The following is a 72,089-nucleotide window of genomic DNA, read 5'->3' as shown; positions in this document are numbered from 1 at the left end:
TCCCTGACCACTCCTCTTCCTCCGCCGCCTCCTCCTTCTCCTCCTCTACCCCCTGCGCCAAGCGAGGCCAGGCCAGGCCAGGCGCAACAATAACCCATCAATGAATGAATCAGAGCCCAGGAGGGAGAGAGGGAGGGAGGCAAGGAGGCAGCTAGGGAGATAGGGAGGCTGCCCATAATCCCTTACATAAGACGGGGTCCTGCACCATCAAGTCACCGTGACCCTTGACCCACTTCTCCCTGAGTAAACTTGTACGGTGGTGATTCCTGTTTGTCTCCAGTCATACACGCGTGGCTTCCTAGGGACTTTTTCACACTCCTCTGCTGGGGTTTCATTTCGGCCAGCCTCTTTGTCTTACCCTTGAGGGGTGGTTATGAGTGAGATGTTTGTACAGAGTCTAGTGCACAGTTCTCTGGTGAGGGAGGGTTGGGTGGTGGTGGTGCTGGTGCTGGTGGTGTTGGTGGATTTGTTGGCGCTACTGGTAGTGGCGGCTTAGGTGGTGGTGGTGGTGGGTGTGGTGGTGGCTTTTGTTGGTGCTGGCGTTGTTGACTTTGCTGGTGCTGCCGGTGGCTCTGTTGGTCCTGGCTTTGCTTTCGACCGGTCAATTGATTCTGTGGAATCTTATTTTGTTGGTGCTGGCGTTGTTGACTTTGCTGGTGCTGCCGGTGGCTCTGTTGGTCCTGGCTTTGCTTTCGACCGGTCAATTGATTCTGTGGAATCTTATTTTACTATAGTGATATCTTAAAACTCAAAAACCTATTTACCCCAAAATATCTAAATATATAACATGGCTTCCATATATATATATATATATATATATATATATATATATATATATATATATATATATATATATGACTCTGAGACTCCTATAGCTTTGACATATCGTCGGCATATGTTCCATGGTTATGTTGTTAACAGGTGTCACTGACTTCGACCTCAGTCGACGAAGAGTTTAGAGTTATCTCAAAACGTCGATTCCTCCCGAAGGAGGAGGACCATACTTCAACATCGAACTTTATTCTTCTTAGTCTCTTAGTCTTCTGGACATCCAAGTCCCAATCTCGCTTGCCATCTACCTCTAACATAATGGCATATTCCGCTCATAAGATCACCGTTGCTTACATCTCTCCTCTGTAATTTAGCTTCAGTATCTCCTGCTCCATCAACGTTCATACCAACACGTCCAGAACGCCGGTAGAATCCTAGACTCTTAAATGCTCTGAGCGGATGTTTACCAGTGCAAGACTGGACTTACTGAATCATGGGTTGCATACAACAGTGTGACGTAGCCTGAAACGTACTTTGGTAAACGGGAATAGATTGTATATGTCTGTTTTGAGGACTATTCTATTATTTCAAGGGCATTCTGAATACCATAAAGTTTATGAAGTAGATACGGAAAGGTTCTTTTAGTTGTTCTGCTGTACGAGATTCTTCTGAAAGACCTTCAGCAAAAGCTACACCTTCATGAGCGTTTGGTTCATCATTGAATGTGGGTCTGGTTAATGGCACACACACACACACACACACACACACACACACACACACACACACACACATGCACACACACAAACTCTCTCTTTATCACTCTATATATATCTCTATCAGTCCATCTGTCTAACTTATCTATCTATCCATCCGTCTATCTCTTCCTTCTCCGTCTCCTTCCTTTCTATCATCTCTGCCAGCTGGCCTCTCTGTCTCTGTGTCTGTCTGTTTGCCAACCCGTTCACCACCGTCTCTCTCTCTCTCTCTCTCTCTCTCTCTCTCTCTCTCTCTCTCTCTCTCTCTCTCTCTCTCTCTCCCCGCCAACCAACTCGCCTCCTCTTTACATTCCCATCTCATCTGGGGGGGGGGGGGGAGAACCTCGGCGAACTTTGCATACTGCACCAGTAAAAACTGGCGCAATTAACGGCGTCAGAGCGGAGTCGCTCCGTCAAGACGCTGGTAAGCCGGAGAGATGAGGTGGCACTACTGCAAAAGGGTGAGGGAGGTGGGTCGGGTAAGGTGGGCTTGGGCAACAATGCCTGTGGTCTTGGAAATGAATGAACTTGGATCAAACCTGGGGACAAATTCTGAACGCCATATTTGAATAGGCAATGTCCGAGCGGAGACTTTACGTTTTCAAGCAAAGTGCTGTACATGATGAAAGATCTCTCTCTCTCTCTCTCTCTCTCTCTCTCTCTCTCTCTCTCTCTCTCTCTCTCTCTCTCTCGGTTTTGGCATTCCATGAAGAAGACGCAACAGTAAAATAAATGAATAAGACACACTTATAACCAGCGAGGATCACACTGTTCAGTATCATCATCGCTATAGCCCAACCGTGGTGAGCTCTGGTGAAACATGGACAAACACACACACACACACACACACACACACACACACCTTATGGCGGGTGAGTTTACCTACAGCTTACAGGACGAGCAAAGCATCCGCCGCTGAGGTGCGACCCAGTGCTCCCGGCCAACCAAGATGCAACACGTCCCTCTATAAAGCTCGGGACGTCATGACAGGTAAGCAACTTCAAGCGCTTTCTGCGGGGGCTGCGCTCACAGAGGCCGGCTATTAAGGTCCTATGATGGCCGGGAGAGGAGGCGGGTGTACCCCAGCCCTGGCAAGAACGTCCACTCTTTCGCAGGCGATGTTGACGCTAATGGCCGGGGTCTTCGGGACGTTCCTCCACCACCATCCCCCACCCCGAGGGTGTAGACGAGACGGCCCACCATGGGACGTCCCCCTCCACCACCGCCTTTGAGGGGTGTGGACGGTCGCCATCCGTCGCAACCTCCCGCGCCATGCTACGTCGTAGCTGGGGATGCCATAATCAGATACACAACCCAAAACTGGGTTGCAGTCACCCAGAAAACCAGCAGTGTCGGTAAAGTCACGGATAAAGGTACCGATATCCGGGTGTAGTTCTTGGGGATAACCAGCAACACACCTGGCTTCCTCCGACACACCGAGGCCACCAGAACAGCTACCGACACCAGGGTCTGGAACACCTCTCCTCTCTCTGTGGTCCCGAGGAGAGTATGGTAATTCAACCCTCAGTCCTGGTGGAATATTCTCAACTATACCCGCGGAGGGGTACGTCGCTAGGTGCACTAAGCACATCCACTGTATATACTCGACCTACGTCGTGCAAGTTCTCGGTGTCGCGTGTTATCGCCGCACCTGACAACAGCGACCGACGAGGACGATGGAGCCAAGAGACTTCGCGCAGGGGTGTCCGCCGCCCCTACGCGTTGCGGGGGAAGGGAAGGAAGGAGGGAAACAACGCATGATTACACAGGAGTCTGTTGTTTCCTAAGGAGGTGAAAATCTCGATGAGGAAGATGTGTGGGGGCGTCCTTTTGATCTGCAGGTGGATGATGGTCCCGATGTTCGTGGTGCTGAGGGAAAAGAAGACGTAAAAAAAAAAAAAAAAGGTAGACACCAAATACGGGAGTGGGCAGGGATAGTGCCCCTTTCAGGGTTCGGCACACGACACGTCCCATTATCCCACCCGGCTATAAGACTATTCATGTCATTACCATACTAATGTTACGTAAAGTTAAAATCTCTGGCTCGGTTTGGCTCCATATGTCGTAGTTTAGCCAAGTCTACCAAGATGTCTGGAGTATAATGAAACCTTACTTAACATCTTCTTCTCTAAGAAATGACTTTGCCGTACGCTATACAAGCTGGGGCAATTTACTCAAAAATCAACCCATCTTTTATCACTACCTGCGTTCTTATCAACATGGTGGGGTGGGGTCAAGTATATATATATACACAAATACACACACACACACACACACACACACACACACACATATATATATATATATATATATATATATATATATATATATATATATATTTTTTTTTTTTTTTTTTTTTTTTTTTTTTTTTTTATACTTTGTCGCTGTCTCCCGCGTTTGCGAGGTAGCGCGAGGAAACAGACGAAAGAAATGGCCCAACCCCCATACACACGTACATACACACGTCCACACACGCAAATATACATACCTACACAGCTTTCCATGGTTTACCCCAGACGCTTCACATGCCTTGATTCAATCCACTGACAGCACGTCAACCCCTGTATACCACATCGCTCCAATTCACTCTATTCCTTGCCCTCCTTTCACCCTCCTGCATGTTCAGGCCCCGATCACACAAAATCTTTTTCACTCCATCTTTCCACCTCCAATTTGGTCTCCCTCTTCTCCTCGTTCCCTCCACCTCCGACACATATATCCTCTTGGTCAATCTTTCCTCACTCATTCTCTCCATGTGCCCAAACCATTTCAAAACACCCTCTTCTGCTCTCTCAACCACGCTCTTTTTATTTCCACACATCTCTCTTACCCTTACGTTACTTACTCGATCAAACCACCTCACACCACACATTGTCCTCAAACATCTCATTTCCAGCACATCCATCCTCCTGCGCACAACTCTATCCATAGCCCACGCCTCGCAACCATACAACATTGTTGGAACCACTATTCCTTCAAACATACCCATTTTTGCTTTCCGAGATAATGTTCTCGACTTCCACACATTTTTCAAGGCTCCCAAAATTTTCGCCCCCTCCCCCACCCTATGATCCACTTCCGCTTCCATGGTTCCATCCGCTGACAGATCCACTCCCAGATATCTAAAACACTTCACTTCCTCCAGTTTTTCTCCATTCAAACTCACCTCCCAATTGACTTGACCCTCAACCCTACTGTACCTAATAACCTTGCTCTTATTCACATTTACTCTTAACTTTCTTCTTCCACACACTTTACCAAACTCAGTCACCAGCTTCTGCAGTTTCTCACATGAATCAGCCACCAGCGCTGTATCATCAGCGAACAACAACTGACTCACTTCCCAAGCTCTCTCATCCCCAACAGACTTCATACTTGCCCCTCTTTCCAGACTCTTGCATTTACCTCCCTAACAACCCCATCCATAAACAAATTAAACAACCATGGAGACATCACACACCCCTGCCGCAAACCTACATTCACTGAGAACCAATCACTTTCCTCTCTTCCTACACGTACACATGCCTTACATCCTCGATAAAAACTTTTCACTGCTTCTAACAACTTGCCTCCCACACCATATATTCTTAATACCTTCCACAGAGCATCTCTATCAACTCTATCATATGCCTTCTCCAGATCCATAAATGCTACATACAAATCCATTTGCTTTTCTAAGTATTTCTCACATACATTCTTCAAAGCAAACACCTGATCCACACATCCTCTACCACTTCTGAAACCGCACTGCTCTTCCCCAATCTGATGCTCTGTACATGCCTTCACCCTCTCAATCAATACCCTCCCATATAGTTTACCAGGAATACTCAACAAACTTATACCTCTGTAATTTGAGCACTCACTCTTATCCCCTTTGCCTTTGTACAATGGCACTATGCACGCATTCCGCCAATCCTCAGGCACCTCACCATGAGTCATACATACATTAAATAACCTTACCAACCAGTCAACAATACAGTCACCCCCTTTTTTAATAAATTCCACTGCAATACCATCCAAACCTGCTGCCTTGCCGGCTTTCATCTTCCGCAAAGCTTTTACTACCTCTTCTCTGTTTACCAAATCATTTTCCCTAACCCTCTCACTTTGCACACCACCACGACCAAAACACCCTATATCTGCCACTCTGTCATCAGACACATTCAACAAACCTTCAAAATACTCATTCCATCTCCTTCTCACATCACCACTACTTGTTATCACCTCCCCATTTACGCCCTTCACTGAAGTTCCCATTTGCTCCCTTGTCTTACGCACCCTATTTACCTCCTTCCAGAACATCTTTTTATTCTCCCTAAAATTTACTGATAGTCTCTCACCCCAACTCTCATTTGCCCTTTTTTTCACCTCTTGCACCTTTCTCTTGACCTCCTGTCTCTTTCTTTTATACTTCTCCCACTCAATTGCATTTTTTCCCTGCAAAAATCGTCCAAATGCCTCTCTCTTCTCTTTCACTAATACTCTTACTTCTTCATCCCACCACTCACTACCCTTTCTAAACAGCCCACCTCCCACTCTTCTCATGCCACAAGCATCTTTTGCGCAATCCATCACTGATTCCCTAAATACATCCCATTCCTCCCCCACTCCCCTTACTTCCATTGTTCTCACCTTTTTCCATTCTGTACTCAGTCTCTCCTGGTACTTCCCCACACAGGTCTCCTTCCCAAGCTCACTTACTCTCACCACCTTCTTCACCCCAACATTCACTCCTCTTTTCTGAAAACCCTTACTAATCTTCACCTTAGCCTCCACAAGATAATGATCAGACATCCCTCCAGTTGCACCTCTCAGCACATTAACATCCAAAAGTCTCTCTTTCGCACGCCTGTCAATTAACACGTAATCCAATAACGCTCTCTGGCCATCTCTCCTGCTTACATAAGTATACTTATGTATATCTCGCTTTTTAAACCAGGTATTCCCAATCATCAGTCCTTTTTCAGCACATAAATCTACAAGCTCTTCACCATTTCCATTTACAACACTGAACACCCCATGCATACCAATTATTCCCTCAACTGCCACATTACTCACCTTTGCATTCAAATCACCCATCACTATAACCCGGTCTCGTGCATCAAAACCGCTAACACACTCATTCAGCTGCTCCCAAAACACTTGCCTCTCATGATCTTTCTTCTCATGCCCAGGTGCATATGCACCAATAATCACCCACCTCTCTCCATCAACTTTCAATTTTACCCATATTAATCGAGAATTTACTTTCTTACATTCTATCACATACTCCCACAACTCCTGTTTCAGGAGTATTGCTACTCCTTCCCTTGCTCTTGTCCTCTCACTAACCCCTGACTTCACTCCCCAGACATTTCCAAACCACTCTTCCCCTTTACCCTTGAGCTTCGTTTCACTCAGAGCCAAAACATCCAGGTTCCTTTCCTCAAACATACTACCTATCTCTCCTTTTTTCACATCTTGGTTACATCCACACACATTTAGGCACCCCACTCTGAGCCTTCGAGGAGGATGATCACTCCCCGCGTGACTCCTTCTTCTGTTTCCCATTTTAGAAAGTTAATACAAGGAGGGGAGGATTTCCGGCCCCCCGCTCCCGTCCCCTCTAGTCGCTTTCTACGACACGCGAGGAATACGTGGGAAGTATTCTTTCACCCCTATCCCCAGGGATAATATACATATATATATACATACACACACACACACACACATACACACACATACGCACATACACACACACACACACACACATACATATATATACATATGAAAAATGTAAGAAACAATTTAGAAAACAAACTTTTAGCTTAAAATGAATGAAAAAATGAATGTCACATAATGGTTCAACCTCTGGCTATGGAAAAGGAAATGTACAATTTATTCACACAAACGTCAATAGCAGTTCTCATCAATTTCACCACTGTATCAATAAGCTTCAATGTCTAAGCTACATTTTTCTCCAACTTCACTATTTTCTTGTCAAAAACACCATGCATGAAAACTATCACTCCAGTAACACAACTATAAATATATATATATATATATATATATATATATATATATATATTTTTTTTTTTTTTTTTTTTTTTTATACTTTGTCGCTGTCTCCCGCGTTTGCGAGGTAGCGCAAGGAAACAGACGAAAGAAATGGCCCAACCCCCCCCCCCCATACACATGTACATACACACGTCCAGACACGCAAATATACATACCTACACAGCTTTCCATGGTTTACCCCAGACGCTTCACATGCCTTGCTTCAATCCACTGACAGCACGTCAACCCCTGTATACCACATGACTCCAATTCACTCTATTTCTTGCCCTCCTTTCACCCTCCTGCATGTTCAGGCCCCGATCACACAATTCGGTGCATTATTACATGACAGCTAGAGACAGTGTGAACGAATGTGGTTTTTGTTTTCTTTTCCTGGTGCTACCTCATGCACATGCGGGGGGAGGGGGTTGTTATTTCATGTGTGGCGGGGTGGCGATGAGAATGAATAAAGGCAGGCAGTATGAATTATGTACATGTGTATATATGTATATGTCTGTGTGTGTATATATGTGTATACGTTGAGATGTATAGGTATGTATATTTGCGTGTGGACGTGTATGTGTATACATGTGTATGTGGGTGGGTTGGGCCATTCTTTTGTCTGTCTCCTTGCGCTACCTCGTTAATGCGGAAGACGGCGACAAAGTAAAATAAAAAAAATTATATATATATATATATATATATATATATATATATATATATATATATATCATCCCTGGGGATAGGGGATTAAGAATACTTCCCACATATTCCCTGCGTGTCGTAGAAGGCGACTAAATAAGAATACTTCCCACGTATTCCCTGCGTGTCGTAGAAGGCGACTAAAAGGGGAAGGAGCGGGGGGCTGGAAATCCTCCCCTCTCCTTTTTTTTTTAATTTTCCAAAAGAAGGAACAGAGGGGGCCAGGTGAGGATATTCCGAAAAAGGCCCAGTCCTCTGTTCTTAACGCTACCTCGCTAATGCGGGAAATGGCGAATAGTTTGAAAAAAAAAAAAAAATATATATATATATATATATATATATATATATATATATATGTATTTTTTTTTCAAACTATTCGCCATTTCCCGCGTTAGCAAGGTAGCGTTAAGAACAGAGGACTGGGCCTTTGAGGGAATATCCTCACCTAGCCCCCTTCTCTGTTCCTTCTTTTGGAAAAAAAAAACAAGAGGGGAGGATTTCCAGCTCCCCGCTCCCACCCCTTTTAGTCGCCTTCTACGACACGCAGGTAATACGTGGGAAGTATTCTTTCTCCCCTATCCCCAAGGATAGTATAATAAATATATATATATATATATATATATATATATATATATATATATATATATATATATATATATATATATATATATACAAGTCTGTACCTTTCGTAGTGGTTAATCTTGAAACACTGAGGTCCCCAGCCCTCAACCAGACGCCAAAGCAACGTGACAAATGAGGATATATTTGTAGCTACAGACGGGTCTACGTTGGTGTTCTTGTTCAACATGCGAGCCACCAGCGGAGGCTGGCGCCCCGGGCGCTGGCGAGCACCAGTGATGGAGGAGCACTATCGCTGGTGTCCGTATCGCCTCTGTTGCGCCAGACAGTAACCAATGCCTTCCACCCTGCTCCTCGCCAGCGAGGTAAGGTGGGTGGGAGGGAGTGGAACGCTGTCTGGTGGCGGTAGTCCCCTCTCGCTTAACGTAGACTCCAGTACCGCGACTCGGGAGGTCCCTCCATCTGCTAACTTTACCTGAGTATATCAAGTGTGCAAAACCTCACAGCTCATTCGTGTGTACCTCCAACTTGCCTCCGAGTGTGACGAGGAGAAGTGAGACATGATATGGCAAGTACGATGTTGTTCGTGAGGCAAAGCGTTCTTTTACTCAAAGGATGTACAATAAGTTCTCCTCTTAATCCGATGACTGGTCTTTCTGGTCTTCAGCTATGGGCATTGCTAACAACTTCTGTCGCTCCACCTTCCCTTCACTTTTGCCGTTCTGACGGTGCTATAGCTGTCTTTCCCGCAGACAGTGTCACTCTCTTTAGTTCTCGTTTCTCTTCTAACTCCACCTTGGATGACTCTAACATTCCTTCACCCCCTGATGCTCCTCTTGCTAATCCTATGCCTCCTCCCCGTAGCCTCTTCGAACTGTCTGAAAAGCGTTTCTCTCTCTGGACACGAGAAAGGCTTATGGTCCTCATGGAATCCAACTCCGTGTATTGAAAGACTGTGCCTCTGAACTTGTACCTGTATTTGATCATCTGTTCCGTTTCTGTTGATTTGATTTATGACGGTAACCCAGGCAAATTCATTGTCCACGATGCTCATCCTGTGAGCGGTAGCGTAAAAGGATTACAGGGGTCACAAAGGGTCTTAGTCAGACTCCAGTGGGTTGATAATACATAAGATGTTGCCATTCATTGTAGATATTTCATTACATAAGTTTAAAAACCATAGGAAAACCATAAGAAAGGTGAATGTTATGACCCCTCTAACTATTGTCCTGTTGCTTTGACATCTACCATGTCCAATGTCTTTGAATCCCTCCTTCAACTCCTATATCCCTAGACATCTTGAACCTCACAGTCTTCTCTTTCGTCACCACTATGGTTTCCTGTCTTACTAATGTCTGGCCATCATCCTTCACAGATTCTGGGGATATCCTCCGCAGGTGTTCTTGATACAGCCAAAGCTTTTGACGAGGTGTGGCATTGGGGTCACATCTCTAAGCATCCTTCTTTTGGCTTCCCTCCCTCACTTTGCTCCCTCACATCTAGCTTTCTCTCTGGGCCGTCCTGTCTCCGTGGTTGTTGATGGATCAGCTTCTCACCCCGTTCCTCGTAAATACTTTCCACTTGTCTATTTTTTTCCCTTTTTTATTAACCTCTTCATATTTCAATTAAGGCCCGGCTTCGACGTGGACTTTTGTCCGTGATTGGAGCCTTAAACGTTGGAAAAGAAATACACACGACCACCTCATCATCATTCACCGTGCATGGATGAAACTAACGCCCTCACTCGGCCTCGAAGCACACCCTCACACACAGACTACCTCCACCACCCACCACAGCACACACTCACACACACACACACGACCTCCACCACCCACCACAGCACACACTCACACACAGACGACCTCCAACACCCGCCACAGCACACCCTCACACACAGATGACCTCCACCACCCACCACAGCACACCCTCGCACACAGACGACCACTACCACCCACCACAGCACACCCTCACACACAGATGACCTCCACCACCCACCACAGCACACCCTCACACACAGACGACCTCCACCATCCGCCACAGCACATCCTCACACACAGACGAACTCCACTACCCACCATAAACAACCACCTCCCATATGAAACAAACCCGCACCTTCAACAGTTTACCAGTCGAATCTGTCCACCTCTCTCCTGATCGTTGCTCTACGAGATCACGTCGTGTTTGTGGAGTTTTTCATTCAAGCTCCTCTGTAACTGCGTATTCTCATTACCCACTGTACTCCTCATCCATTCGACCATCTCATACCTTCTCTCTGGTTCAATACGAGCAGGTCGTCTCCTGCAACTTACACCTTCCGGTCCAGCTAAAAATCTGGTGTCCAGACGTGTACACAGAACAAGAGACCTCCCTCAAGCACGGCCTATTAAACACTCTTAAACTTTTATCTTACATTCACCTCAGCACAACACCTCAATCTCTTCTCCCCTGGCACTTTTTACCGACAAAGGTTTAAAAAAAAAAGGGGAGCGAGTTCAACAGGTGAGAGAGAGAGAGAGAGAGAGAGAGAGAGAGAGAGAGAGAGAGGAGAGAGAGAGAGAGAGAGAGAGAGAGAGAGAGAGAGAGAGAGAGAGAGAGAGAGAGAGAGAGAGAGAGAGAGAGAGAGAGAGAGAGAGAGAGAGGAGAACGAAGTGAACGAGAGGAATCACCCAATGTCTGAACATGCCAATGGCGAGGGAGACTTCTGCTCCGCCAGCTGGCCTGATGAACAAACATTACCCCGCGTCTCTAGCGACCGCCGGGCGATCACAGAAGATACCTGAAAGTCTGAAAGTCTGATCAGCGAGTCGGTCCGTGCAAGTCTTTTTTTTTTTTTTTTTTTCCCTCCTCGTCATCTTCTTCTTCAAGCTTAAGCGGCGTCGCTTACGGTGCAATATCCATCCCCGGCGCGAGAGAACCTTCATATTACACGGTGTGGCTGACCCTTGAGCCTAACCCGGCATGACGGCTTCACCTCTCACCTGACCCTTTCACATACTACTCATACTATATATATATATATATATATATATATATATATATATATGAATAGAGACAGACAGAGAGACAGGGGCATAAAGATGGACAGACCGGCATACAGATACGCAGACACATTGACAGGTACCCAGACAGACAGTCAGATAGATAGGCCCATACAGAGAGAGAGAGAGAGAGAGAGAGAGAGAGAGAGAGAGAGAGAGAGAGAGAGAGAGACAGAGAGAGAGATCTTTACACGGTTCCTTCTTGCCGTGAGACAGCGTCCTGACCCAAGCTGTTCATCATGGCTCGCCTCGACGAACGTTTTGACGCCTCGTCTGGATCCCCAGGTCTGCGTCAGACAGGTCCTTGACGAATCAGGTCATAAGGATCCAGCTCCTGGATCAACAGATGTTATAAAGTGGTGAAGATGCGGCTCGGCGAACGCAAATAAGTCCTCCTCCTGATGGAGGAGACAGGTACCGAGGCCCCTAAAAGGTGACGAGGGCTGAGGCGTGGCGGGAGGGAGGCTGCCAACCTACCTTATCCGACTGCTTCAGAGGGGAAGACCACCACTACCCGTGGGCTCAGGAAATTCTCGTCCTATATGCAGGGCCGCCAGTATTTGGCTATCGCAGACACCCACCTTGTTAGACGCGCTTAACTACCGCACCTAACCACCACTTGTTGCTCCGCGAATGATCTGACTTGCATCTACTCAAAAAGTAAAATTGCGCCCAATTGGCATGCAACCCGGTCCCTGCGAATGATTCTGCTACTAACATCGGATGAAATATCACACGAAGCCAGACGTGTACAGGTAGGTACGCCCATCCACCATAATCCCACGGTGGTATGACCTACCGATGGGCAGATGGGGTTGTTAATGACTGCTGGAGCGGGGGGGGAACCTTACTTAGGTAGAGAGGACGGGACCCCGACAACCTGACGACCTGCATCCTCGAGAACGCCATAGAGCAAGTGAGGAACTCCTTAAGAACTTTCGGTTTCCTGTCTCACGACTGATGATGAGTTTGGTGTCCTGACGGGGAAGGAGGAAGAGGAGGAGTTGGTGTCCTGACGGGGAAGGAGGGTGAAGCGGCAGAGAAGGAGGAGGAGGAGGAGGAGGAGGAGGTATTTGCATCCTACCAGGAGTAATCAGCAGAGGAACATTGTGAAGTGCTGAAGCAACGACGATGTAAGAGGACCCTGCCTGATGACTAACCCTCCTTGTTCACTCGTCGGTCCCCACAGCAAGCAAAAGGTCGGTCACTCACCACCAGCATTTGCCTCTTACAAGCCACACGGTTACCAACCTTGGGTACGGTGACGCTACCTCTGACATAGTCCTCAAGGGTAAGGTGAAAGGCCAGGCCACTACACTCTAAGAACTGTATGGTCGTTCTCAAGAGTCTTACCACACCGTGTTCAAGCGTCGTACCGTCGTACTCAAGGGTCGTACCGCCGTGTTCAAGTGGTCTGAATTGATCCCGGACCTGATCAGCAACACATTGATGACCTGACCTTCCTTTCTACAATCGTACAAGACTAGGACTATGGCTTTATAAAAAATAGGACTATTCTATTTTCCTCCGACATGACACAGTATACCTGTAGCTATATAACCAACCAATCACTCCACGACCTCCTGCTGTAAATGCTACAGCCTAGCAGCTACCATCACTTCACCAGTCGAGTTCAACCGATTAGTCTTTATCATTACACGGAGACAACTGAAGTTTCTTTAATTTTTCTCTATACGTCTGGAAAAAAAACAAGGTTCAACTAACACCACAATGAACGATGAATAATCAAACTTACTGTAGAGTTTTAGTGATCATTTACCTAAATACAGATCACACCTCGTGCATTTTATTCTTTTGTTTTATTTCGCGTGGAAGTTGATCAGCCTGTCTCTACAAAGCATTGCGGCTGAAGCAAACGACACTGAACTGAGTTCCCCCTCGAACTGCTGGGGCGAAAATAGGAATCATAGGGAAACTTAAGTTCCTTTTCTTTTTTTAATGGGCAGACTCGCCTGTAGCTTTAGGGCGTTCATACCATGATCTGCTGAGGGGGGGTGAAAACACCGCTACCACAAGCCGATGGCAATCGGCCTTCTCTGTAATTGGAAGATGATAGTCTTCCGTCAATACCTTCGCTACGCTGAAAGATAATATATCTACGAATCGCATGACGCGTGTCCATTGAAGACTCCCGAGGGGGCGGCGGGCGGGGCTGGTTCTTCGTAGACAACAGCACGAGGTAGTCATACTCAGCCACCGGAGGGTTGGACTGGAAGGCCACTGAAGAGAGAGAAAAACAAATGCTACTAACACAGGTGCAAAACTGCGCAATATCAAATGCGCAAAAGCTTTGGCAAAAACCGGCATACATTACCGCAGCTTCTGGTCGACGCACCCCAACTATTCACATTTTTTTTTCCCTTGCTTTGGAAATCAGTTATGTGTATATCTACACTATTCGCTCCACTGCTCATCACTCGAACTCTCGTGTTCTCATTCTTCCCTTGATTACCAGCCTTCCTCAGTTTATTGCTGGTTCGACCCCCTCGCCGGACCTAGACTCGGCTTCCCTCAGTTCGAGGTTTGGACAACACCTCTCTCTCGCTGAGGTTCGGTTATTCACACGCTCACTGCAGCACTAACTTCTTCCTGACGTCGAAGTCGACGCAGACCTCGTCATCGTGAGTCGATAATCAACTACGTCGATGCTAAAGGCCTAAATATCGACGTCAACGCTAAACACACACACACACACACACACACACACACACTAACACACGTCGACACAGCAAAAATGAAGTTCATGTCAACGGTAACTTCGAGCCGAACTTATGACCAATGCTTATTCTGGGAACTGTCAAGAGGCATATGGTGAAATGAGACCACCATACATATATATATATATATATATATATATATATATATATATATATATATATATATATATATATATATATATATATATAAGGCTCAGAGAGAGAGAGAGAGAGAGAGAGAGAGAGAGAGAGAGAGAGAGAGAGAGAGAGAGAGAGAGAGAGAGAGAGAGAGAGAGAGAGGAACGCGTCCGGTGATCGCCCGAAGGTCTTGCATGAACACGAGACAATAATGTACACCTACATACACACTCTTGATCATGCACCCACATACAGGTACACATACGCACAAAACAAGTCACATACAACCAGGACTGCTTAAGCCTTCACATTAATGTCATCTATTGAAGGACCAATGGAACTGGAACGGACGAAAGAGCATATCAAACCCCACTTGAACCTTTCGATACTGTAGCATCGTTGGAACCTTCGATCACTTGACTTCTAAAAAAAAAAAGCGAGGTACTGCTGCAGTGTAGCCATGACCCTTGGTGCTCCAGTATGTGCAGGAGACCCATAATTACCCGCAGGTGCTGGAGGGTGGACGGGGATGATGGGGGTTGGCAACCTCTGCGGCAGGAAAGGGCTGTGTACACAGTGTGGTAACAGAGGGAGGAAGAGGAGGAGGCGCTGCCTGCGCCATACCGGTGGGTAATGTGTACTAGTAAAGAGGGAAGACTATATATGCTCTCACGTGACCCATGAGGTGTGGGGGAATCACGTGTGGTTAATGGGTGTGTATAACTTTATGGGGTTAGGTGCCTGTGTGATGCATGGGTGTGTGTGTGTGTGTGTGTGTGTGTGTACCTTTTTAAATTCACGGGGTTATGGGCTTAGTGTGAGTGATGGCTGTGTGGCTTTGATTCACGGGTTATATCTTAGCGTGATTCAGCGATACGTGTCTTTAATTCGCGAGGCATACATCCATGTGAGTCATGAATGCGCTATTGTATGATAATGTGTGTGTGTGTGTGTGTGTGTGTGTGTGTGTGATTCATAGGGTAACGCACCTCTGTGATTCAGATCATGAACAGTCGTGTTATTCATAGGTTTAAGTCTCTATCTTCCATGGGGAGAGTATCTTCTTCCCTTGAGCTGATGGGCGCCAGCGTGGAGGATTCATAAAGGCTCACATCGGGGAAAATTCACACCGCTGCGTACAGGGAATAGATTCCTCCCAAGAGTCCTATTCCTCTGTGAGTCAAAGAATGAGAAAGACGTGAGTATCTCTCTAATTCACGATGGATAAAGTGGTAACTCATGGGTCTGAGTGAGGTTTGAAATGAGTCAAAGACGGGGAGAGACGCCTGGGACAAAGTGAGGGTGAGATATAGCTATCTATGCAACATGTTGCTCTTTGTGATAACATTAATGTTAGTTAACCTTATCTGACACTACCTTGCGTACGACACTAGTACGAGAACTCCCTTGTGAGTGGTGGTGGGGGTGAGAGCAGTGAGGGGTGATAATGGGTGGAGGGTGGTGCTTGATTCTCTGGCTGAGTCAGTGGGAACTTCCACACATCATTACAACGAGGGTCTTGGGTGAATCCGCGATAGGCCATGATTTTGCTGCCCACTGCAAGACACCCAGGGTAGCAGAAGACCAAAGATAACGCAAGAATGATACTGCTACGGAGGTGTGAATGAGTCACTTTGAGTGTCTGCAGGGGATGCAGGGAAAGACGCGCGTATCAACACAGCTCTAAGAAAAGTGGAGGAGACAAAATGGCATAGAATAATACAGGGTGTAATGGAATAAGCGAAACAGAATGGTAGAGGAACGTACAAAAAAGGACTGCCAGACGAAATGAATCAGAGGAAAACATCTTCGTCACATCCAGCAACAGACGTAATCAGAACAGAACACAATGGAACGGAGAAATAGGCCGGAACGCGACCCCCGCACACACACACACACACACACACACACACACACACACACACACACACACATACACACACACACACACACACACACACACACACCAGTCAGATGGAGACGACCCATCGCGCCCCCAACCAGTATATAAACATCACGTAGCACTATCCCTTATAGACACAGAACCGACGGCTGAACCTCCCATTACTTCCATTCACACAATGACATCCCGCCGCTCACAATGATACGTCATTTACGTTACGAGTCCGTCGCCTGTTGTTGTCGAGGCTGCGGACATCAACCGACCATTAAGGTGGTCACTTGCGGACCACGGAAAAGGACCGTCTTCCACTACGCCCGTACGCCGGTGACGAGCGATTAGCTGCGTATCCGAGGCGGACGCTATCTCCGGGATGAGCCTTTGTGCGAGGGAAGAAGAGCCTTCCCATCATCGCAGATCAATCAGCAGATACAGCCGATCATCACTGGAACTAACAGCTGATCCGTCTTGTATGTGTATATGTGTGTGTCGGTTGGGTTGGGTCTGAATGGTGTGTGTGTGTGTGTGTGTGTGTGTGTGTGTGTGTGTGTGTGTGTGGAGAGGGAGGCATTAGGTGCTGGGGTTATGTGATTACGTGTGCGTGTATGGTTTTGCTCCAGGAAGGTTGCGTGTGTGTGTGTGGACCTATGCGTGCGTGTGTCAGGTTACATACATCGCACATGATCTTCCAAACAGGTGTGGAGGTTCACCCATGTCGACCCTCCACGTCCTAGATCCTCATGTGTTGTTCCCTGGTGAGAACCACTGATCAAGAATACCATCTATAATGTCCCTATGGCATAAACAGTGGAGCCGTGGGGTGTTCCTTTATCCTTCTCCACACCCCATAAAAATACACGTCCCCCTCTCCCTCGCTGAGCGCGATCTACATAGCATCCCTTCACATTCTCGGGAAAAGAATCCACACATGGATTTCTCCGAGTTTCAACCCAGAAACTGTGTTTCAATACAGACACGTCGTTTGTGTGGATCTATGCCTGTGTATGGCATATGTGTACCGACACAAGCCTGAGATGAGTCATTTCCATGGCATAATAATGTATACAGATATTTCTGACAATGATCTCTGTTACGTTTATTCAACAAAAACTCTCAGCGTTATGGGCCTTCGACAAGGTATGTCCCTAGAGCGCTGAACTAAGTACACCTATCTCTCTTGTGGCGTAGGGTGTAAACTTGAAGAAAGAACAGAGTCGAGAGGACCTGGTAAGGACGTTCCTGTAATCGCTCATTACTCAGTAGTTTTCCCAGGCGCCCGGCATCCATGATCTACTGGATTGCAGGCGATGCAGAATGACGGGAGGGGAGACACAAGGGAACGACGCATCGCACCCTCGCGACACTGAGACCCCTCTCAAAGTACGACCGATGTTGTTGTCGAAGAGGACTTCTACAACTAGTTCCTCCAGGATTTCTGCCACTAGACCCTCCGAAACTTCCCACTCCGTTCCTTAAAATAGACCCAAGAGGTAATCCGACACTTTATGATCTTTCGAAAATATTCGCATGTATATATATTCATGTAATTCCTCCCACGCCGAGGCCCCGAGTATCCACCTATCTGGTCCTCCCATTAAAGAAAAACTGGTTCAGGTGATCCCTCCACAGTGTGTGTGTGTGTGTGTGTGTGTGTGTGTGTGTGTGTGTGTGTGTGTGTGTGTGTGTGTGTGTGTGTGTCTAGCAGCAGTAGGACGGCGATGCTTCCCACGATCGCAACCTTCTGGTTACAGATACGAGAGTCGTCGGGGGATGAACACGACTGCAAGGGGTGAGCTTTGGTTCATGAGCATTTCAGGCTCTGGGATGGGGGTGGAGTGGTGGTGGTCTTTAGCATATGGCAGCCTTTAGGCTCTATGGGGGTAAGCCTTCTTGTCTTGGGCACACGGCTACCCCTCAGGCTCAAGGGGACGAACCTCGACTTGGACACATGGCCAGATATTCAAGCTCTTGAGGGGGATAAGTCATCTTCCGTATATGGCCAGCATTCAATTTTCTGACTTTATTTCGAACATGTAGGAAAATGACCTCGAGCAATGGTGCACAAAATACCCTAAGACATCTTCGGCATCCACGATGTGCTGCAATGCTCAGGCCACATGGTGTTCGTGTTTCTTCAACGGGGAGTGGTGTAGCAGAGATAATAACTGGAGAAGCAACAGCGAAAGATCGAAGCAAAAGCAGCACGCTGGAGTACCAGCGGGACCAGCGGCAAAATACCTCAAATACGACGCAAGTAATAGAAGCTGCGGCAGCAGCAATAACACCCACAGCAACGCATGCAAACGAGGCACTAAAAATTATACAACGCAACAGAAATAGTGGCTTATCTCAGCGACAGAACATGCCAGCGGCCATGACCACAGTGGCGTGTATAACCCGAGTAAACGAAACGGCAGAAGCAGCGGCAGCAGTAACGGTGACACTGACAACAGCAACAGCATCACTGACAACAGCATTATCAGCAACAGAGGCAACGACAACGGCAGCAACTGCAACAACACCAAAATACTTGAAGCAGCACCACTGTCGCCAGCGGCAACAGAGTCAGCAGTAACAGCTTCCAAAACAGGTGCAGCGTCGCCAATCTGAACCAGAACACACCAGCAACTGGTAACACACAATGCCGGCCTGAACGCTGACCAGGTCACCAGCAGGAGGACCGGGGACCCCACGAACCGTCCGACGGAAGATTCAGATCCCCCACCCACCACGTGACGAAAGGTCAGTTCTCCATCCACCACCTGACGAAGAGTCTGGTCCTCAGCCACCACCTGACGAAGGGTCACGTCCCTACCCACCACCCGACGAAGGGTCAGGTCCTCAGCCACCACCTGACGTAGGTTCTGGTCCTCACTCACTGCCTGACGAAGGCTCTAGTCTTCATCCGCCACCTGGCGAAGGATTACGTCCCCACCCACCACCTGACGGAGGGTTAGGTCCCCACTTACACCTGTCGATGGGTCTGGTTCTAAACCACCATCTGACGAAGAATGATGCTAGCCACTGCGCTGCGGAGGCTCATCATAAAGTTTAATCGCCTATTGGCAAATACCTATTACTACACTAAGGGGGACCCCCAACTCCTGAACTTTCTCTACTACCATATAACATTTTAAAGCTTCTGTGTGTTGTTCACAGACACATCTTCCTCGCTCAGTTTGTTCCATTCATCAGTATTCACATGCTACAGAAACACTTTTCAATCCTAACACGTTTCATGGTTAACTTCAGTTTACGGACTTTGGTGGCTCTGTTTCCATCCTTCGAAGACCTTTTTTTAACAGTTAACATAATCAAACTGGTTTAGAAACTTAGAAAGTTATGATCAAGCCACCCCTTATTCTTCTCTCTTCCAAGGTAGGTATGTTAACGGCCTCTAACCTTTGACTGTGGATGTGTGTGTGTGTGTGTGTGTGTGTGTGTGTGTGTGTGTGTGTGTGTGTGTGTGTGTGTGTGTGTGTGTGTGGTCTGGTTTTTGGAGGTTCTGAAAGATATGTGGAAAGAGCAAGCGAGTGAGCAAGGTACAAAAATGAAGAAAACAAAAGATGAACAACATGAAGATGATTAAGAAAGAGGAGGAAAAACTGAAAACATGAAGAGAAAAATCATTAAAAAAAATGAGAAAAGACAAGAGGCAAAGGATAAAACAAGTGTCAGACAATAATAAAAATATAAACGAGCAAAAAAAAAAACCCCAACGGTGAGAAAGGAAGAACTTATAATGACGCAACATCATAAACAGTCGAAGACGCGCAGACAAGAGAGGTTAAGCGGGGACCAAAGTAACCCCTTGCGGGACACCACCACCATAATAGAGAGAGCCGACCCCGTCCCGTCGGTCGCGGCGCTGAGCCGTCCCTGCTGCTGCCGCCGCCACCACCACCACCCTGGAATAAACAGCTGTTATCACCTGAAGCGATTGCGTACTCTCCGTAAATTAATCGGTTCCACCCAGGTGAGCACTGTTTAAGTGGCCATCTGGCAGGCAACATCGAACGGAGCAGGAGGCCACCACACCACGGCCGGAGCCCGGCCACACCACCGCCATCTGATACGGCAACGGACGGCATTGTTGCCATTCGTCAAAATCTGTCATTCTGTCTTACCCGAGGACCTCGCCAGCCAATTTCATAGCCTCCCCTGGCAGTAACCTTTCCCTCGGAACACTTTCTTTCCCTCTTCTACTCGCCTCGACTCCCTCCCTCTCTCTCTCCTTCCCTCCCACTAAGCCCTTGAGCCGTCCACCTTCCTGGGTAGGGTATCAGCTGCTGTCCCCGTAGGGTGAGGCGAGTGGTGAGTCAGAAGGGCATGTTGTGTAGACCTCTCCTGCCGGCCGGCCACCTAGCCACCTGGGAGATGAAAGTTGGGATAGTATTGGGATGTTCCTCCGGTGACACAAGAGAGGGGAAGGAAGGGGGGGTCAAGGCAGGTTTCTGGTGGGTTCTGGTTGGGAGAGGGGCGAGGGGAATCGTTGGTGAAGGGGTTCAGGGGGGGAGGGGAGGGGAGACCTAAGTGAAGGGGTTCTAGAGGGGGAAGTCCTAAGTGAAGGGGTCCTGTGGAGGGAACCCTTGATGAAGGTCCCCCTCGAAAGGGGAGTTCTAAGTGAAGTGGTCCTGTGGAAGGAGGGACTTCCATGTGAAGGATACTCTCCTGACCACCACACCTTGTGCCCTACCACACCCTTCGTCACCACACACCTCCCCCTCTATCCTTCCCTAATACACCTCTCCTCTTTACACCTACCCCTCCACACCTGTTCCTCCACACTACACCTGCTCCTCCATTTCCCACTCCCCCCCACAGCAATTACTCCCCCCATCCCCACCTCCCCCTAGCGCTAATTACCACCAAACCGGTCAGCAGTACGAGGCGTAAACACACATGGGCCCGACACAACGTCTTATTAAGATATTAAGCGAGCACAATCAGCGCTTAATAAATACAGGCCAGACGTAATAAGCGGTGCCAGGAACACGCTGACGCGGTGGACACAGATCTCGGGGCTGAAGCCATGCGAAGGAGGTGGTGTGGTACCTCGAGGCTTTAGCTGTGGCTCAGCCAGCGGCGGAGAGTGTGTGCATGGCTCCTCTTGAAAACAGGACCCGGAATAAGGACGGAGAGAAATGGCATATATTTATTTTATATTTATATACATATATATATATATATATATATATATATATATATATATATATATATATATATATGTGTGTGTGTGTGTGTGTGTGTGTGTGTGTGTGTGTGTGTGTGTGTGTGTGTGTAACGCACTGGTGGCGTACATATTCTGACAGATACAAAGAGATACATAAACACATCGATGAATAGATACCTGAGAAGCAGACAGGTACAGCGGGAGATAACCATGAAAGGTTGGGTACACACACACACACACACACACACACACACACACACACACACACACACACACACACACACACGCTTTCTTATCCTTAAAATCCAAAATTGTTGGCCCATCCTGCCACCACATTTTTCACCTCTATCTTCCCTTCTAACGCGCTGTAAAAGATACAGGAGGAAAACTGTAAACAATTTACAGTGGCACAATAACAGGTCAGTCTGCATCGCTCCGCATCAGGCAACAGACAGACAGACACCAAGCCTACCACAGCTCTGAGTCTGACGTAATGTATGAGAAGTAACTAATCATTCACCCTCGGTAGTTGCGCGAGAGATGGATGGGTGTACACACAGTGCGACACAGCCCTGGACATATGACCGCTGGTTCACAAGCCCGCGTCTGTAATCAGTCGTACAGCGCCTCTCTCCGCTGGCATCCAGTCCACCAACATTGACAATCTCTCCATCTCGCACATAACAATGGACAAGTACGACCTCATGTGACTCATTCCTCGTAATTCTACATTCTCTTGCTGTGAGCGCTACGCCCTAGCCCTAGCCCGAGGCCGAGCCACTTGTCAAACTCTCGTCGTAAGTCATCGTAAGTGTAAGCCTTCGTTCTGTCCAGCAGGTGCACAAGAACATCGCTGGACAGTCGTCCTCCCTCACTCCATCGGGGTCCCAAGACAGAGACCCTCCGCTCCCCCAGCCCGTAATGTAAGCGCGAGGGGCCCCTGCTCAGGCCCACCGCGCTCTCCCTAGGCCCAGATGCCACGGACGAATATACCTTATGCAGATCGATTCAGCTGCCTCCTTAATTCCAGGTAATACATCACCGACCACAGGGTAGCTCCATGTGTCCTTTATCCTTAGCCAGATCTATAATACAAGGGGAGGGGGGGCTAACGACTGGCGATCACACTAGTGATGTACGGAGCAATGAAAAAACCACACTGAGGCGTAGGTTCAGCGGTGTGTCTTCAACATCGGCGTCGTTCCACACCGCCCATTGGCGCCGGGACGTTGTGTGAGGAGGAGGAGGAGGAGGAGGAGGAGGAGCGGGAGGCCTGGTGCATTTTACCGAGGGGACGCCACACTACGAGTCTCTCCAGGTGTCGAGAGCATTATACAGCGGATTATCAGGATTTCATTAAGAGTGAGTGAGTCAGAGGAGCGGCAGCTGTTGCCGATCTCGACAAAACAGGTTTTCGGGACATGAATGTGATTCAAATATCTATCCAACGCAGATGGCGAGTTCGCGACTATACAGACGCTATGGAGAGCCATTTTTTCTATATATTTATGAGTAAAATACTCTCTTAAACTATAAACTATTTTATCAAAAGCCTTACGTAAAGAACTGTGGGCAAAATTGTCGTTAATCGTAAGAAATTATTTTGAAATTACTTTTCGAACTTTTTGCAACATGTTGCCCAAGACGACCTGCATCCTCCACCACCTAACCCACCTACATACCTACCAACCTACCCACCTGCATGCCTGCCTGCCTGCCTGCCTGCCTACACCTATCCACCTACCGGCCAACGGTACCTGCCTATCTGGAGTCTTTATCTCCCAGCGCGCGCTTCCCTTCTCCCTAAACACAACCTGCCTCCCCATACCGCGCACCCAACCATGACTCACACTACTCTCCCCACCCCCTAAACTCCTCCCCCCTCATGACGTCACAAACCTCTTACGGGTCCCGTTAGAACTACAAACTTATCCACCCTCCACCTCACCCACCATTCAACTATTACTCACTTATTAAGACACGATCAGCCATTAAGAACCAGAAGGAAACGAGGGATCCTGTAGGCAAGATCCCCGAACGTGTGGATCATAACATATTAAGAAATCCCAAGCAACGGCTTAAGCCATTTGGCTCTCAACCCAAATGGTCAGTCCGTGGGGCAAAGTCCCACAGTGAGGAAGACCAGGAGCCCACGGTAGGGGATGGAGGGCAGGAAGCATATGGGAGCACAAGGGCGGGGAGGAGATGATAGGGAGGAGGGGGTTACTGGGGTACGACGGGGCCAGGCCGGGCAGGTGTGAGTCACCGCAAAGATTTCTGGAGCAAGGCTGACGACGCGTCCACAGTGTCGTGCTGACGTAGCGTCGTCGGTCCGCTGTTGGGTGTGCCAGGGAGAGGAACCACGATCGAAAAGAAAAAAAAAATGAGGGGAAGGCGCTGGTGCCACGGCTGAGCAGGGTGATGCCAGAGACTATGTAGGAGGTGATGCCAAGGACTTGAGCAGTTGGGTGCTGACGCCAAGGGTCGAGTGTAGGGTAGTGGTGCATGCCACAGATCGAGGAGTGAGGCGTCTGCGCTACAGGCGAAGGAGGGGAAGATCATTCCCCCCCTTGAATGAAACACAGACGAGATAAATCCAGATAGGATCAGAGGGAGTAAGAAAAGAGACCACGAGAAGACCTGTACTACGGCGTATGGTCCGGTCACAACACCAGCATCCTCCCAGGCCTCCCACTGCTACCAATCCCTATTCAACCTCCCGTTATTATAACTCGAATATGAACCTCCCTCAGCCACTCTACGTCCTCAGGAACCACTTACTATCCCTTTGTCTACTAATCCATCTACTATCCTGTCTCCATCCACACAGGTTAAGATCAATATTAAGGGAAACAGTAAGTGTCCTCTGGATGAAGTCGTCATAGACCATCGGGTATTCTGTTATTTGGATCTTACGTGCATTACCCTTGACTCTCTCTCTCTCTCTCTCTCTCTCTCTCTCTCTCTCTCTCTCTCTCTCTCTCTCTCTCTCTCTCTCTCTCTCTCTCCAATACCCAGGTTTTCTTCTTCCCTATACCTACACACTCCCCCCACCCCAACTCTCCCTACTACCTTCTCCCACGGTTTAACCTCCCCCTCCTCTCACCCACTACCTTCTCCCGCGGTCTAACCTCCCCATCCCTCTCCAACCCCCCCTCCCCCCCCCAATTCCATTCAACTTCTTCCAGCCAGTCTACCCACCATCCCCCTTCCTCCCTCCCTCGCTAACCTCCCTCTCTCCTCCTTCCTCCCCCACCACCCTCCGCACCGAGGCAGGTCACGGCGCATGTGTCAGGGGAGGGAGGGAGGTGGTGACCTCGGTGGCGCCAGCAGGTGATGGTGACCAGCCTGTGGTGGGGTTACGTCACCAGGACCAGTAACCCTCCCTCCCACCCAGGCCAGCCCAGGCCAGGCCAGACCAGGCGCTGAATTATGGCTCTCATGTCCAGAGGTAACACTCACTCTGCTTCTCGCTTTCTCCCTATAAAGTGTAGGCTTATATGAATAATGGATAAAATAAGTTACGATGAATAAATGAATAAGAATAATATATATATATATATATATATATATATATATATATATATATATATATATATATATATATATATATATATATATATATATCAAATGGCGTCCTAGCTACGTCTCCCCTGATGATGTGATTATTACACGAAAGCGCACTTGGGAACTTATCGTGTTTCGTTTTCCCTGTGGACTCATAGGAAAAAAAAATATATTCCCTTATCTGAAATTCATCAGCTGTCGTATTCCTTTCTAAACCTGTATTAATAGTGCTGTCAGCATTCACAGTTGCATCAGCTAGTATATCACACTTAATCCACTACCCTCATGACACAAAAGTAATTTCTCTCCATATTCACTTGTTCCTTGGCCCCAATTGTATCACAAGTGACTGATCTACGACTGAGTCTCGTATCATAGGTATTCAAATTAGCTCAATACAAGACTAAGAAGGAGGACTCGGTTTAAAATAAGCAAGCCTTAAATAATTCAAATGGATCTCAGCAAACTAGCAGACGACTGCAAAGTTATCCAGTTTGGAGACACGAATACGAAACATGACTACTAAACAGGGAGGATCCACGACCACCAAACGTATGGGATCCGCTGTCGGAAGTGAATGAGGAGAAGAACCTGAGAGTTCTTATAGACAAAGAAAATGGACTATATTAAACAGCGTTTAGCAGCAATCCAGAAGGTAGAGAATGGTATGTGACACACTTTGGAGCATCGACTATAAAACAGTAGAAACATTTCTGACCTTCAATACTGCAGTCTATTTCAGGTCCACCCTAAACTACGAGAGGATATGAGGATAAACTGGAACAAGTGCAGAGACGGGTGACAAAACTAATTCCAGCTCAGAGAAAAATATGCCTTACAAAATTCTTCGCTGTGGGAATGAAAGAACTGTTCAAATTCTGAATAAATTCGACGACATAAATCACAAGGATTGTTCTAGAAATACAAGAAAATACAGTAACTAGGGCAAACCAAATAAAACTTACAGGTTAAAAACGTAGCGCTGACGTGGGGAAAAAAAATAGTTTCTGTGCAAATCTAATGTGTACAACGTCAGAATCAACTTTAACGTCAAACTTAAATATTCCATCAAATCAAGTAGCCAACTAAGTGAATATCAGGACGCTAATCATCATAAATGTACATCAATTCCTTTTGCTCAGTCCAGACGCTAGGAATATACTTGTAGCGTAGTCTACCCACAGCCAAACACAGCTGTTCTAACCTCCCAGGATTTGAACCCATGTGGGCCTGAAGACCCCGGGCGGGCCCGTGCTACGCTAACCACTGCAACACGGAGGCCCGTGTGTGTGTGTGTGTGTGTGTGTGTGTGTGTGTGTGTGTGTGTGTGTGTGTGTGTGTGTGTCCAATATACTATTACTACTATCATTATCATAATCATGATTACGTTAATAATAATCATTATTATCAGTGTTCCAATTATTTTTAGCATCATTATCATCATCATCAATATATCTTTATTTCTTACTATTGATACTATAATAAATATATACAACCCCAAGAACCCTTTCATGGAAACCGATAGCTTCGAAGTAGTGATCCACACGGCAGCAGGGTACGGTAGGCTCCTTTGGGGTGGGAGGGGACCTGGACGGCACTTAACTGTTTTTCGCCTCTGACGATGATGCAGCCTCGTAGAAGGTGATGTCGCTTACAGGGCTCCCATTTGTCTACCAAGTCTCCAGAACGCCACTGTATAATACACACACACACACACACACACACACATATATATATATTTTTTTTTTTTCGCTGTCTCCCGCGTTTATATATATTTATATATATATATATATATATATATATATATATATATATATATATATATATATATATATATATATATATATATATATATATATATAATTTATTCACATTTACTCTTAACTTTCTTCTTCCACACACTTTACCAAACTCCGTCACCAGCTTCTGCAGTTTCTCACATGAATCCGCCACCAGCGCTGTATCATCAGCGAACAACAACTGACTCACTTCCCAAGCTCTCTCATCCCCAACAGATTTCATACTTGCCCCTCTTTCCAAGACTCTTGCATTTACCTCCCTAACAACCCCATCCATAAACAAATTAAACAACCATGGAGACATCACACACCCCTGCCGCAAACCTACACTCACTGAGAACCAATCACTTTCCTCTCTTCCTACACGTACACATGCCTTACATCCTCGATAAAAACTTTTCACTGCTTCTAACAATTTGCCTCCCACACCATATATTCTTAATACCTTCCACAGAGCATCTCTATCAACTCTATCATATGCCTTCTCCAGATCCATAAATGCTACATACAAATCCATTTGCTTTTCTAAGTATTTCTCACATACATTCTTCAAAGCAAACACCTGATCCACACATCCTCTACCACTTCTGAAACCACACTGCTCTTCCCCAATCTGATGCTCTGTACATGCCTTCACCCTCTCAATCAATACCCTCCCATATAATTTACCAGGAATACTCAACAAACTTATACCTCTGTAATTTGAGCACTCACTCTTATCCCCTTTGCTCAGTCCAGACGCTATGAATATACTTGTGGCGTAGTCTACCCACAGCCACAGTTTGGTAAAGTGTGTGGAAGAAGAAAGTTAAGAGTAAATGTGAATAAGAGCAAGGTTATTAGGTACAGTAGGGTGGAGGGTCAAGTCAATTGGGAGGTGAGTTTGAATGGAGAAAAACTGGAGGAAGTGAAGTGTTTTAGATATCTGGGAGTGGATCTGTCAGCGGATGGAACCATGGAAGCGGAAGTGGATCATAGGGTGGGGGAGGGAGCGAAAATTTTGGGAGCCTTGAAAAATGTGTGGAAGTCGAGAACATTATCCCGGAAAGCAAAAATGGGTATGTTTGAAGGAATAGTAGTTCCAACAATGTTGTATGGTTGCGAGGCGTGGGCTATGGATAGAGTTGTGCGCAGGAGGATGGATGTGCTGGAAATGAGATGTTTGAGGACGATGTGTGGTGTGAGGTGGTTTGATCGAGTAAGTAACGTAAGGGTAAGAGAGATGTGTGGAAATAAAAAGAGCGTGGTTGAGAGAGCAGAAGAGGGTGTTTTGAAATGGTTTGGGCACATGGAGAGAATGAGTGAGGAAAGATTGACCAAGAGGATATATGTGTCGGAGGTGGAGGGAACGAGGAGAAGAGGGAGACCAAATTGGAGGTGGAAAGATGGAGTGAAAAGGATTTTGTGTGATCGGGGCCTGAACATGCAGGAGGGTGAAAGGAGGGCAAGGAATAGAGGGAATTGGAGCGATGTGGTATACAGGGGATGACGTGCTGTCAGTGGATTGAATCAAGGCATGTGAAGCGTCCGGGGTAAACCAAGGAAAGCTGTGTAGGTATGTATATTTGCGTGTGTGGACGTGTGTATGTACATGTGTATGGGGGGGGTTGGGCCATTTCTTTCGTCTGTTTCCTTGTGCTACCTCGCAAAAGCGGGAGACAGCGACAAAGTATAAAAAAAAAAAAAAAAAAAAAAAAAAAAAAATATAATTTATATATATATATAATTTATATATATAATTTATATATATATATATTATATATATATATATAAATCTATATATATATATATATATATATATATATATATATATATATATATATATATATATATAATTTATATATATATATATATAATTTATATATATAATTTATATATATATATTATATATATATATATAAATCTCTCTCTATATATATATATATATATATATATATATATATATATATATATATATATATATATATATATATATATATATTTAGAACGTCCCCTCCACACACTGCCACAAGAGGGCCAGGCAGAGCAAAGTGTTCCAACGTTGTTTTTATTCGTGTAGATGTACTTGAGGCGGCCCTTCCTTCACCCAGTGGTCACCTCTGCTCCCTCCCTATTAGGAGCACACAATCTCCCTGCTCTCGCGCAGCACGTGTGGCCCTCCACGGCGGCGGAGCTGGTGAGTCATCCTGGGCCACAGGTAAATCAGAACATATGTGTGTGTGTGTGTGTGTGTGTGGTAACCCACCTTCACTACCGCCCGGTACAACCACTTCCGCCCGCCCGACCCCCGACTACTACCAGTAATACTGCCACTACCACACCGCCACCACACCACTCGCCACCTCACCTTACCTCACCACTCGCCACCTCACCACACCGCCACCGATACCACTGTTGCTGCTCCTACCCTCTCCCCCATCTGACGCGGGCCTACCTGAACGTAACCCCCTCTGCCCACGTCTACTACCATACCACCACCAGTATCTTTACGCCCTTGCTCTCTTAACGCCCCACCGCCAGCCACCCCCAGTATCTCCGCCCCTACCACCAATATTGCCAGAGGAATACCACTCCCCCCCTCCCCCGTGGTTAGCACCACACCAACCATAACCAACGTAAGGTTAAGAGTGGTGGGCTCATACCACTCTACCCTGCAAGCCAGAGGCTAGCGGGCGACGAGCCGTTTGAGAAACGAAGAGAAACGTAGAATTCGGCTCTTTACTGGATATCTGAGTGACTAACCCATCTCGCTGTCCACTCACCCATGCGGGATGCTACACACACACACACACACACACACACACACACACACACAGAATACCTCTGGTAGACGGAGAGAAGTCATCTGTATATACAGAGGGCGCTTGAAATCTTGAAACAGCAGAGCCACAATGCCAGGTGGACCAGATCAGAACCTTCACTCGTGCTGCCCTGGTCAAGACTGCGGAGATAAGGCAAATAAAGAATATCGGATCCTCAACAGATAAGCTGCAGGTATGCGACCGCTCAGAGGACGAGCCAAGATCCAGTCTAGGGGGAAATCCGCCAAAGAAGTACATCACCCAAAGGCGTGAACAGCATGTTATAAGGTGAAAATTGAGATCTAATGGATCATAATGGGATATGACCCACGAGTACAATCTCACACGTGTAACCTCATCGTAAAGACTGGGGGGGGGGGTCAAAAGACAGTGACGTGCACCCGCGGGAAGTAAAAGTCATCATCCCACATCTTGTTTATCGAAGGACAAGATTTCAGCTTTTTTTTTTTTACCGGATAATTAAGCGCGTGTGACTCACCCACCTCGCTGTTCCTCGTGCGCGATGGTACACACACACACACACACACACACACACACACACACACACACACACAGAGTAGCTCTGGTGAATGGCTTATGCTAATCTTCAAACAGTACCTAGCAATGCCCCACTCTCCCTTCCATTCATTACATCGTAATCCAAGCTCTCTATCGAATATGACAATGAGAATGCTAAAACGAGTCTACATAATCAATGAAACCCCCCCAAACAGCTGGTGGAGTAAACAGTACTTCATTGATCGCGATCATTGTATACCTGCGAACACTGTCAATATCTATCCCTCCTCCCAGTCGATCATTGTATGCGTGTGAACACTGTCAATATCTATCTCTCCTCCCAGTCGATCGTGGTAAAGTAGATAATGTAGTACCACAGATCCTCCCCCTTAACTCTCATTCTTAATAAAATCACGCACACGGAATTCATGTTCCACGAATTCCTTCCATGTGTCCTGCCGGACGGACACATCTATGTGCATACCTCGCCTACCTCCCTCCTCTTCTACCCTGCTGTGCCTTCGTCACGTGCCACGTACACAGGTGGGACCCGTCCTGCTGCACACATGATCCACATCAACGATCGCCTCATTCTTCTCCTGCTACTACGTAACACACCACCTACCCCGACCTCCCCCTCATCCTACCGCCTTCCCTCTCTCCGACCTCAGCTTCTCTTCCTCTCTCTTTCCCCAGCCACACTTCTGCCTCCGTACCTGCGACCATCTCCCTCCTTTCCTCCTTCTTCATCTGTGTACTCCACTCCTGTCTCTCCATGCCCTTACATCCCATCCTACTCGCTTACCAGCTTTTGTCTTAATGTCTCCCTTCAACCATATGTAAAAAAAAACATTATAATAAATAACAGTAGAAGTCATTAGCATTCCCCCATCCACCTTGACGTGACTGAAGCCACGATGATGTTGCCGCAGTGGTGAGTGTTGGCGAGAGACGTCACAGGTCCCCGGGGGCCAGCACCCGAGGCCTACACATCATCCACTCGGAACCCGAGAAGGAAACTACACCTAATGAAAGGTCACTTTGTGGAACCCCCCAACACAACACCCCCCCATCATCAAGGACATATGGTGCCGCTCCAGTACCTAATAAGCAACGAACGGTACTAAATCCCAATTAAAAACAGGCTGGGCGCCCAGCATCTTAATGAGAGGCCTGTTGGGACCCTGTATCTCAATTTACAAGGTCTTAATACTGATGAAGGACCGGCGGGAACCTAAACATCAAATCGGGGATCGGCAGTGGTAACCAGCCCCCAGACCACACGGCAACCACAGCGAAAGACGACACCACCACACAGGTCGTCGTGAGTCACACCTGCCCTCGTATTCTTCACGACTGATCCACCGGCAACGACAACAAAATTAGCAGGAATCCAGTTTTTGATGAAAGACAATTTATCTTCATTATATTCATCATGACACAATGCTTCACTATATATATATATATATATATATATATATATATATATATATATATATATATATATATATATATATATATATTTTTTTTTTTTTTATACTTTGTCGCTGTCTCCCGCGTTTGCGAGGTAGCGCAAGGAAACAGACGAAAGAAATGGCCCAACCCCCCCCCCCCCCATACACATGTACATACACACGTCCACACACGCAAATATACATACCTACACAGCTTTCCATGGTTTACCCCAGACGCTTCACATGCCTTGATTCAATCCACTGACATCACGTCAACCCCTGTATACCACATCGCTCCAATTCACTCTATTCCTTGCCCTCCTTTCACCCTCCTGCATGTTCAGGCCCCGATCACACAAAATCTTTTTCACTCCATCTTTCCACCTCCAATTTGGTCTTCCTCTTCTCCTCGTTCCCTCCACCTCCGACACATATATCCTCTTGGTCAATCTTTCCTCACTCATTCTCTCCATGTGCCCAAACCATTTCAAAACACCCTCTTCTGCTCTCTCAACCACTCTCTTTTTATTTCCACACATCTCTCTTACCCTTACGTTACTTACTCGATCAAACCACCTCACACTACACATTGTCCTCAAACATCTCATTTCCAGAACATCCATCCTCCTGCGCACAACTCTATCCATAGCCCACGCCTCGCAGCCATACAACATTGTTGGAACCACTATTCCTTCAAACATACCCATTTTTGCTTTCCGAGATAATGTTCTCGACTTCCACACATTCTTCAAGGCTCCCAAGATTTTCGCCCCCTCCCCCACCCTATGATCCACTTCCGCTTCCATGGTTCCATCCGCTGCCAGATCCACTCCCAGATATCTAAAACACTTCACTTCCTCCAGTTTTTCTCCATTCAAACTCACCTCCCAATTGACTTGACCCTCAACCCTACTGTACCTAATAACCTTGCTCTTATTCACATTTACTCTTAACTTTCTTCTTCCACACACTTTACCAAACTCAGTCACCAGCTTCTGCAGTTTCTCACATGAATCAGCCACCAGCGCTGTATCATCAGCGAACAACAACTGACTCACTTCCCAAGCTCTCTCATCCCCAACAGACTACATATGTGTGTGTGTGTGTGTGTGTGTGTGTGTGTGTGTGTGTGTGTGTGTGTGTGTGTGTGTGTGTGTGTGTGTGTGACTCGAGGATCAGAGCCGTGATCATAAATCAGGTCGGACGCGGCAATAGTTCAGACTTTGAGGATTCACTGGCGGTCACAGCGGCTCACAACACTGTGCATAAATCACGTCCAAAAATGCATTAGGACTTCGGCATTCAAGGGTGGCCTCGCGAACCCAGCCTTGTGGTCGGTGGAGGAGGAGGAGGAGGAGGGAGGTGGTGCTGCGGATCTCAAACTCAACTTTCCCGCCAAAAATGGCTCGCCTGGCGCCAGAGTGAATACCGAATGAGGCCGCGAAGGAGGAGGCACACGGAGGGTGGGAGGGAGAGGTGCGACAGCCAGCCCACAGCGGCTCCGAATAACTCCATTTCGTATTATGTTGCGCAAATTGTACTTCTGATGCCGGGGCCCACCGGTAGGCGGGCAGCATATATATACCACGGGGGAGGAGGGAGGTAAATCATGAGGAGAATTAATGTGATGAGGAGGCGACAGCCTCTCCCTCTGAACTGACTGACCGGAGGCTGGCTGGCCTGGTCGGAGCTGGGGTTTGTTTTTTTTTTGGTTTTTTTGGCACGGACGATTGTGAATGGGTCTGAGGCTCCTCCACCTTGCAGAGAGAGAGAGAGAGAGAGAGAGAGAGAGAGAGAGAGAGAGAGAGAGAGAGAGAGAGAGAGAGAGAGAGAGGAGGGAAAGTAGTACCTAACTACGAGTGCTTTACGACGACATTTTGCCCGGAGAGGATAGCGAGCGAGCGAGCGAGCAGCGTCCGCGGAATTAAAGAGACAGAGAGATTATAGAGCGAGACACAGTAACCCCACCAGCAGCAGCAGCAATCCGACGTAGGAGGAACAACGGTGGTAATAATGGTCTCCCTTTATCGTGGGTCAAACCCCTTTATCGTGGGTCAAACTCCTTTATCGTGGGTCAAACCCCTTTATCGTGGGTCAAACCCCTTTATCGTGGGTCAAACCCCTTTATCGAGGGGTCAAACCCCTTTATCGAGGGGAAAAGGTAGTAAAGTATTAGGATCAGTGTGGCACGACCTTTGGGTATAATGATCGGGCCTCTGACCTAAACGTTGACCTTATGGGTTCAGGCCAAAAAAAAAAAAATCACGCAATCATACGCTCCCAAGGAGGTCGTAGCGTCGTGCTCAGGCGTCGTAACTTCTTGCTGGGGGGGGAGTGGGGGGGAGAGAGGGGGGTGTCGTAGGCCGGTACTGTGTGTGTGTGTGTGTGTGTGTGTGTGTGTGTGTGTGTGGCGTGGGTGAATGTGTGGCCTCGTGGACACTGAAGCATGACAAAAGAGTCTCATGACATCGTGAAACTCGGATGATACAATTCCATGACGCCGCCACATATGAGCTGTGGAAACCAAGAAAGTATGAACATGTTGGACAGGAGCCGGGGGAGGGCGGAGGAGGGAGACAGATGGGGGGATAAAGTTTAACGAGATGTGTAATTGTCACATCGACACGGGGACGAACACCCGATGACGACCATGATAAGGTAACTTAAGTGTACGAGGAGGGAGGGAGGAAGATGGAGGGGGGACGACAACCCTGCGTTGTGGTGGGTGGGTGGTCGCGTGGGAGGTGGGTGGTTGAAGTCGCTTGGTGGTGACCGGTCGAGCCAGCTAGACAGATGGCATCAGGAGCCAGCGGCGTGTCGTGCCTGGTATCTGAATGTATCAAGAGTGTCGGATCCTTCTGCCTCACCAGTCACTAACACCTCCTGTACACACACACACACACACACACACACACACTGCTCCTCACTATCGACGAGACGGGGCAGGGAGGATGGGGGAAGAGGGGGGGAAAGAGTTTGTATGGACAAACGGAACATGGTGACCGGTCCAGCCAGACGGTGTGGTAATTGAACAAGATCACGGGGCAGAGAGAGAGAGAGAGAGAGAGAGAGAGAGAGAGAGAGAGAGAGAGAGAGAGAGAGAGAGAGAGAGAGAGAGTGGCAACGCACCCATGACTCATCTAAACATTGGCCAATTCATTATTCTCAGACCCTCGGACACCTGACCCTCTTTTTTTTTCTTCCTCCATTACCCCAGACATGGTAAAGATGCAAAGCAAGTTGTTTAAGTTAACTGTGAAGACCAGTCGATCCTCCTGGGCTGGCTACGTTCTCTTGTTGCTTTTTTTTTAGAGTGAGATAAAAGATATTCACACATTTTTTTTTTTCTCGTAATATTCAGCTTCCCAATTTGTTAATGTTGCATACTCCCAGCATCACGAATATCTGCGTTTTCTACACTCATGATTGGCATCTTCTACACCTTCTACTGTCTGCAACTTCTACACCTATTTTTTACCTCCTCTACACCTACAGTCTACAATTTCAACACCCACTGTTTAAATCTATCACATCCACTGTCTACAACTTCTATCCACACTGTTTACCTCATCTACACCCACAGTCTACAACTTCTACGTCCACTGTTTACCTCATATACATCCACTGTCTATCTACGTAGTCTTCACCCACAATCGACATCTTCCACACCGCCACCACACCACCACAGAACTCCTCCACGCTAACAGCTTCGCCACGCACCAAAGCAGAACCCTTAGGGCCTCCTACGCCTATCCGACCACTTCGCTATCTTCATCCCTACACCACCGCAGCCTCCTACCAACACTACCTCCACGCCACCGCAGCCTCCTACCCAACACTACCTCCACGCACCGTACCACACCATTACCTTACATCAACATCATCACTAGCCATCAACTCCTCCCACTCCTACCGCAACTATCTCCACACCTCACATCACCGGTGGCCACCTTCCAAACGATCTACACCGCCAGACCACCAAAGACCCCTCACCAGAACTATATACATCTACATCCAACATACAACGTATTAGTGTACAACAGGCCTTCCCTTCATCGTCTGAAGACCCCACCACCCCTTCCTCACACCACTCCGCCACACACGTTGTTATCACCCAATCATCATCTCCCTATCATTAGCGTGCCCTCCTCGTCGGCCGAGATGTGCCATCGTTATCAATACTTTAATACCGCAGATGCTATCGCAGAATGAACCCCCTTTGAACTGCCACACAAACCTCACCACCATAAAGCGGTAGTAGCCGTCAACTGCTACATGGCGACGATGTTTCTATGTAATCACGTATCTGTAATTACTAATTCGCACCGTAAGGGGAGGAGGAGGAGGAGGAGGAGTGTTACACTCGTTGGAGTGTCCGTCTCTGTGTAGTGTTAGTTAGCCAGTTGGAAGCTTCACCCAGCTCACAGAGATGGGTAGGTTACGGGAGACACCCTCACTGTCGGATAGGACTACAGACCCTGTCATCTTCACCAGAGAATTCCAGACCCTTGTCATCTTCACCAGGACACTCCTTCAAACCCCGTCATCTTCACTATGACACTCCATCAGACCCTGTCATCTTCACTATGACACTCCATCAGACCCTGTTATCTTCATTATGACACTCCATCAGACCCTGTCATCTTCACTATAACACTCCATCAGACCCTGTCACCTTCACCAAGACACTCCATACCTCGCAATGTCCACCAAACCCCTTGTCAGTCAGATTCAACGTAATTATAACGTTCAGTGTGCGGCTTCAACTCGGAATGAACCACACACACACACACACACACAAGCACCACCACCAAACCACCGACTCAAAACCCTCGACCACCAACAATTAACTCTCAACCACACCGCTATCATCGTCAGCCACGACTATCATCACCGCTCTTCTATCCACATCCATCTCGGGCCCCCCAACCCATCGTCTGCGCCCTTACCAGCATCGCTCCCATCATCATCGCTCGGGGGGTGGTCAACGAGGACCCTGTTATTGCCTTAATTCCATCTCCGATCTTCCATCTCCTATCTCAGGGGCTTAGTAGGTCCTTCACACTCCCTGGGCGCTACTGTTCTTATTTCTCCCAGGGCAGACAACGTAACGCCAAGAACGCTGCATTTATATGCGGACGTGTTCTGGGAGCTGCTGTTCTCGCTGCATCCCAGAATAAATACTGTAATTACTCGCATCATCATTAAAGGTGGGATGGCCCTAATTCTAAAGCTTCTAGAGCATTATTTGTCATAATGGTTATCAATTAATTAATTAATGAATTATATAACATCAAGATGCCTTTTACGGGGGGTGGGGGGGGTGTCGTCCTCCTCCTGCAGCTTGCTTCAAGGCTGCGCTACATCCAGAAGTCGGGTAACGTTGAATTCCTTTGGAGTGAGAGAAGTTGTTCGACGAGATCGTATCTCTCCTTTAGCAGCCCACCGACTACGACGTAACCTCGCTCAAGGTAACCCTTCACCCGCGGCGTAACCTCCTGCGGGCGGAGTCCGGTAACATCCCCTGTGGTTCTCACTAGCACATTCATTAATCTCCATCAATGTCATACAGACCTGTGTCTTCTTTGCTTTTCTCCTCCTTTCGACGACACCCTCACCAACATCTTTACTACCACCACCACCACCACAACTGCCACCCACCACTATCACTTAACCCTACCACTATCCCCACAATTATCATAACCACAATTACTTGTACCTCAACCATCACCATCACCACAAACACCAAAGACGCTAACAAAGCATAACCACCACGACTCGTGCTGACTCCACTACTGTCATAACGACCGCTACTGGTGTTACCATCACCACCACAACAACCTTGCTGGAGCGAGGACCCACACACACACACACACACACACACACACACAGGGTCGAGGGTTACCAATAAGGAGATGACACGCACCACACACACACACACACACACACACACACACACTACAAATCAGCAGGTGGCGGAAAGTCCCTCAGTCATACGTAAACACCACGCGTGTATATGTCTTCTTACCTCACTTCCACACTCTCCCCCACACTGCATGATATCATTCTTCACCTCCACACTGCATGATATCATTCCTCACCTCCACACTGCATGATATCATTCCTCACCTCCACAGTACCCTTAATCACAGCATATGTGCCATTCTTCATCTCCTCACTCGCTTTATTCACTGTATAATATCATTCTTCACCTCCTCACCCCCTAGGTCCCTGTAATCACGAACCTAAAGGTGCAAAACAACATCATCACCAATATAAATCCCACCATACAAAAAAAAAAAAACCAAGACAGCTCGAAACTACCACAAATAAAACCACTTCTCATTTTTCCACACAACATCAGTATTCACAACAGAGGTCGAAGACGATAGCCGAACCTACCGGCACCCATACCCTCTGCCCTGATAAGGATCTGTCTTTTAAGAGCCAGTAGTCAGGCACTAGTCCAGAAACCACCTCGACACCCAAGCCGCCCCCTCCTCACAACAGCATCAGAAACACAGACAGCATCGAGGCACCGACATGTCTTACGGTCGGGGTCTGTCCTAATGCCAGGCGTGGAGGGCCGTGTACCAAAATCCTCACGTGATGGATCGCTCTCTCAGACAAGGTTGGAGACTTTGAGTAAGACATCTAAAACACAAAAGGATAAATACAATAAAAGATACACTTTAATCATCTCTTTACGTGCGTTCAATGTTTGTTTTTTTTTGAGCCGATTGCTGCGACAGCTCTTTGCCCTTATTCATCTTTCTTATGTTTCGTTTGATTCTACGATCCCAGAATCTCTAATTCTTTAAATAATGGATCGAGTAGCATCGGGGGGTGGGTCATCCTTTTATCTTAATGGTTTCTTCGATCATTTTTGCATCCTGTTGAAGTATTGCCGCTTATACCCTGCCGACGACGGGTCAAGGAGTTCAGACAGTAATGGATTCAGTTCCAAATACATTTACTTGTATGTATCGGTCGTCGATGACAATACACAGTGCATTTAGCTTTCGTTACAGTATATCACAGGCAGATAAAATATTGGGGGCAATACCAAAGCTGATGCAATGCTATTCTACGGTATAATACCGAGCGAAATGATTCACAGCAACACGTACGTCAATCATAAAAAGCTTTCAACTTCTATGAGTGACTTTAGAGAAGCCAGCAGAAAATGGGAAAGATCCAAAACTAAAAACAGGCTCAAGGGATCTTAATTCATATACGTCAATTTCCCGACCGTGGTCGCTGCCTATTCGGGCGACCGAATATCAGTGAACAGAGAGGCCCTCTGATAAATCATCCAGGCAGGACCAGTCCCGGGCCTCCGTCAGGTACATCTGGAGATATGCATAAGGTACAGACGCCTGCGTTCCTGGGGGCCCCCATGGCAAAGCATACTTCTGCAGAAGGCTGAACCACAGTGCTTATATATATATATATATATATATATATATATATATATATATGAATAAATAAGTATGAATTATGTATATGTGTATATATGTATATGTCTGTGTATGTATATATATGTATACGTTGAAATGTACAGGCATGTATATGTGCGTGTGTGGACGTGCATGTATATACACGTGTATGAGGGTGGGTTGGGCCATTCTTTCGTCTGTTTCCTTGCGCTACCTCGCTAACGCGGGAGACAATGACAAAGTAGAATAAATATATATTCACTTCTACTCTTGTTCACCTCTAACCTCAAAATCAGTTAAGCTGACCAACCCTGACACCCCAACGAAGTAAAGGCTAATCTCCAGGTCACACAAGAGGGAGGACCTGGTTGACGACGAGTGTCAGTACATCATGAGCCACGGTTTCTACCTCAGCTGAAGTTGTCTCTTTGAGTTTGTCTACAAAGGGACGGCGTCCCCACCACAACCACCACCCACCACTACCACTACCAAAGCCAAGCATCCTAATGATGATCTCAGAGAAGTCGAATCACTGTCGAATTTACGAAGTGCGTCAGTTTTCCGGCAGTGGACAACATCCTCGTTTTAACAGCACACACACACACACACACACACACACACACATACACACACACACACACACACACACAAACACACCTAAGGCCCCACGAGTGTACAATTCCTTCCTACACAAACATTCAAAAGGAGCCTGTTGCTGGCGAACGTAGATTCTATAGTGACATCTCTCTCTCTCTTACACACACACACACACACACACACACACACGAGACAACGATCGTCTCTCCAGACACTCCCTGCACAAGGACAATGGCCACACACAGGTGCGCTACACTCAGCCACGACTGCTATTTACGAAGGTTCGACAACCACCGTTTGCTGACGCTCCACACTCGTGTGGGTGGGGGAGGAGAGAACGTCCGCTCAAGAACATACTATATTTGTGGAATCAACTCAATAACCAACAGTATCAACGTGGAGAGAGAAAAAGATAGATAGACATATAGACAGATAGATACATAGATACAGGGAGAGAGAGAGAGAGAGAGAGAGAGAGAGAGAGAGAGAGAGAGAGAGAGAGAGAGAGAGAGAGAGAGAGAGAGAGCCTACCTTCCAACCTACCTGTACCTACGGTGAGATTCAGCCAGCAGACATTAGCCAAGACTGGCGTATAAAAAAAAAAAGTAATAATCACCCTTAAAGCCCCCTCCCCATCACTGATCATAATCGTTCCCTCCCCGGCCCTGGTGGAGCACGAGGTCGTGGCCTGGCCGCTCTTATTTCTCCTCTGGGACGAGGACAACCACCTCCCGCCCTGCCCAGCCCAGCCCTTGCCCTCACCCATCCACCCTCTCTCTCTCCCTCCCTGCTGGGGGCCACGCACCTCGTAAATTTCCCGCCGCCAAACCCGGCGATGGGAAATGACAAGGAAATTACGAAGGAGAGGGAGATTTCGAGGGTGTTCTGCCTCATAATCTATAAGTCTTAGCTCCCCTGCGTGACACAAATCTTTTCGAGTGTGCACTGCAGGTGGAGCATCACCCCGGAGTGGGACTTGCACAAGTCTCTCATCCTTAACCTGCCTTCTTCCTAGCCTTTGATGAAGTGGCGTCAGGACCAGATACACAAATGGCCTCATTTGGAAATCATATTAAGAAAAAAAAAAGGAAGTAACTCTCGATCAGGCATTCTTCATTCATGAACTGTAGATACCTTTACGTGGAGGACAAGATGCGGATCGGATGCTGTGAAGAAGCGAAAAGGGATGCATCCTCCCGTCTGAATCTACCGGGAGGCAACTGACCCACGATGAGACGTCTTTGAGCTAAGTAAAGTGTGAACTCAGTCCACACACACACACACACACACACACACACACACACATATACACATACCTTATATATATATATATATATATATATATATATATATATATATATATATACATATATATATATATATATATATATATATATATATATATATATATATATATATATATATGTATATATATATATATATATATATATATATATATATATATATATATATATATATATATATATATATTATATATATATTTTTTTTTTTATTTTTTTTTTTTTTTTTAATTTTCCAAAAGAAGGAACAGAGAAGAGGTCCAGGTGAGGATATTCCCTCAAAGGCCCAGTCCTCTGTTCTTAACGCTACCTCGCTATCGCGGGAAATGGCGAATAGTATGAAAAAAAAAAATTATATATATATATATATATATATATATATATATATATATATATATATACACATTTATATATATACGTGTATGCATATACATGTGTATGTGGGTTGGCTGGGCCATTCTTTCGTCTGTTTCCTTGCGCTACCTCGCTAACGCGGAAGACAGCGACAAAGTATAATAAATAAATAATAAATAAAATACTAGCATCCTCCTCCAGTATGTGATAACAATAATAATAATAATAATACACCCAGTATAATACCAACGATCTCAAATAGAACGCCAAAGTTACGGGCCAGAGATAAGACCATGTTAATGTTACGGCAACAAGAGATAAGCCTCGCGTTGATGTATTGTTACGGCCAGAGATAACATAGTGTGTTCACGTCATGCCCTCACACCCCCCCAAAAGAAAAATATGGAGTGCTTTTAATGAACTATTTCTTATGCATATGAGCCTTTACCCCAACACGAGTGTGTTTTTTCGCTGTTGATATCATTCGTACAGAAAATATGTTCACATGAATCACGAGCATGAACGCAGGCACTGCACTGTTCCCTGCTGACGTTTCTATGTTTCCTTCTTTGTCCAAAATTTGTCCTTCGTGTCGGCCACAGCGTCGAGAGAAACAGTACTGAATAATCTGCAGAATTATAACATAAGATTTTGAGGCGAATTTTGCCCATGGAATTTACGAGTTCCATTTTTTTTTTGTAAGGGGTAATATACTACTTAAATCTTTTTAGTCATTGGAATCATGTGGTTTAAGGCAACAAGGCATTTTGAGATGTTTGGTATCATAATTCTATTCATGATCTTCTGCATATGGTTAATGAACCTTCTTGTACGTTGGTCGTTTGATAAGCTAAATCATCATCATATTATTATTATCATACACCACCAAAAAAACAAAAACCCTTTTTTTGGAAAATTCATCTAATACTTGAGTCTGAATACTATTCTTTCGAGAGATAATGATTTTTTCCCCCCCTTACATATGAGTTACGATGTGTCGTTTTAGATAAGTTACCCTAATGTCATCTGTATATCAATATATTCATATATCTTTTGATAATTAAAACACTTCGGTCTGAACGCCTCGTTCAGGGTGGGGACATGAAGCATTTGATAAGTTATAATATAACACAGAAGAAATCCCCTCCCAGGCAGAGGAGAAGACATGGCTCAGAGCATCCTAGCGCTCTGGTCTGTAAGGCTGGCTGCAGACCACAATGTTACGCACCATCACCTCCTAGCGCTGTGGTCTGTAAGGCTGGCTGCAGACCACAATGTTACGCACCATCACCTCCTAGCGCTGTGGTCTTTAAGGCTGGCTGCAGACCACAATGTTACGCACCATCACCTCCTAGCGCTGTGGTCTGTAAGGCTGGCTGCAGACCACAATGTTACGCACCATCACCTCCTAGCGCTCTGGTCTGTAAGGCTGGCTGCAGACCACAATGTTACGCACCATCACCTCCTAGGGCTGTGGTCTGTAAGGCTGGCTGCAGACCACAATGTTACGCACCCTCACCTCCTAGCGCTCTGGTCTGTAAGGCTGGCTGCAGACCACAATGTTACGCACCATCACCTCCTAGCGCTGTGGTCTGTAAGGCTGGCTGCAGACCACAATATTACGCACCATCACCTCCTAGCGCTTTGGTCTGTAAGGCTGGCTGCAGACCACAATGTTACGCACCATCACCTCCTAGCGCTCTGGTCTGTAAGGCTGGCTGCAGACCACAATGTTACGCACCATCACCTCCTAGCGCTTTGGTCTGTAAGGCTGGCTGCAGACCACAATGTTACGCACCACCACCTCCTAGCGCTGTGGTCTGTAAGGCTGGCTGCAGACCCCAATGTTGCGCACCATCACCTCCTAGCGCTGTGGTCTGTAAGGCTGGCTGCAGACCACAATATTACGCACCACCACATCGGTTCTTGATTCCCGTCATTTCGAAAGGGAAAACTGAACAGGATGAAAACAGTGGATGGCCGGCCGGTGTTCGCGAGACGGAACTTCTTCATCGAAATTTAAGTATCATCTTCAAAGTAATTATATCAATTAACGATTACTTCCAATTACTAAACGATTACTTCCAATTACTAAACGATTACTTCGAATCACTAAGCTTTGCTAAGGCCACCACCATCTCAAATTTTCCTCGACTTCAAAAAAAAAGAAAGAGGAGGTGAGGGGAATTTAATGATACAATACAAACGAGAAAATCAACGAGTTATGGACAGGTATTTATTTATCCCAGTGTCTGGAGTGGCTCCGTCCAGCACAAGCAGCGCACCCCACCTACCCACAGTCACCAATCATTTGAAAAAAAAAAAGCCAATTTTTTTTTTGGAAGACGCTGACTGTTGACCATACGACAAGCCAGATACTGCAGCAAGGCCAGAGTCAGTACCTGTAAAAAGAGGTCATCTGAGTGTTCTACACCCCTGAAAAAAATATCCTTTACGTCATCAGTGAGCGTGGAAGTAAGATGGCGTGACCTTTGACCTGACACTATACTGGGGTCAGGTTCAAAGGTGACGCCAACATAACCAAAGGCCAGGACTTGGTGCTCCAGAGGTCTCGGTATACACTGCGTAGATAAACACTGAGCGATCCATAACTTTTCATGAGATTAAGTCAAGGAATCTTGAAAAAAAATAGAAATACATCAAAAATATTCCTCATTTGAATACCCTGTCCTTGTGAACTGAATATTATCATATTGGGTGGGAAAAAATTGACACACAAGATATATATATGTCTTGGAAGCGGATGCATCAAAACGCCTTTTCGAAGAGAGAAAAAATCTTTTACAGCGCTAAATTCCAAGCACAACTATTACCTGTGTGGACGATTGCATCATACCTGGCTTTATCTTAATGATTCCCCAGCCGTCTTATCTCCCACAACCTCCTCTTGAGATACCGAGATGGCAGCTGATAGGAGAGTTGGTGAAAGGATAGTACAGTGACGAATACAACAGTGACAAATACAGGAGGTAGCCACACCGAACGGGAGGGGGGGGGCCTCCACTTCAGTGGCTGTTTGATTTCACTCATTTGGCCCAGGGAGATGTCCTTTTTTCTCTCTCTCTGTCTCACATACACGTGGGTTGCTGGCATTTTTTATTCAGAGTCTCTCTCTCTCTCTCTCTCTCTCTCTCTCTCTCTCTCTCTCTCTCTCTCTCTCTCTCTCTCTCTCTCTCTCTCTCCAGCTTGCACAAACCAGAACTCTTCATTTTTAACTTTGACTCTTTCTCTTGCGAGCGCTGCGCGTTAGGTAGCAAAATCTTGCTGAAGGTAAAGTTCAAAATAATGACACACACACACACACACACACACACACACACACACTCACACACACACACACACACACACACACACATACACACACACACACACACACACACACTCACACACACACACACACACACACACACACACACACACCTAGAAAAAGCTGAATGATAATAAAGTTCAAGAGATGGGAGTCCCACGGGTGTAAAATCCTCCCCGTACAATATTAACAGGTAATTGCAAATTGCAAGTCACACACACACACACACACACACACACACACACACACACACACACACACATACACACACACACACACACACACACACACATACGCAGACACTCAGACAGACAGACAGACAAGCAGACAGACAGACAGACAGACAGACACACACACACACACACACAAACACACACACACACACACATACGCAGACACTCAGACAGACAGACAGACAAGCAGACAGACAGACAGACAGACAGACACACACACACACACACACACACACACACACACAAACACACACACACACACACATACGCAGACACTCAGACAGAGTTGTCACTTCCATCAACTCGTTTCATCCCCTGATAACCTGACAGTGGGGGGGTATTCGACCACCTAACACACCCCACATCATCAAAAAATAAAGCACAAAACCCCCACACAGACACCAAAGCCTCGTCCTATACCGGTAAATACGTCCACGAACAATGAGGACGCCAGCACGGCATCACTCGGCTGAAGGTGTGTATTAATAAGGCGCGACCGGTATGTGTAAATGATTAGAGAGATAAACTATATTTAGCCACGAGAGATAAGACGTATATAGCGCCTACGTGTGTGGCCAAGTGTAGCAGTGTGGAGCGTCTCCCTAACCCGTCCGTCCGTCCGTGGCCTGCTCCCTCCGTCCGCCGCCGCTCCCACACCTCATTGCACAGTATTTACGGTAGCCGCCGCCTCACACCTCACTGCACAGTATTTACGATTTGCGCGCGCAACCAACAGGCCCCTTACTTAGTCCCCGCTAAATGAGGGAGTGATTAATAAGATAATTGGACTATATTACCATATGGTATAATTAGCAGCTTATATATATATATATATATATATATATATATATATATATATATATATATATATATATATATATATATATATACATATATATATATATATATATATATATATATATATATATATATATATATATATATATATATATATATCCCTGGGGATAGGGGAGAAAGAATACTTCCCACATATTCCCTGCGTGTCGTAGAAGGCGACTAAAAGGGAAGGGAGCGGGGGGCTGGAAATCCTCCCCTCTCGTTTTTTTTTTTTTCCAAAAGAAGGAACAGAGGAGAGGTCCAGGTGAGGATATTCCCTCAAAGGCCCAGTCCTCTGTTCTTAACGCTACCTCGCTATCGCGGGAAATAGCGAATAGTATGAAAAAAAAAAATGAATATATATATATATATATATATATATATATATATATATATATATATATATATATATATATATATATATCCCTGGGGATAGGGGAGAAAGAATACTTCTCACGTATTCCCTGCGTGTTGTAGAACGCGACTAAAAGGGGAGGGAGCGGGGGGCTGGAAATCCTCCCCTCTCTTTTTTTTTAATTTTCCAAAAGAAGGAACCGAGAAGGGGGCCAGGTGAGAATATTCCCTTAAAGGCCCAGTCCTCTGTTCTTAACGCTACCTCGCTAATGCGGGAAATGGCGAATAGTATGAAAGAAAGAAAGAAAGAAGAAATGCTCCCAACGAGAGGACGGGATGGAGACAAAAAGAAGTTATTTTAATACTGCAGATGATGAAGTTATTGGTGGTCAAGGAGATCTGAAGATAATGGTACAGCAGGAGATAAAGATGTCAGTGCCACTAAGGATGGAGACGTCAGGACGTCAGTACTGCAGGAGAAGAAGAAGAAGAAGAAGAAGAAGAAGAAGAAGAAGAAGAAGAAGAAGAAGAAGAAGAAGAAGAAGAAGAAGAAGAAGAAGAAGAAGAAGAAGAAAAAGAATGAAGAATGAAGAAGAAGAAGAAGAAGAAGAAGAAGAAGAAGAAGAAGAAGAAGAAGAAGAAAAAGAAGAATGAAGAGGAAGAAGAATGAAGAAGAAGAAGAAGAAGAAGAAGAAGAAGAAGAAGAAGAAGGAAGAAGAAGAAGAATGAAGAAGAAGAAGAAGAAGAAGAAGAAGAAGAAGAAGAAGAAGAATGAAGAAGAAGAATGAAGAAGAAGAAGAATGAAGAATGAAGAAGAAGAAGAAGAAGAAGAAGAAGAATGAAGAAGAAGAAGAAGAATGAAGAAGAAGAAGAAGAAGAAGAAGAAGAAGAAGAAGAAGAAGAAGAAGAAGAATGACAAAGAAGAAGAAGAAGAAGAAGAAGAAGAAGAAGAAGAAGAAGAAGAAGAAGAAGATGAAGAAGAAGAAGAAGAAGATGAAGAAGAAGAAGAAGAAGAAGAAGAAGAAGAAGAAGAAGAATGACGATGAAGAAGAAGAAGAAGAAGAAGAAGAAGAAGAAGAAGAAGAAGGAATCTAACCACAGATAATGACTACAAAATCATTCTTTCATGCATGAAAACTTGCACTGAAGACGGGAGCTGCTCGATTCTAGGTGTGTGTGTGTGTGTGTGTGTGTGTGTGTGTGTGTGTGTGTGTGTGTGTGTGTGTGTGTGTGTGGAGAGAGAGAGAGAGAGAGAGAGAGAGAGAGAGAGAGAGAGAGAGAGAGAGAGAGGACGTGATGAGCACAAGTCGAGGCGACAGGCAGGACAGATGCGGCGGGGAGAGGAGAGGCGAGAGGAGACAGGTGACACTGTGCAGCAGGCGTTACGACACCTGAGGAGTGCGACAGACAGACAGAACAGACAGGTAGGCAGGCAGACAGACAGACACATGTCCCACACCCGTAGGGGTTGAACTTACCAGCCCGGAACGTCTAGACAGCACGCACAAAAACCCGGGCCGAGGCCGCCTTACCTCCGCTTGATATATACACAAATGATCATCGCTTGGGAAAGTTTGATGCCCCTACGGCGGACCGGCAGCGACACCAGCGGTAGCAGCAGCAGCAGCAGCTCGTCAGGGGGATACACTCGAGTTATATCGGCTGATCGCTCCTTCCCAGGCGTACAATACCGTCTGGTAGCGCCACAGTGAGGGAGGGAAGGAAGGATGGAGGGAAGGAAGGAAGGAGGGAAGGAACGAACGAACGAAGAAAGGAAAGAGGTTTAGGAGAAAAGGAAGGAAGGAAGGAAGGAAGGAAGGAAGGGAAGGAAGGGGAGGAAGGAAGGAAGGAAGGAAGGAAGGAAGGAAGGAATGAATGAATGAAGGAAGGAAGGAAGGAAGGAAGGAAGGAGGGGAGGAGGTGAGAGTTGATATCTATGGAGAAAGTTCTTAGGTCAGAAGTCAGTCCATCTTACCTAAGGGTTGTGTCGTCGTCCTCAAGGTGTCGTACCGTCGTCGAGATCAGGGATCGTATGGCAGAGCTCAACAAACTATCGTCGTTCTCAAGCGTCGCATCGTCGCGCTCATGGGTGGCAACGTCGCGTCGTGGTCAAGGATGATCGCACCGTCGTCCTCAACAGTCGTATAGTCGCGCTCGAGGATCGTACCGTCGAGCTCAAAGGACGGACTCACCTTTCTTAAGGATCGTACCGTCGTGTTCAAGGATCGCACCGTCGTATTCAAGGATCGCACCGTCGTGTTCAAGGATCGTACCGTCGTGTTCAAGGGTCTTACTGTCGTGTTCAAGGGTCGTACCGTCGTGTTCAAGGATCGTACCGTCGTGTTCAAGGATCGCACTGTCGTGTTCAAGGGTCGTACCATCTTACTCAAGGGTCGTACCGTCGTGTTCAAGGGTCTTACTGTCATGTTCAAGGGTCGTACCGTCGTGTTCAAGGATCGTACCGTCGTGTTCAAGGATCGCACTGTCGTGTTCAAGGGTCGTACCATCTTACTCAAGGGTAGTACCGTCGTGTTCAAGGGTTGTACTGTAGTGTTCAAGGGTCGTAAACGTCGTACCACCAGGACGTCGTGAAAGCGTTGGTAACGTACGTCCGTCCGTCCGTCCGTACCCCGTGCTGGTGAGCATCAGCGTCTCCTGAAATTAATAAGTTGTGTGTCTTCGAGGACGCTTGGAGACGGACACGTCAGGTGGAGTAAACCATGGGACGCAGGGTGGTTTACATCAACCGTAGTAAACCACGACATTGGATAGGTTACATCATCTGCTGTAAACTGCGACATTTTGTTGTTTACATCAGCTGCACTAAACCACAGCACTGGGTAGTTTACATAGGCTGTGGTACACCACGACGCTGGGTAGTTTACATCAGCTGTTGTAAGTCATGACATTGGATAGGTTACATCATCTGCTGTAAACCACGACATTTTATTGTTTACATCAGCTGTAGTACACCATGGCACCGGGTTGTTTACATCAGCTGTAGTACACCATGACACCGGGTTGTTTACATCGGCTGTAGTAGACCATGACACCGGATAGTTCACATCAGCTGTGGTAAACCACGGCACTGGGTTGTTTACATCGGCTGTGGTAAACCACGGCACTGGGTAGTTCACATCAGCTGCAGTCAACCACGACACTGATAGCACCAAACACACCCTTCCCCCAACCACGGAATCACCAGGCGGTCATTACGCCACGGTAATTAGCTACTTTTTCCCCATTTATCACCCATCCACTAAGCTCATTAGCCTCGTTACATACCTACTTTTATGAAGATCCTCCCGTGATTATGGAGGAATTACCTATTTTTACACCCTGGCATCACGTCTACACACACCCCTATAAACTACAAACTTATGAACACTAAATGGATGATCACCTCTCTGACCCTCCACTGTGCCCTGACGCCAACAAAGCCCCCGCCCCCATCAATATGACTTAAGAATAATAAGTCTTCCCTAAAGACGATTACTAACATATATATATTCCCCCCAAGAGAGAGAGAGAGAGAGAGAGAGAGAGAGAGAGAGAGAGAGAGAGAGAGAATATATATATATTCAATTTGAAATTAATATCATGAAAGTTCTATCACACTGAAGGGGGTCGAGTTGGCCTGCTGAGAATGGAGGGAGATAGATAGGGAGATAGATAGATAGATAGAGAGAGAGAGAGAGAGAGAGAGAGAGAGAGAGAGAGAGAGAGAGAGAGAGAGAGAAAATATATATATTCAATTTGAAATTAATATCATGAAAGTTCTATCACACTGAAGGGGGTCGAGTTGGCCTGCTGAGAAGGGAGGGAGATAGATAGATAGATAGATACATAGACAGAGAGAGAGAGAGAGAGAGAGAGAGAGAGAGAGAGAGAGAGAGAGAGAGAGAGAGAGAGAGAGAGAGATTTGAAATTAATATCATGAAAGTTCTATCACACTGAAAGGGGTCGAGTGGTCTGCTGAGAAGGGAGATAGATAGATATATATATATATATATATATATATATATATATATATATATATATATATATATATATATATATATATAGAGAGAGAGAGAGAGAGAGAGAGAGAGAGAGAGAAAATATTCAATTTGAAATTAATATCATAAAAGTTCTATCACACTGAAGGGGGTCAAGTTGGCCTGCTGAGAAGGGAGGTAGATAGATAGACAGAGAGAGAGAGAGAGAGAGAGAGAGAGAGAGAGAGAGAGAGAGAGAGAGAGAGAGAGAGAGAGAGAGAGAGAGAGAGAGAGAGAGGCCAAAAGACTACGCACTCTTTTTTTTCCCCCAATGATCTTATATCAATTTCTTTCGCCTCGTCGCTGAAGCACTGCTTATGGAAGTACTGACCGGTGCAAAACGTCATTAAGGAACTGAGCGAAAAACTTGCAGCTTCCTCGGTCGAATCGACCCTCTTGAGGGAGGGAGGGCTGGGTCGCACCTCAGCCACGGCTCCGGCGTTTGAGGGAGGTCACACACCGTAGCCGCCGATGCTCAGCACAAACTCTCCCTCAGCACTTCCGTCACGGGGCTCCTACGATGGGACACACACACCACAACCACTGAACGCGATGACTCAACCCCCCCCCCCCCATGTTAAGTTGTCGAACGCAAGGTATTAAGCTGTCGTACTCAGAGTACTAAGTTGACGTACACAAGGTGTTAAGTTGTACTCAAGAGCATTAAGTTTTCGCACTCAAGGTGTTACAGTTGTCGTACACAAGGTGTCAAAGTTGTCGTACACAGGGTGTTAAGTTGTACTAAACGTGTTAAGTTGTCGTACTCAAGGTGTTAAGTTGTACTCAGAGTATAAGTGGTAGTATTCAGAGTATTAAGCTGTAGTACACAAGGCTATAAGCTGTCTTACCCAAGGTGTAAAGTTATACTCAACTGTTAAGTGTTGGTGCTTAAGGTGTTAAGTTGTCGCACTTAAGGTGTTAAGTGGCTGTACTCAAGGTGTTAAATCGTTGTACTGAAAGTGTTAGACACATGTACTCAAAGTGTTAAGTTGTTGTACTCAAGGTGTTAAACGGTTGGTGTACTCAAGGTGTTAAACGGTTGTTCTCAAAGTGTTAAACGGTTGGTGTACTCAAGGTGTTAAACGGTTGGTGTACTCAAGGTGTTAAACGGTTGGTGTACTCAAGGTGTTAAACGGTTGGTGTACTCAAGGTGTTAAATGGATGTACTCAAGGTGTTAAACGGTTGAACTCAAGGTGTTTAAATCGATGTACGTATACGAGGCAGATAAGCAGTGGGTCTTGGGCTACCAAAGTAAACATCTCGCACACAACAGAACCATCTTCCCATTTTCTCCAGAGCCCACGAGAGGGGGGGGAAAGACAAACCTGGGATGATGGTCTGGGTTGGAAATGCAGTCGACATCAAACGCAGCCAGAGATTCTGGTGAGGGATGACGGCTCAGCACAGAAAGGGTTACTGTCATCGGTACTCCGCCTTCAAGCAAGCAATCAAGAAATTAGTCGCAGGATGAATTTCAAAAGACTTTCTTTTTTGTGCTTGAAAGACGGAAGGAGTTTTTACGACAGCGGGAGTTACGTTCTTGATAAACCTGTCGCCGTGCTAAATGTCGTAAATGGCGTAGAGCAAATGTTCGTTATATACAATTTATATACTCCAGGAAAATGTCGTTATACGATATATATATATATATATATATATATATATATATATATATATATATATATATATATATATATATATATATATTCCAAGGAAATGTCGTTTTACGAGTTATGTCCACCACGAAAATATCGACATTCGAAAATGCAACATTCAAAAGCATGAGAGACAAGTTGAGGGAGCTTACCATCAGATCCGAAGTCCAGGATACACCCATCGCAATAAACAGCGGAGTTTTCGATGCGTCTGAACAAACTGTTGCGAGATGCATTACGCACCCAGGAACATCAGTGGCTTAAAGAATGGTATCGAACCCTTCATCAGCCCACCTCCTTCATGCCGTTGTGCTCAAGGATCGTACCATCGCGCTCAACGATCATGCCACCGTACTCAGCGATCGTACCATCGTGCTCAACGATCGCGCCGTCGTGCTCAACGATCGCGCCGTCGTGCTCAAAGATCGTCCCGTCGTGCTCAAAGATCGTACCATCGTGCTCAACGATCGTCCCATCGTGCTCAACGATCGCGCCGTCGTGCTCAACGATCGCGCCGTCGTGTTCACCGATCGCACCGTCGTGCTCAACGATCGCGCCGTTGTGCTCAACGATCGCGCCGTCGTGCTCAACGATCGCGCCGTTGTGCTCAACGATCATCCCGTCGTGCTCAACGATCGTGCCGTCGTGCTCAACGATCGTCCCGTCGTGCTCAAAGATCGCGCCGTCGTGCTCAACGATCGCGCCGTCGTGCTCAACGATCGCGCCCTCGTGCTCTACGATCGCGCCGTCGTGCTCAACGATCGCGCCGTCGTGCTCAACGATCGTGCCGTCGTGCTCAAGGGGTCAACAACCCATTACCAAAGACCTGCTTAACAGTCCGTCCTCCGCCACCCAGCTCACGCGCGCGGGTAACATACAGGGCGAAACACTCGCTCTCACTCGTGAGAATCTCTTTCGTAAACTTCGCGTTAATCATTAACATCACGATAAACACTGCCTGCCTTTCCACACGTTCGTTATCCACGTAGCCTTTATCATTTTGCATGTCGATAGCCCTTGTCAAGGGCGGAAAGGTCTTTCGTGGAGGCCAGGACTTGAATGAACCATAAATACAGAGTTAGAGAGGTAAAGGAGTGGAACGTGGAACACTGGTCGGAGAATTTTTGGAGGGAGGATTGAGACTTCGTAAGAGATAACTCACTATCCCCATACCAAGTCACTCGCTAGGCGCCCCCATCACTCGCCACCGTTACAAGACCCTTGTCTCTTAAGAGTAACAAAATGATACAAAAAAAAAAAAAATACATCATGAATCCCAGGAACCTACTGTATCATTCACGCCCCCTTTTTCGGTACCAGGTCAAAGAAGAGAACCCCCCTCGGGGGTTACAAAAGAAAAGAAAAGAAAAAAAGACACAACCCTCCGTGATCTTTTATGTAAATTACGGGTATCGAGTCTAAAGGCCTGTGGGTGGTTTTCAGACAGCGTCCATTTCTTTATTGGCATTAATTAATGTGTGATGGGGGCGATGGTGGGAGAGAGAGTAAGGTAGGGAGGGAGGGAAGGAGGAGAGTCCGTCACGCAATAAACCTAGCCCGATGAGGCCTCACTAATTAAACCCTGACCAAATCATGACCCCTGGAACTGTGGCCATTACACACGATATCCCTAATGTGCTGTCTGATAAATAACATGTAGATCGTAAACTTATAATATCTACTGTGTTGGGAAGCGCACACACACACACACACGAGAGAGAGAGAGAGAGAGAGAGAGAGAGAGAGAGAGAGAGAGAGAGAGAGAGAGAGAGAGATAAGAGAGGGTCAGGTGGGAGGAGGGAAGGAGGTGAGGAAGAGCAGACGACCCAGCTTCGGGTGTTATTGTTCTGGGTCACGAGAGGAGGCGTGACCGATCTACATCGGGATCAAACGAACGATTCTGCACACGGCCAAGACGGTACGTGAGGGACAGTGCGTTCATCTGTATCATTTTACATCTGAACGGGTAATTCCGCACGAAACGTTTTTTGATACACGAGGAAACTGGAGGAATTGATTTCCTAACACGGTCATTAAACTACTTCTCAACAGAACAGACAATATAATTGGAATTGTCTGACACTCGTAGGAGGGGGGGAAAAAAGAAGAAGAAGAAGATGCAAGACATAACGTAAGAAGAGAAACTGGTCACCTGTGCCATCAAAAGAATAATTACAGGCAATAAAATAACAGATACAAGTCCTCTGGTATGAGAATTTGATATGGAGATTTCCACTGTCTCGGACCCAAAGCTTAGTCTTACAGTGAACCACGGATATGAATGTCTCGTGCCGGCCATATGCAGTGATTCGTACACAACACAAACCATTGGTGTCACATCGACGAACAGCAGCAACACTCAATATCTATTTCTCCAACAGAAAAAACCCGACATTTTCAATCTAAAATCATTCGACTTGATCCATGAAGACGCTTCAAGTTTCAGACAAAATAGTTCCATGTTTTTTGCACGGAAGTCAGAATGCCTCGACCGAAATCGCTCGAAGCTTCGAACAAAAACGGCTTAACGCTTCACACGACAAACGCGCGACAGTTCCAGCATTATCTGATCATGCGCAGGTCTTGAGGTAGCAACGCCTGGAGTGACCAAGCCACCTGAGACGACCCAGTACCCATCTCAGACCAGTCACTGGTGGTCGGGTGGTGGCAGGGGCCGACCAACACCGGCAAGTACTCGAGGCAGTAGCGAGACCTCTAACGAACCAGTGGCTGGTTCACAATGTGGCCACAACGTGGAGGTTCCAGTAGGGAGGAGCTTCGACTCTCGGGACCTCGGCTAACCTGCTGGTTCGTTCACATGTGTCGTTATGATCACGATGGTCGTTCGAATTTTTAAGTAAGGGATCCGTCGACTTGTGGCGAGTAAAAGGAACCATCGCCATACCTTCTGCTCCTGCGTTACTACACTATCATCACCCATGAGAGAGAGAGAGAGAGAGAGAGAGAGAGAGAGAGAGAGAGAGAGAGAGAGAGAGAGAGAGAGAGAGAGAGAGAGGGGTGAAGGAAGGGAGTGGTGTGGGAGAGGAAGCGCCAAACGTCCTCTCGCAGGGTGTGGACACTAGGCCTACGTCGGCTCTCAGGAAGCAAAGCCGTACATAATTTCCTGTTAATCTTGCTTGTGATCAACCTTACCCGGGGTTCCTGTAGGGTCAATCAGCCTCCTTCCTGCCCGTCCGTAGGATGTAGGAAACCCGTTAAGGAAATTAAACTCATCACCGTAGGCCTACCGAGGCTCCCAGTAGGCGAATTCAAGAAATATATTCTCCTTTTTGTCTCTCAAGCGGAGTGCTATGTTTCATCCAACCTCAACTCCCATTTCGAAGCTTACTGCCACCTCCGACCCCTAACTCCCATTTCCAAGCGTCTTCATCATCCTTCAACCTCACTTTCATCTCCTGCCAATCCTCTGCTTACGCCTATACCCCACCACCAACCAACCTCCACCTCCTCCTCCTCCCCAACACCACACTAAATCTCCACCTGCCCCTCTCCCACAACCCAGCCCAACCGGAGCCTTAATGACACCAATCTACGAGTGAACAGTGATTTTACACGCCATTTCTCATCGATGAGATCACACTCGGCTACAGTGGAGTGAGGCCGTTCCCGTCACAATACGCCGGCTCCCCCATGAGGTGATGGAAGTGATGGCGTGGACGGGAGGAAGGTGTCTTCCCCTCCAGGTGGTGGTGGTGGCACCTGTGTCAGAGGCTCGGCGGAGGAGGAGGAGGCACGAGGATTAATGATGGAAATCTAAGCCTTCTCTTTTCTCATGGCCTTAATATGATTTGTGACTGAAAGTCACTGGTCGGTGAACTTCAGTGCGTATAAGGCTGTCTGCCGCAGACGCCGCTGCTGTGGGTGCCCCTGGTGTATTAAGGTGACTAATTGTGGTAATAAGAGAGATGAAAGTCATCGTTATCATTATACAGCAGCACATGCCACACTCACACACACACACTCACACACACACACACACACACACACACACAACCGCATTTCCTCCTCCCTAATGTTGTTGCTGCTGCTGCTGCTGCTGCTTTCTCCTCTCCTTTCACTGAGGCCTCCTTGCTCTCTCTCTCTCTCTCTCTCTCTCTCTCTCTCTCTCTCTCTCTCTCTCTCTCTCTCTCCTTCCTCAGTGTTGCTGCCCTTTGTCTGTTCTCAGATGCTCCTTAGACAAACGCCATCATCAGCAGAACGACGACCAAAGTAACATTATGGGGTTAGCAGGGAGAGCAAACTGTTCCTCCTCCCTCGCATGATGGTGACCGACGCCCTACGAGAGCTTCATCGTAGACCATATGTCGGAACACACTCCTTCAGGAGCTTCTACCAGAAGTGACCTACGCGGACTTGAGGACCCCAATAATTCCTCCTGCAGGAGGAGCTTCCAAAAGTGATCCTCGTGGGCTTAAGGACCCACTGCCGTCTTCTCCAGGAGGAATTACCGCCAGTGAGCCACTAGGGCACGAGTACCCACTGGCTCATTCTTCAGGAGCTCCCATATAGGAACGGGTAAGCAAGTGGCTCCCTCCCCATGACCGAAACATAAGAGAGTCCTACCTTACACTGACACAGCATGTGCTTGGGCGAAAATTAACGCACGCCCCTCTGAAAGGAAGCTAATGAAGACGGACGGGAAAATAATCGCTACGTCTTGCCTGCTTCAAGGGCGCGAGAGGAAGGGGAGTAATAGTAGCACCAGCAGGAGGCGGAAAGAGATACAAGAACAGCGAGATCTGCTGCAGGAGTTGTCCATCTCTAGTGTATAGCACGACCTGTGTGACCTTTAAGACACGTACCGGTGCGGCCCTTGGGCACATCGGTACGGCCCTTGGGTGATGGTCAAAGTGGCCTTTGGTCTGTGTCTTAAGGGTTCAGGTCAAAGGCCACGCCATCATAACCAAAGAACGTGTCAACGTCTCCAAGGGTCGTACCCGCGTCCTCAAGGGTCGTACCGTCGTCCCCAAAAATGGTACCGTCGTCCCCAAGGGACGTATCGTCGTCCCAAAGATCGTACCGTCGTCCCCAAAGATGGTACCGTCGTCCCTAAGGGTCGTGACGTCGTCCCCAAAGATCGTACCGTCGTCCCCAAGGGTCGTACCGTCGTCCACAGGGGTCGTACCATCGTCCACAGGGGTCGTACCATCGTCCATAAGGGTCTTACCGTCGTCCCCAAGGATCGTACCGTCGTCCACAAGGGTCGTACTGTCGTCCACAAGGGTCGTATCGTCGTGTTTTCAGTACGAAAATAATTCTACCAAAACATTTTCAAGCTCCATGTTTATGCGACGGCATATCACAAATAAACAGGTAGATATACACCCTGGCTGGTCTAAACAAACACACAAATGAGCACCAACAAGAAACAATTAGCAAGATCGCGCACCCAAAAAAACAAAGCGATGGAATGAAGAAAATAAAAACATACAAGAAGAGGAGATGCAGACGACACGAGGTAGACGAGGATAAGCAAGCAACAAATGAACAAAATTACTCGACCAAGCTAAACAAGGAAAACAAACAAGAAAAAAAAAAGAGCAGAAAAGTCACACAACTTCCGGGTGACTGCAAACCATGCGAGCAAACAAGTGTATTAACGGTGACTGGGGAGGCGGGGAGCAGTGATGTCGCAGCTGTGACGGAACGACAGTGACAAGTTAACAGTGCCAAGGTTACTCTTACCGGGTTAACAGTGAACTCACTGCCAAGGCAACGGGGATGAAATGATAATGTAGGCGGTACAGTGATGCAACGGCATTGGTGGAAATACAGTGACAAAATAACAGTGATGGAAACAACAGTGGTGGGAAGCAGTGACGAAACACATGTGGTGGTGGGGTCTAGTGACGAAGTCTCGAGGCAGTGATGATATGGGGCGACAGTGACGAAGCAAACGGTAACAAGGCACAACGAAGGTGGCAACTGTGACGGGGCAACAGTGAAGGGAGCAACAGTGACGCGGCCAAAGAGCCTGGAGAAATAATAAGAAAAACAACGACCATGGAAAAAAGCGTCAGCGTAACAACGGTAAACAGGAAACCGTGTGTGGGCCAACAACGGTAGTAACGGAAGTCGGGAAACCATAACGGCACGACTAACGACCGTAAAGGGGTTAATTACCAGAAGGTTGGGGGGGGGTGAATTACGGCTGGCTTTAACCCCTCCCCCCCTTCCTCTGGCGAATTAACTGAGCACTGACCTAACCACCAGCATGTCCCTCCTTCACCCACTCATTCTCATCCTTCACCACTTGATCTCCTTCTTTCGCCCGCCTCATTCCACCGCATTCACAGCTTCATTCCCCCCATTCCTTCCTCACCTCCACCCCATCATTCACTCCTTAGGTCTCCTCTTTCAACGCCTCGATCTCCCCCTCTGCCTTCGTCATTCCACTCTCTCTCTCTCTCTCTCTCTCTCTCTCTCTCTCTCTCTCTCTCTCTCTCTCTCTCTCTCTCCGCAGCCTAGAGCAACGACGTACGACCTCCACAAAACTGTTCCTACCCACCGCACTCAATACCCTCCACCCAGGACGTGTGTGAACCGTTTAAACCGAGCAGTGGCCAAGTGTGGCCAGCTGTGTGACCTATACGTGAACCCCTTGTGACCACTGTAAGAAGCAGAGCAGGTGGCGACCTCCTCCTCCTCCTCCTCACCCACACCACTCCCACTCAGCCGCCTCTGTGAACCCCCAGCTCCCCACATCACAAAGGCGGAGTTTATTGTTACAATGGAGAACACCTGTCTAACACCTGTGATACACGTGTGTAAATTCATTCATATAACATCTCTGTTCCATCTTCATTGTATGGGTACGTGTCAAAATGTATAACCATGGTCTTTCTTCATGCAATTCCTCTCGTTCCTTCACCTTTTTTTTTTTTCCACGAATCATTCACTTGAACTGTGTCTTATTCATTTCCCAGTAGTAACAGATGGTCGTGGAGATGTATGCCGTTCGATCGCATCCTTCACCCGTCACTTCGATCATGTCTCCCACACGTGCGAGTGCTTACAAACGCAATCCTATCCCACATCCGCCACCCCACCACCAGCTCCTGAGCGTGATGGTGCGCAGCCTCTGTCTGCAGTCCAATGGTTCCCAGACTTTTGAATCTGTTGACGCCATCACAGATTATATATATATATATATATATATATATATATATATATATATATATATATATATATATATATATATATATATATATATATATATATATGTTTGGCGGCAAGGATCCAAACAAGGTGTATGAGATATACCATTATATGCCTTGAAACCCACAGATAACACGATAAACGATCATTACATATCGATGAATCAATATTCCGAAGAACATGTGAATTTTGCTTTTTGTATGCAAATGAATTACCATGCAGGCGGACGGGGGGTTAACTGGGAATGATTTTATACCGGCCTTGCCTCCGTGGGAGAAAACTAGTTATGAAATTAGCCCAAAGAAACTGGATACCTGCATCATGGAGAAGGCATACCACTCATGTTATATATATACATTCTTCAAGTCAATATTGTTGGAAAAGAGTAGCTCTTAAGATGCTCAGATTAACATTATATATATATATATATATATATATATATATATATATATATATATATATATATATATATATATATATATATATAAAATATACCTTCGTTATACACAATTCACTTACAGCAGTTTTTCACGTAACCTCGCTCAGGGAAAAGAGCCAACTTATCTCCTGGAAACGAAATAGTTATGAGACACTTAAATAATACTTACGTTAATAGTTAACGATCGAGGCTGAGATAACAGCTTCTAACGGCTCATTATTCGCAAAGGTTACCAGCTAATAATGGGTCATTACTTGATATCTGAAGGCAAACATGTGTGGGATGTGGGGGGAAAAAAACATATATATAACGAACATCCATTACACGATGAGTCTAGGAGGAAAGAATAGAAAATATTGATGAAATATACCAGAGTTATGATAGGTTTTGAGGTAAGGAAGGACGCCAGACCATCTCCCTTCACAATGACACACTAGAAGTATGGATGTCTGGGCGAATCGCCGTTTCCCGTGAGAGCAAAGTGGGGGAATATTTTTTTTTTCTGCGCATGTTTTACAAGGAAAATGCAGAGCAAATCATGTTTGTTCACATCATCAAGGCACCGTGACGTATAACCTCAGGTTCTAAGGGCTCTTGTAGCTCCAAGGTTGCGTTACACTCAGGAGCAGGGACAGGATGGACTCCCAGGTTCCAAGAGCTCTTGTAGCCCCAAGGTTGCGATACACTCAGGAGCAGGGACAGGATGGACTCCTTCGAAGCGACAGGTTCTTTGGACACGACTGTGCTCATTTAAGTCAGTGATGGTTGGAACAACCAGACTCAAAAAGACTTTTCACTCGAGTTACATATATATCTTTCTTTCTTTTCAAACTATTCGCCATTTCCCGCATTAGCGAGGTAGCGTTAAGAACAGAGGACTGGGCCTTTGAGGGAATACCCTCACCTGGCCCAATTCTCTGTTCCTTCTTTTGGAAAATTGAAAAAAAAAAAAAAAAAAAAAAAAAATATATATATATATATATATATATATATATATATATATATATATATATATATATATATATATATATATATATATATATACTGGAATAGGTCACAGCGGTGGGCGTGGTCATAGCTACGTCTCTTCCTTCTCTATCAACAGACTGTTCTACGTCTTCCATCTCATTCTTGTATCTCCCCTGACGATGTGATCATTACACGAAAGTGCACTTGGGAAAATTATCGAGTTTCAGCTTCCTCGTGGTTATCAGCAAATATATAGTCTAATTAAGCACACATCTTCGTATGTAATACATGTTAAACGTGGACTTCACTTGCCTTCTTGTTTTTCATTCGTATAGATGGTATCGTCCACAGTTCCCAGCCTGGATATTACTCGCAAAAATATAGTCTCCTCGTGTCGCCTGGGACATCACACTCCTGACGTCACACGGGGCCCGGGGCAACACTGACTAGCAAGTTTCGCCAACAGCGGCTCTTCCCCCCCCAACAACCCCGAGCCCCTTCGAAGACCCACTTCATTCTGCGAGGGTTTCCAGGTCTTGCTTTTCGCCTACCTTTCCTTTCAGCACGACGGCGCGACCCTTAAGCATGGCGGTACGACCCTCACGCACGCAGGTACGACCACTGAGCACGACGGTGCGACCCTTAAGCACGCTGGTACGACCCTTAAGCACGACGGTACGACCCTTAAGCACGCCGTAACGACCCTTAAGCACGCCGTAACGACCCTAAAGCACGCCGGTACGACCCTTAAGCACGCCGGTACGATGCTTAAACACGGCGATACGACCCTGAAACACGACGCCACGACCCTGTAGCACGACGGTACGACCCTCGGTGCTATATGAAGGCCCATCCTTTTGACCTGGTTCCTTACTAGTGTCAGGTCAAAACATTTACCATACAAATGCTACGTCATCACTACGACTTACAATCGAGCCTGAGATAATAGCCCTAATAGCCCATTGGCTATTAGTAACGAGTGACGTAACAATAATAGCCCTAATAGCTCACTGGCTATTAGTAATGAGTGACGTAACAATCTTGCATGAATGGGAAGCCACCAGTCACTATGTTCTGTTTAATTAACTGGCCATAACATGACCCATATGTGTCGGTGAGGCCTGTTTAAACGACTGACCTAAATTGATCATTGATCACTCACGACCTCAACTGAACCTTGACCACTCACTGTGCTCCGGCAGCTCGGTGAAACCTGAGCGAACCTTGATTAATCACTGGGCTCCACATACCAAGTGAAGCCTCAGCGAGCCTTGATCAATCACTGACCTCCACATACCAAGTGAAGCCTCACGAGCCTTGATTAATCACTGAGCTCCACAGGTGAAGCCTCAGCGAGCCTTGATCAATCACTGGGCTCCACAGGTGAAGCCTCACCGAGCCTTGATCAATCACTGGGCTCCACATACCAAGTGAAGCCTCACGAGCCTTGATTAATCACTGAGCTCCACAGGTGAAGCCTCACCAAGCCTTGATCAATCACTGGGCTCCACAGGTGAAGCCTCACCGAGCCTTGATCAATCACTGGGCTCCACAGGTGAAGCCTCACCGAGCCTTGATCAATCACTGGCTCCACATACCAAGTGAAGCCTCACGAGCCTTGATCAATCACTGGCTCCACATACCAAGTGAAGCCTCACGAGCCTTGATCAATCACTGGCTCCACAGGTGAAGCCTCAGCGAGCCTTGATCAATCACTGGCTCCACATACCAAGTGAAGCCTCACGAGCCTTGATTAATCACTGAGCTCCACAGGTGAAGCCTCACGAGCCTTGATTAATCACTGAGCTCCACAGGTGAAGCCTCAGCGAGCCTTGATCAATCACTGGCTCCACAGGTGAAGCCTCACCGAGCCTTGATCAATCACTGGCTCCACATACCAAGTGAAGCCTCACGAGCCTTGATCAATCACTGGCTCCACAGGTGAAGCCTCAGCGAGCCTTGATCAATCACTGGGCTCCACAGGTGAAGCTTCAGCGAGCCCTGATCAATCACTGGCTCCACATACCAAGTGAAGCCTCACGAGCCTTGATCAATCACTGGCTCCACAGGTGAAGCCTCACCGAGCCTTGATCAATCACTGGCTCCACAGGTGAAGCTTCAGCGAGCCCTGATCAATCACTGGCTCCACATACCAAGTGAAGCCTCACGAGCCTTGATTAATCACTGAGCTCCACAGGTGAAGCTTCAGCGAGCCCTGATCAATCACTGGGCTCCACAGGTGAAGCCTCAGCGAGCCTTGATCAATCACTGGCTCCACAGGTGAAGCCTCACCGAGCCTTGATCAATCACTGGCTCCACAGGTGAAGCTTCAGCGAGCCCTGATCAATCACTGGGCTCCACAGGTGAAGCCTCACCGAGCCTTGATCAATCACTGGGCTCCACAGGTGAAGCTTCAGCGAGCCCTGATCAATCACTGGGCTCCACAGGTGAAGCTTCAGCGAGCCTTGATCAATCACTGGGCTCCACAGGTGAAGCTTCAGCGAGCCCTGATCAATCACTGGGCTCCACAGGTGAAGCTTCAGCGAGCCCTGATCAATCACTGGGCTCCACAGGTGAAGCTTCAGCGAGCCCTGATCAATCACTGGGCTCCACAGGTGAAGCTTCAGCGAGCCCTGATCAATCACTGGGCTCCACAGGTGAAGCTTCAGCGAGCCCTGATCAATCACTGGGCTCCACAGGTGAAGCTTCAGCGAGCCCTGATCAATCACTGGGCTCCACAGGTGAAGCTTCAGCGAGCCCTGATCAATCACTGGGCTCCACAGGTGAAGCTTCAGCGAGCCCTGATCAATCACTGGGCTCCACAGGTGAAGCTTCAGCGAGCCCTGATCAATCACTGGGCTCCACAGGTGAAGCCTCACGAGCCTTGATTAATCACTGAGCTCCACAGGTGAAGCCTCAGCGAGCCTTGATCAATCACTGGCTCCACAGGTGAAGCTTCAGCGAGCCCTGATCAATCACTGGGCTCCACAGGTGAAGCCTCAGCGAGCCTTGATCAATCACTGGCTCCACATACCAAGTGAAGCCTCACGAGCCTTGATTAATCACTGAGCTCCACAGGTGAAGCCTCAGCGAGCCTTGATCAATCACTGGGCTCCACAGGTGAAGCTTCAGCGAGCCCTGATCAATCACTGGGCTCCACAGGTGAAGCTTCAGCGAGCCCTGATCAATCACTGGGCTCCACAGGTGAAGCTTCAGCGAGCCCTGATCAATCACTGGGCTCCACAGGTGAAGCCTCAGCGAGCCTTGATCAATCACTGGCTCCACAGGTGAAGCCTCAGCGAGCCTTGATCAATCACTGGGCTCCACAGGTGAAGCCTCACCGAGCCTTGATCAATCACTGGCTCCACAGGTGAAGCCTCAGCGAGCCTTGATCAATCACTGGCTCCACAGGTGAAGCTTCAGCGAGCCCTGATCAATCACTGGGCTCCACAGGTGAAGCCTCAGCGAGCCTTGATCAATCACTGGGCTCCACAGGTGAAGCTTCAGCGAGCCCTGATCAATCACTGGGCTCCACAGGTGAAGCCTCAGCGAGCCTTGATCAATCACTGGCTCCACAGGTGAAGCCTCAGCGAGCCTTGATCAATCACTGGCTCCACAGGTGAAGCTTCAGCGAGCCCTGATCAATCACTGGGCTCCACAGGTGAAGCTTCAGCGAGCCCTGATCAATCACTGGGCTCCACAGGTGAAGCCTCACGAGCCTTGATTAATCACTGAGCTCCACAGGTGAAGCCTCAGCGAGCCTTGATCAATCACTGGGCTCCACAGGTGAAGCCTCACGAGCCTTGATTAATCACTGAGCTCCACAGGTGAAGCTTCAGCGAGCCCTGATCAATCACTGGGCTCCACATACCAAGTGAAGCCTCACGAGCCTTGATCAATCACTGGCTCCACAGGTGAAGCCTCACCGAGCCTTGATCAATCACTGGCTCCACAGGTGAAGCCTCAGCGAGCCTTGATCAATCACTGGCTCCACAGGTGAAGCTTCAGCGAGCCCTGATCAATCACTGGCTCCACATACCAAGTGAAGCCTCACGAGCCTTGATTAATCACTGAGCTCCACAGGTGAAGCCTCACGAGCCTTGATTAATCACTGGCTCCACAGGTGAAGCCTCACGAGCCTTGATTAATCACTGAGCTCCACAGGTGAAGCTTCAGCGAGCCCTGATCAATCACTGGGCTCCACAGGTGAAGCCTCACCGAGCCTTGATCAATCACTGGCTCCACATACCAAGTGAAGCCTCACGAGCCTTGATTAATCACTGAGCTCCACAGGTGAAGCTTCAGCGAGCCCTGATCAATCACTGGCTCCACAGGTGAAGCCTCACCGAGCCTTGATCAATCACTGGGCTCCACAGGTGAAGCTTCAGCGAGCCCTGATCAATCACTGGGCTCCACAGGTGAAGCTTCAGCGAGCCCTGATCAATCACTGGCTCCACATACCAAGTGAAGCCTCACGAGCCTTGATTAATCACTGGCTCCACAGGTGAAGCCTCAGCGAGCCTTGATCAATCACTGGCTCCACAGGTGAAGCCTCAGCGAGCCTTGATCAATCACTGGCTCCACAGGTGAAGCCTCAGCGAGCCTTGATCAATCACTGGGCTCCACAGGTGAAGCCTCACCGAGCCTTGATCAATCACTGGGCTCCACAGGTGAAGCCTCAGCGAGCCTTGATCAATCACTGGGCTCCACAGGTGAAGCCTCACCGAGCCTTGATCAATCACTGGGCTCCACAGGTGAAGCTTCAGCGAGCCCTGATCAATCACTGGGCTCCACAGGTGAAGCTTCAGCGAGCCCTGATCAATCACTGGGCTCCACAGGTGAAGCCTCAGCGAGCCTTGATCAATCACTGGGCTCCACAGGTGAAGCCTCACCGAGCCTTGATCAATCACTGGGCTCCACAGGTGAAGCCTCAGCGAGCCTTGATCAATCACTGGCTCCACACACAATAAAGGGAACTTTCGCGCGTAATATCGAGGCGTAAGAGCGGACAAGGGCGGAGGAATGAGGGAAACTGAGGGACACAGAACCCCCCTCCACGTGAGGGAGGCCCTGAATGTGGTTCAGCAGGTAGGCACCTGAATGTGGTCTGCAGGAAGGGACTGAATGTGGTCTGCAGGTAGGCCCTGAATGTGGTCTGCAGGTAGGCCCTGAATGTGGGCTGCAGGGAGGCCCTGAATGTGGTCAGCAGGAAGGCACCTGAATGTGGTCAGCAGGTAGGCCCTGAATGTGGTCTGCAGGTAGGCCCTGAATGTGGTCTGCAGGTAGGCCCTGAATGTGGTCTGCAGGGAGGCCCTGAATGTGGTTCTGCAGGTAGGCCCTGAATGTGGTCTGCAGGTAGGCCCTGAATGTGGTCAGCATGTGGGTTTATTTTCCATTTATTAGAAATGACAGGCCGGATATAGTGAAGGTGTGGAGGTGATCCTGTAAACTTTACGGGGCTGTGTAGATGACCTGGTGAACATGTTAGTCTCATACTAGTGATGGTGTGGAATTGCTGAATCTGAATAAGTGATGGCATGGAACTGCTGAAGCTGATCAAGTGATGGCGTGGACTTGCTGAAGCTGAACAAGCGATGGTGTGGAATTTCTGAAGTTGTGGAAGTGATGGCGTGGACTTGCTGAAGTTGTGAAAGCGATGGTGTGGACTTGCTGAAGCTGTGGAAGTGATGGTGTGGACTTGCTGAAGCTGTGGAAGTGATGGCGTGGACATGCTGAAGCTGTGGAAGTGATGGCGTGGACTTGCTGAAGTTGAACAAGCGATGGTGTGGACTTGCTGAAGCTGTGGAAGTGATGGTGTGGACTTGTTGAAGTTGAACAAGCGATGGTGTGGAGTTGCATAAGCTGTGGAAGTGATGGCGTGGACTTGCTGAAGTTGAACAAGCGATGGTGTGGACTTGCTGAAGCTGTGGAAGTGATGGTGTGGACTTGTTGAAGTTGAACAAGCGATGGTGTGGAGTTGCATAAGCTGTGGAAGTGATGGCGTGGACTTGCTGAAGTTGAACAAGTGATGTTGTGGAGCCGCTGAAGCCATAAAAGTGATGCTGCAAACTTGCTGAACCTTTGCAAGTGACGGTGTGGACTTGCGTGGATTTGCTGAAGTTGTACAAACGATGCCCTGGATTTCCTGAACAATTTACAAGTAAATGATGGCTTCTTGAGAGAAATGAAGAAGTAGAACTTTCTTCTTCTCTTCTCTCTTTCACAGGTGCTCGCCCTCCCTGCCTTAAACGAGGCAGCATCAGGAAATGGGCCCTCCAGGGGAAATGTCCTCGCTTCGAGTCTTCTGTTCCTTCCTACTCTTAGAAAAGACATACACAGTCTCTGCAGCCCCTCCGCCCCCGGTCCCTCTTACTTGCTCTGTATGACACACATAGAGATACAGGGGGTGGTGTTCTTTTCACCCTAGTTCCTAGGGACCAGTGCAAATTACAACATCATTCTAGAAAAAAAAAGCAACATGTTATCTAGGCTGAGGCGAAGAAGGGATGTGACAAGAAGCGGTTCAGGTCAATGGCTGGGTGTTGGGATCATGTGAGTGGCAGGCAGGAGGAGGTGGCGACGGCGACCAGCAGCAGATGACACCAGAGATAAGAATATGGCACAGAACGGGGAGGCTGGTGGGTGGAGGAGGGTCCAGTACCCTGGGACGGGTAGAGGAGGTGGGTGGAGTGAAGCGAGGGGGCTGGACTGTACGCGGGAAGGGAGGGGATGGGAAAGAGTAGGGGAGTGGATGCGGGTGGGAAGGAGAGAGCGAAGGAGACGGATGTGGGAGAGAAACTGCAAGACAATTCGTGGAAATGGATAAGGGTGGGTGAGGCAAGGCTGTGACGGTAGATCCATCCAACTCTTGGACGAATAGACATGCCATCCTCAGACCCGACCCGAACCGAACCATCCAACCAAACAGGATGGAGAGCACAAAGTAATTGGCGGTCTAGAGAGAAAGTAAAACAAGACGATGAATACGAGAGAAAACAGGAGAGGACGTGATGAAGATATCAAGACACAGAGGCGAATCACTCTCACTCGCAGACGAAGAGGAGTAAGCAAGGGTGGAGGGAACAGAAAAAAAGAACCGCTACTTATGGAAGTACGTGGGATAACCAAGCACCAGACTACACCATGAGAGACATGGGAGACCATGTGGGAGGGAGGAAGACAGTTCGTGAGGGAGAAGTCCTGAAGATGGTAAGGGAAAGAAAAAAAAACAAGATATGTTGGAGGAAGTGAGGAAAAGGATGGGTGGAAGATGAAGATAAAGGGACTTAACGATGATGAGGGTAATATGATGTGAGGTGAGAAGGGGTGTATCTACAACCTACAACCCGAGGTGAGGGCAAGAAGACTGACTACAACACTGTACTGGGGTGTGTGATGACAACACTGTACTGGGGTGTGTAATGACAACACTGTACTGGGGTGTGTGATGACAACACTGTACTGGGGTGTGTAATGACAACACTGTACTGGGGTGTGTGATGACAACACTGTACTGGGGTGTGTGATGACAACACTGTACTGGGGTGTGTGATGACAACACTGTACTGGGGTGCGTGATGACAACACTGTACTGGGGTGTGTAATGACAACACTGTACTGGGGTGTGTGATGACAACACTGTACTGGGGTGTGTGATGACAACACTGTACTGGGGTGTGTGATGACAACACTGTACTGGGGTGTGTGATGACAACATTGACGCCATCCATGATGACCAACAGAACCATGACTCCAACAGCTACACTACACTACACACACACACACACACACACACACACACACACACACAGACCACACACATGGAAACAGTTGTGATAAATCCACTCTCTCTCTCTCTCTCTCTCTCTCTCTCTCTCTCTCTCTCTCTCTCTCTCTCTCTCTCTCTCTCTCTCTCTCTCAGAGGCCAAGTCCTCTATTTTCTTTTCATTTGCTCCGAAGTATCAATCACTCTCCCCAGATAACAACCCAAACAGAGAGACAGACACAAGAGTTAATCATTACCACCACTGAGCAGCAGCGGCGCTGACACAAACACCCCAGACACACACACACACACACACACACACACACACACACACACACACACACACACACACACACCCACACACACACACACACACACACACACACACACACACACACACAAACATATATATATATACATATATATATATATATATATATATATATATATATATATATATATATATATATATATATATATACTTTTTTTTTTTTTTTTTTTCTTTCTTTCAAACTATTCGCCATTTCCTGCGTTAGCGAGGTAGCGTTAAGAACAGAGGACTGGGCCTTTGAGGGAATATCCTCACCTGGCCCCCTTCTCTGTTCCTTCTTTTGGAATACTAAAAGTCTCTCAAACTATAAAACTCCGAACATCGCTCTTATTCCACTCATTAATTAGGAGGTACCGACCCGAAGCTGTGGGGCCATCGACAACAAAACTCGCCGCGAGATTCCCCCTGTAAAGGATTCGATTCATTTCCGTGGGCCAGAGGGGAGGTGGGATGCCATTACCAAGAGGGTCGCCTCTCCTGCTGTCACCGCCGCCGCTGCTGCTGCGTCATCTGGGGTAATGGTTATTGCAAGGACTCTCGCGAGCTAGCCTCTTTCGTGCCTGGTTTTGTAAATACAATACTTGCTGATTTGGAGACGGTGTTTTTACGTTCTCCGAGTCTGATATAAATCATGTTCGTGTCATATATTCTTACCAATAAAACGACTTTTAGTGTAAAGCCTTTTTCTAAAGAGTGTGTCTTGGAGATTCCCGTCGACATGAAAATACCGGCTGGGATATTTTGGCTATGCCCCAGAGAGATGTATACAAGGGTGTTGGATCAGACTTTTTACATCCTCCTTCTTTGCATTCATTCTTCACGCTCCGTGTACTGGGTGAGTAGCTGGTTCCCCCCGATCCTTTTTCTCGACACCTTTGGCGATAGAGAGTATTCAAAAGTACTGTACAGATGGTCCCCAGTACCCTGGCGTTGAGTGTGCTGAAGACCAATCAAGCCTCATACTGACCCTGATGGCAATGAGAGGAGGGACTGGACCACGGGCAATATCACCTTCCTAGTCTCTCGACCACCCGATGAGGCCAACCTCTTTGTCTATCGTGTCGTCCTCTCGAGTCCTCGATCCTAATCATTCCTCTGTGAAACGCTACTTAGCTTGCCACTTCCCTGTTTTTACTATTTTCTTCCCCAAGTGACCCATTTTGTCCACTGGTGTTTCTACCGTATCCTGTCTCTTAACTATGGCCTGTGTCGTTGTGACCGCTCCAAGGATGGTTGATGGCTAGGGGTATCTGCCAACAGCAGACATACACACCTGCACGCCTTTATAGACCTCGACTTTCCAAACGTTGATGTTACTATTATCATGACTTCTCTCTCAATTTCTACCATTTTCTTTTCCTTTACTTAGAGTACTGTTCTCCTGAGCCTCTCCCACCTCTATGATCCCCTGTCTGGCTTCCTTACGTCGGGATTCAGTAATGATACTCTTCCCCATCTGGTTTACGTATGGTCTTTTCTCGTAGACCTTCGGGAATGTTACGTCGCTCTCCCTGATATTTCGAAAGCCTTCAACAGGGTCTGCCATAAGTATATCATATCTAAAAGCCCCCCCATCGACCGACGCCTCCTCACCCATGCCACTGTGAACTCATTTATAACCTTCTCTCCTACTGGACTAATTACTGCATATGCTAACTCCGAGATACTTGACATAACCAAGTCATGGACAAATATAGTAATCATGCTCTCCTTCCTCCATTCACTTATATGCTGATGACCTAATCCTTGACTCGTACGTTTCCTTTAAATACTCTCCTCACTTACTCTGTCCCTCTCTTGCTTAACTTCGATTACTATCTAGTAATATACAATGCTTGCACAAGGTCATTTTTTTCCTCTTCTTCTAAAATTCCTCCATTATATACAGAATACAGTCAAAAGCAGTTCGACTTCTCTTATCTCCCCCTCTCTCTCACTGCTCAATCCGAGTCCCTTTGTATTCACCACAGTTTATTTTTTCTTTCTATCTATCATGAATATTTTGCCTTGTCTTTAGCACCACGGTGTCATCCGGCTGTGCGCCTTCACTCGTTAAAAAAAAAGAGGCTTCTACAACGAACATACAGTATGTGTGAATGTTGCTATCCAGGACACTGGCCACTTCTAGGTCCGCTCCTCTCCTTCCCGAGGAAGGACTGTAGATCTCTATCGTGTCCCCTACAACCCTCCCCAACTCCTTCAACTCTCCCCAACTCCTTCAGTCTAAACACGTTTCAAGAGGAAGGCCTGAAAATTCTCAAAAGAACCAACAGGTTGTTCTTCGTTATCTCCCACCGTTTCCGAACGTGGCCATGACGTCGTCACCTTGGCCACAAGTGTTGACGAGTACGTAACGGGTCCTTAAAGAGGGAGACAAAAGGCCTGCATGTGAAGGGGGACATTTGGATGTATTGTTGTGGAATCGACCAACATTCCCTCCCTCGCCTCGACCCCTCTCTCTTAGCGGAAGTGAGTCACAGACGCTGTCCCCACACCCGTTAATGGCCTCGTGCCGTCATGCCTCGTTATGACCCTTCGTGACGGGTCTAATGAATCGCTACGTCTCACCATCATGACTGTCCCCTTTTCTATCAAGTCTCTCAACAGTGAATGACCTGTCTCCTCAAGTCTCTCTCCACCGGGAAATCATCAACTCCTCATGTCTCTTCATAGACTTGACTTCTCAAGTCTCTCTCCACCATGAGAGACTCAACTCCCCAAGTCTCTCCACCAAGAGAGACTCAACTCCTAAAGTCTCTCCACCACGAATGACTAACCTCCTTCATCCTCTCCACCGCGAATGTCTCTTAAGCTCTTCCACCAACAAAACAGATCCACAATCGATGCCATACCAGCCTCCACTCAACACTAGCGTGTCATACCAGAGGGCATCTCTCCACCAAGGGCGTCATACCACATTATAATTTTCCACGCTCAGTATTTCCTCCACCAAAGGGGGGGATACAACAAGCTATTGAAAAAAAAAAAAACACCACAATAAATGTTATACCAGATTCCACCTCTCTACGATGGGTGTGAAGCCAATTATACCTCTCGTCATATCTGGCTATATCTCTACTCTATAAAACCAATACCCAGAAACACATTTAATGCAATCATATCTAATTAAATCACTCCATCCACTATGAAAGGTATGCTATACAACATATAATATATATATATATATATATATATATATATATATATATATATATATAGATAGATAGATAGATAGATAGATAGATAGATAGATATAGATAGACAGATAGATAGATAGATAGATAGATCGTTCTATAACACTTATCATTATTCAATTTACTG

The sequence above is a fragment of the Panulirus ornatus genome, chromosome 12 (assembly GCF_036320965.1).
Source record: "Panulirus ornatus isolate Po-2019 chromosome 12, ASM3632096v1, whole genome shotgun sequence".
Lineage (NCBI taxonomy): Eukaryota > Metazoa > Arthropoda > Malacostraca > Decapoda > Palinuridae > Panulirus > Panulirus ornatus.
Note: the sequence above shows the minus strand (reverse complement) of the source record.